Consider the following 71,801-nt stretch of genomic DNA (forward strand, 5'->3'; position numbering starts at 1 on the left):
CCTGGAGGGATACGGCCATCAAGCCAGGGAAGCCGGGAGGGACAAGGAAGGATCTTCCTCTAGGGCCTCTGGAGGTAGCACAGCCCACCCCACCCCTTGCTTTCACAATTTTGGCATCCGGAATTGTGTGAGAATAAACTCCTGTCATTTTAAGCCACCACCAACCCATCCTGTGGCATCTTCAGTGGAGAGTGGATCCGCCTGCCTCTGCTGGGCGGCTCTGAAGACGGGAGATGATTATGGTTTTTGGGAGAAGCCAGCATGGGGCTCTCGCAGCCTGATGGTTAAGAGCAGACAAGCCTGGGTTCCAAGTCCAGCTTCCCTCTATTCATACTGTGCCGTCCCAGATGAGTGACCCAAGCTTGCCAAACTTTGGTTTCTCAGTGATAAAGCAGGAGCACGAATATCCCTACCCCGTGAGATACTGGGATTATTCAGAAGACGTGTCTGATGTGCCTGGTATACAAAAGGTGCTCGATGGATGGCCGCCTCGATGTCCCCCCCCGCCCCCCGCCCCAGGCCGACCTATCTAGCTACTCACACACGGGGCAGGTGTTGATGTGGTTACAGAGTGGCCTGTGGCCGTGGGGGACCCACACAGCTAGATGGCCCGAGTGGATTAAACCTGTGGCCCTCACCACGGTTCTTTTCCTTCTCTGAGGGAGCGGCCGGGCTTCTCGAGGTGCCCTGTGGCATGCCCAGCCATTCTGGTCTGCCGCCTTACTGTCCCTTGCTGAAGCCACGATGGGAGGGGAGCCTCGCCAGTCAGCCCCGTGCTCCCAAGGAGCCACTTCGGCTGTGAAGAAGCTTCTGGAAGCACTGACTTCCCCACCAGCAGTATCGACCCCGTGGCAGTCCTGCTCATGCTCCTCGAGTGTGTCTGTCTTCAGAAGGCTCCACCACCCGTGACCCCCCTACTTACCGCCTAGAAGGGGCACATCCTTTCTACTCAGTTAAAAGGACATTTTCCCAATGAGAGCAGGTCATATTTCAGACGCCATTGCCAAGGTGCCAGGAGCCAGTAAAAGGGGGCATTTAACACTGTATTTATTTTGACTGGCAAAACAGGTCACGGCTGTAAAAGAAACAGCTCTTGAGAATGAGGCACCCTAGCCGACTCTGGGCTCGCTCTACCCACACACACACACTGTGGAAAGCATTCCCGAGTTGCTGCCAACTTTCCTGGCAGGGCTCTTATTTCTTTACATGTATGTTGCGTTCCGTCTGTTTAATGTGTGCTCCGTGCCATTCGTCGATCTTGGCACGGCCTGGCGAGGTGGCATGGCGTGCTCGGGCTTGTTCGAGGCAAAACAGGGCATGAGGCAGAGGGAGATGGGAGGCCGAGGAAGGAGTCCTATTTCCCCCTTGGCTCCGGGTGGGGGCCGGAGTTGCCAACCCCGGAGGGGGGCTGCAGAGCAGTTTTTCTCCAGATGTGGTTGAATCGCGAGCGTGCCACTCCTGCGTTTCTGCCCTGCACAGGGGCTTTGGGGGGAGGCGGGGTGTGCAGTTTTACAGCTTCTGATCCGCGGCCAGAAAAAGAAAAGTGACGGAGAAAGGGAACGGCGTGGGGTGGGGTGCGGGGTGGGGGGATCCACTCACGCTCCTGAGTCTGGGGTTTCCCTAGAAACCTTCTAAGGCCTTGAAGGCCAGAAAATGCCCAACACCTTGATCTCGGGGTCCCGCGGCCTAAAGGAAACTGAACTCAACCTTTACGTTATCCTCAAGAACCATTAAGGACTTGGTGGGAGCAGCGGAGGCCACGTGCTGTGAGTTGGATCCTATTTCATCCACTTGGAAAGACAGGAAAACCAGGTTTCTGCGCTGCCAAAACATCTGGCGAAGCGAGTTAAAAAAGAAAACGCACCGGTCCGGTGGGGGAGAAAACAAAACCCTCTAGAAACAGTTGTTGGGTATTGGGTGACCAAAGGCGTCCCACTAATTGACTCAGATGTCCGCTTTCCCATCGGTCCCTGTTGAGGAAGGCCCTTCAGGACGGGGAAGGGAAGACTCCGGGCAGAGAAAGGACGAACACAGGGCTAAAAAACACGTTAAGGCTCCCCCTTTCCTTAAAACTTTAAGTGCATTAAAAAAAAAAAAAAAATGTTTTTTTAGTCCAGCCAAGAGTGTGAACACAATTGCCCCCTGTTAAGAAATGGAATTATTCACCTGAATCAGGAGAAGGACGAGATGGCCCAGGAAAAAATAAGGTCCGGGCTCCTAATAAGAAACAGCCACATGTGGAATAAAATTAGTGCGAGTTGTGTAATCCTAGTTGGCCAGTTGTAAGAACAGGGAGGAGACAGGAGCACAGGGAACATGTTTCAGATGTGATTCAAGAGGTCCTGGAGCCGGTCCTGACCCTCTGGGTTGGAATTTCTGACTCTCTTCTCTGCCTTGACTCAGAATAGGAAACCGTATCCTGACCGCGCGTTTCTTTTTATAGAATTAAACTTTCTGGCCAACTTCCTCCAGAACACAAGACCATCCCTCATCGTCTCTAAACACTGCGCCAATCATCAGATGGAAGGAAAGGGGGAGCGCTGACCCGTTTGCACCAAACATAACCCAGGCCCGGAGCAGAAAACCGACAACCCAGCCTGGTAAATACAGCATGTTCTTACAGGTTGGAAAACCGTCTGGCTCATCCTTGTACTTTCTCTCCTTCTCCCACTTCTCCTGACTTGGATCTCATCATGCGGCTTTGACGTTGGCCAAGTTCACGTTTGCCAGTTACCGAGTGGATACGGGACGGCTTGGAAGATTAGTAATATGCTCAGGGATGCGGCGTCGGGCAGACAAATGTATATGCCTCTGTGATACGGTGACTTCTCTGGATCCCGATCCCCACCCAGCCTCGGAGGCTCTCCCCACGCTGACAGGAAGCAAGGAGAATGAGAACAGAAAAGATCTCTTTCCCGTTCACTCGGTGGCCGTGTTTGCACTACCAGCCAAGCCCCCAGGATGCCCCGTGCCCTGGCAATCAGTGGCCGTCGTTTCTTGCGTGGAAGGGATCCTGGAGCTCGGAAGCCCCAAGGGGACATTAATAGAATGCGAAGTGTTTAGTTGTCGCTCATTAAAAATGGATTTTGTTTTCAATGCTTTCAGGACGGGAACAGTGAGGTTGGAAACTGCTTGTAATTGGGAGTAGTTCTCCTGCCAGATTCTAACAGCTTGAAGGGACATCCAGATTTAGGTTTACAGTACTACATTCTGGCTCATTGAAATCGCATCTAAACGTTGCCAGAATGTGTAATAAACTACAAAATCTGTACAAAAATATATCGACATAATGGCTCTGGAGCCTTAAGTCAGAGGGGTTGGGGGGCACCCGGTCCCCAGCAGTGCTGCTCTCGCTCTGTCTCGTGGCAGGCTTGGGGCACGGGGGACAATTATCACTCATGGGATTCAGGCCCTGGTCTGGCCAGGTGGCTCCGCTGTCTGGAAGATCCACGGCGAAGGGCCGAGGAATCGGCCACATCCTGCCCCAGGGCCACGGATGGCATGCCTCCCAGTGCCATGTGAGCCGAGGGCCTGGGGCTCAAACCCAGCAGACCGCCCGCACTTGCCCCTACAATAGGGTCCCACAGGACCTGCTCACCCCTCCACCCCCATCCCCGCTCACCCCTCCACCCCCATCCCCGCTCACCCCTCCACCCCCATCCCCGCTCACCCCTCCACCCCCATCCCTGCTCACGTCTCCACCCTCATCCCCACTCACCCTTCGCTCACGGGGTTCTAGACATAAAACATCTTCCTTTGGACCCTCCGGTTGACCAAGTTCCCGTCTGCCTCTGAGCCTCTGCACATGCTGTTCCCCTTGCCAGGAACAGTCTTCTCCTGCCTGAGTCCTGCCTTTCATCCAGCTCTCAATGTACAGGCCGATTTTTCATGGACGTCTTCCCTGGCCCGTCGGACTGAGTTGCTTCCTAGCTCCCTTAGTCCATTCAGGCTGCTGCCACACAACATTGCAGACTGGGTGGTTCAGACGGCAAGCATGCATTTCTCACAGTTCTGGAGGCTGGGAAGTCCAAGATCAAGGCAGATTCCGTGTCCGGTGAGGGCCTGCTCCTGGTTCACAGGCCGCTTTGACCTCATGTGGCCGAAGGGGCGAGGGAGCTTTTAGGGGGTTGTTTTACAAGGACACTGATCCCCTTCATGAGGGTTCCATGCTCATGACCTCATCACCCCCAGAGGCCCCACCTCCAAATGTCCTCACATTATGGGTTAGAATTCCTGCATATGAATTTAGGGAGACACAAACGTTCAGCCTGTAGCAGTAGCACTTAGCAACGTTGTCACTGAAACCTTCTGTGTGACATCTGATTAGAATAGCAGTTCTCGAACTATTGTGCACACAAGTCACCTGAGATCGTGTTAAAGAGCAGGTGCTGATTCAGCTGATCTGGTGTCTAAGTCCTGAGACTCTTTCTTTCTTTCTTTCTTTCTTTCTTTCTTTCTTTCTTTCTTTCTTTCTTTCTTTCTTTCTTTCTTTTTCTTTTCTTTCTCTTTCTTTCCTTTCTCTTTATTTCTTTCCTTTATTTATAATTTTTTGAGAGAGAGAGAGAGCAAGAGAGAGAGAGAGCAGGGGTGGGGCAGAGAGAGTTAGAGAGAGAGAATCCCAAGAGACTCCACATCGTCAGCACAAAGCCCAACGTGGGGCTTGATCTCACGAACTGTGAGATCATGACCTGAGCAGGAATCAGGAGCAGACGCTCAACTGACCCACTGAGGCGCCCCGAGACTTTGCATTTCTAACAAGTCCTCAGGTGATGCTGATGCCACTGGCCCATGGCCGGCACCCTGAGGTCAATGGTACCAACCTTCCTCAGTCAGGGTCCCATGAGAGAAGAAAGCCTGACAGGAAATGAGTTGAGCTACTATTTTCTTAGTTCTCCTCAGGATGCTACTTAACCAGAACCGGTAGCTGAGAGATAATTCCTATCATGTCTTAGACGCTTTAGGTCAAGATTTCCCAACCTCCACACTCTTGACGTTTTGGGGTTGGCTAATGCTTTATGGTGGGGGCATTCCTAGCTCCTACCCACCCAATGCCAATAGCACCGCCCCCCTGGCTGTGACAACCAAAAATGTCTCTAGACATTGCCCAGTGTCCCCAGGGTGGGGGTGGGGGAGTAACATCAGCCTGATGGGAATTCCTGCCTTGGGACATTAGGACGTCATTCTCTGGCAGTGACCAGTTGAGAAGGGTAGGAGGTCAAAGAAAGTATTCTGTTCGTGGCTATAATCCCATCGTGTCCCAAGTGTTCTGTACATGGCAGACCCTCACCAGGTTTTTGGAATGAATGAATGAAAGTCAATGAATGAAAATGAACTTCAAAATCATGCTTGGCGGGTAGGTGACTGCAACTGCCTTCACACAGCCTCCAGCTTCCTCCGCCCCACTCTCCCCCCTCACAAAAAAAAAAAAAAACAGTAAAACTTAGTGGGCCATTTGTCTTCCAAGGGCACAATTTTCCTAAATGTAGCATTTTCCCAAAGTAAATATCCTTTTGAAAAAAAATGTGAAGAAAGATTCTTGCTTGAGATCTTTTTTTAAATGTCTCCAATGACTAAAATCCTCTTACAGTAAATACCTAGAGAATTGCATTTGCTTAAAGAAAAAAAAACTGCTGTTTTTAGTCTTAAGTGTAGAAGGTATTTGAAAATCATATACCTTTTTTTTTTTTTGCATATGACTGGGCAAATTATAAAATGGTAGCATTAATTTTTGGTTCTGGATTGTTTCTAAAACTGTATCTCAGACTGAGGCCTAATGGATAAAGTAACATCTGGACTTATTTGGAAAGAAGGGGGAAAAAAAGCCCCTGTAGTAATAATGCCAGGAATTTGAAGAAAAACAGTAGTTTCAGGGTGGTTTTTTTTTTTTTTTTTTTTTGAGGGAGGGATCTTATATGGTTTCAAGAGGTTAATTGTAAGAAAATAAGGATAAATCTGCACCTTGCTTGAAAGCCATGGACTCGGGTTCTATCAAGAAGGAAGGAGAATTCCTTCAATTTGCTTATTTCTGCACACTCAAAGACTCAAATTTTCAAATCAAATCACTATGTAGAAAGTAAAACCAACGTGTCCCTCCTCTATTCTAACCTTAGGGCAAACGGGATTTGGAGCACTGAAGAGGTTTCCAGAAAAGGAGACAGCGGTGGTGACAAAGCTCTTCTAAGCATAACTTTCTTTACCTAGTAGAGGCAGAAAATCTTTCTTATCTTGTTGGCTGACTCTGCGATCAATTGGTGGTGGCTGTATGCATGGGTTTTGGAAGAGTGCTATGATCGATTGGTAATGTCTGCCATGGGCAAGGGAATGGAGAGTGGTGAACCCGCTGTGTATCTGCTATCCCAGGACGCTGGTATGGTCTTCTCTTCTATCATAAATATCCTAGGCAAAAGGACAACACCAAAGAGAAGGCACAGCACATCTGAGCATAAGATGTCTCACTCCAATTCACAGGGAAACACCAAGATGGCATTTCTATTCAAGAAAGCTCTCAAGGCAGACATGACATAGAAACACACTTTTGGGAGAAATTTCCCTTCCTTCACTGGACTTATTGGAACAGGAGACCAAATGAATGACTCCCTCTCAGCATCAGCAAGGCCAGAAAATGCCATTTCCTTCCATCTGGTTACCCTTCTTTCAACTCTGTCACTGTGACACCAGATGCTGGTGCTGGAACAACACTTCCTCCCTGGAATAAAAAGGTCTTTTTCAAAAGACGTATTAAGTCAGACTATTAATCAAATTCATCCTTATTCAGTCTGCTTGCCGTCCACAATATTTAAACGAAGGGAAATGAAAAAGTGAAAAAGACGAGTTTAGGATCTTCCACACACTGATGAATACATAACGATGGGGAAGAACGCAACGGTGATCATTAAAAAAAAAAAAAAATCATAAAGTAAAAAAAAAGTCCACAAATAGACTCTTAAGTTTCACTGAGTCTGTAGTTCAAAAATAAGGGCAGAGATGATTAAAGAGATGAATTCACATTTGAATAGAGTCCAAATGACTTAAGAATTATTTGGATTCAAATATTTCAGCTGGACAGGGAATGATATTAGAGTTATATGATACATTAAGGGTTGAAATGAAATGGAAATATTTCTTTCATTTAAAAGCAATTTTCTTGCCTTTGTGGTCCTTGAGCGTTTCCTAGCATATGAGTGCCAACCACCTTCCCACTCCTTTGCCGTGGACTCACAGAGCCCTGTCAAAGATCCAGCTTGTTTGCGGGGGGGGGGGGGGGGGGGGGGGGGGGGGGGGGGGTGTGGAGTTCAAGTTCATAAGACCTCCTTTTTTAAATCACACGGTTGCGAGGGAAGTCTTTCCACCCAGAGCTGAGGGGTCAGTAATTTTGAATCCAAATAAGAACATTTTGGTAATAGTGGTATGGTGGAGCCACACCTGAATTTGGTGCTGGCTTCCTGTCATTGGAAAATATCTCTAGGAGACCCGTCACTGACTCGTGGGGGTGAAACCGGAAGTGCCCCCTTGGAAAGGCAGGAAGCAGGTGGTAGAGCTCTTTACCACCGCATCTCAGAGACAGAGTGTATGCGATGGGGCTCCATGAAGCAAGATCTAACTCTAAAGCCAGCAAACATTTATTAGGTACCTACTATGTGCCAGGCCCTGTACTAATTAATGTCTCTTATATACGGCGTCTCAGTAAGCCCCCACAAGAGGCATAAACGTCGTAGTGGACTCCACCCATCTCTCAGTCCTGAGTGTGGATTTGATAGTTACATGACAGCAAGGTTTGTCAATCTCCTGCGCTACTGGCATTTTAGGCTGGATAATTCTTTGTCGTTGAGGACTGTCCCATGTTGTACAATGTTTAGCAATTTCTGTGGCCTCTACCCACTAGACGCCAGTAGCATAGCCCACCTTATGACAACCAAAAATGTCTCCAGACATTGCCAAATGTCCCCTGGAAGGGCAAAACTTCCCTCCATCGAGACCCTCTTCCTCTGAGACAGAATGGTTTGAATCCTTAGGCAGCTGGAGACCAACATTCTTTTTATTCCCTCTTAGGGTCTGACTCAGTGGTGCTCAACCAATCCAGACATGATACTGTATATGCCCTACTATATGGGCAGAGATTTTTCAAGGGTAATTTGACTCCATCCATTTTTGCCTCCCGTGTTTACATAAGAACTTAACCTTTCCCTTAGATTTAACACCACTGGGTTCCTGAGGAGCCCAGCAGAGGTCACAAAGGGTCAGCACAGACTCTCTCTCTCATGTCCAGGCTTTTTCTACAACCCCAATGATGATAACTGTCTTTTTAAATTTTTATTTTAATGTTTATTTATTTTTGAGAATGAGAGAGAGAGAGAGAGTCTGGGGAAGGGGCAGAGAGAGAGGAGGGCAGAGGATCTGAAGTAGGTTCTGTGCTGACAGCAGAGAGTCCGATGCGGGGCTTGAACTCACAAACGGTGAGATCATGACCTGAGCCGAAGTCAGACACTCAACCAACTGAGCCCCCCAGATACCCCGGTACCTGCCATTTTTTAACGCTTTCCAACAAGTCAGGCCATCTTACTGCATCCTTGCCTGGACGCTGTGAGGTGGGTACTATTTCTGCCTCGCTTCAAGAGGAGATGCCGAGGCTCATACATGTTAAAAAAACTTGCCACAAGCCACACAGCTAGTAAATGGTGGGACCTCTTTGATGCCAAGCTGCATTGCTTTTCAATAGAAAATACGCACAGTGTACACTCGATAACTATTAGCGGCTGTTTATGAGCGGGAAACAAATCTGTCTAATTTGATCATGAGCAGTTATTCAAAATGATTTCCCTAAACCAAAGAGGACTGTTTCTACTGGCCAGTTCTCCCAACATCATGGCTAGCAAGGATGTGGATATTCAGGGTGTATATGCATACATACCCCAAATAGTGTTTCTCTTCCAAAACGCAAAACAGAAGCTACCCAAACACGCATTAACTAGCCGTCACAACAAAACAGATCATTTCACTCGGAGCTACAGAAAGACCAGAGTGTTGCCAGATCCTATAAAATAATCTCGATCACACTTGCCACATCACAGCGTCATTCCACTCTTACTACTGCGTCTCCCCACGTGGCTGGGTACTTTCTGAGGTCAGGGCCTGGTGTGGTCACCAGTCCCTGGTCCCACGCTACGTCTGTCGAGTTAGTGAATAATACATGAACGTGCCCTGTATCCTAACATGTATACACAATTGACCTCCATTCTCCCAGTAACTGTGAGCAGTATATGTTTTTGAGATCCTCTTCTTCATAGGAAGAGACGGCCACTGGGGGAGGGCAAGTGACTGGCCCAAGGTCACCACCCATTCCCCTCCCTAGTAGACTGTAGTTCCAGGCTTCATACTCAAGTATCAGGCTTTGAAGCCCATTTTCATGCTTTTTATCATAAGGACTTCCAAAGTAAAGGAGTGCTGGACTCAGGTGCTAGACTAGTCCTGATGTCTACCATTTCTGAACTGTCTTACTATTTAAAAAAATTTTTTTTAATGTTTTATTTATTTCTGAGAGAGAGAGAGAGAGGCAGTGTGAGCAGGGGAGGGTCAGAGAGAGAGGGAGACACAGAATCCGAAGCAGTCTCCAGGCTCTGAGCTAGCTGTCAGCACAGAGCCCGATGCGGGGCTCGAACCCACAAACCATGAGATAATGCCCTGAGCCGAAGTCGGACGCTTTAACCGACTGAGCCACCCAGACGCCCCAGAACTATCTTACTATTAAGCAAATGGAATAGAGGGAGATTTCAGCCTGCACACCTTTAATGTACATGCATTCAGTCACATATGCATGGGGAGACAGGGAGAACAATGGGATAAATATAGGCAATTCTTATAGTGGGCTATGATGTGTGTACCTGCCCAGGTGAGTGTGGATGGGGCCTGTGGATGTTCGTCCCTGGCCATTTCAGGAGTCATCAGTCTCTCTGCACGTGTGGCCCTTGACTGCCCTGAGCGGGAATCCAGTCTTTATAAATGTTTTCCAAGTGGTTCAGGGTCATCATTTTTCATATAGTCTGAGGAAATTGCTTCGTCTTGTTCTCAACCAAAGAATAATGTGGGATAAACTGGCTAGACAGAACGTACTGTATTGAGAAATAGTCTGTGGATGACCAGTGTGGCTATTTCCTAAGAGATTTTTTTGAGGGATATATGTGACTATCATCAAACATGCTGACATTTGATCCCAAGATATACTTGAGAATTACTGGAAAATCATCAAAACCAGCCCTTATGCAAGAGATCTATGAAGACATACGGGGCACCTGGGTGGCTCAGTTGGTTGAGCGCCAACTTTGGCTCAGGTCCGGATCTCACGGCTCATGGGTTCGAGCCCCACACCGGGCTCTGTGCTGGCAGCTTGGAGCCTGCTTCGGATTGTGTTCCCCTCACCCCCTGCTCCTCTCCCACTTGTGCTCTGTCTCTCTCTTTCTCAAAAATAAATAAACGTTAAAAGAAACAGACCTATGAAGACAGAAAATAAGAAAGACAACTTTGACTTTTTTCTTTTGAGAGTTAGGCATTATTCTATGCAGTTTGTGTAGACTAACTCATTTAATCATCTTAAACGTAACGATTTGGTAGATATGAGCATTATTATTCCCATTTCACAGGTGAAGAAGTGAGTACGGAGGGCTTCAATAAATTGCCCAAGGACGTAGCTAGGAAGTGAGAGACCAGAACTGGGAACGCAGGTAGACTGGGCTCTTGACACTAAACCACATTCTTATCTCCCCAACCAGGCAGTGATTCCCCAGGAGACTTGGACTAGAGTCCCTCATCTTTCCATCTCCTTCAGACCTGACCCTGTCCTGTAACCCCTGGAAATCCAGTGAAGACTTGTTTGGATGTGAATCAACCCCTCAGATCGTTGACAGTCCTTTAAGACTGGGGGAAAGGAAAACTACCTGGGAACTCAACATTTTGAGGTGATCTGTAGCTTGGTAAATACCAAAAAGAGTAGAAAGAGGGTGACAAAAAGAAATATAAATAGCCTCACCGTTATCTGCAGAGTACATTACAATGCAGAACGTGGCTGGTGGCTCTCTATAGAAAACACAACCTCTTTGCAATGTTTTGTTTGTGTTACTGTTTCTGTGAGTGTGAACGACTTACAAATAAAGACTCACTCAAATATTTTAGTGAGAATTCTACTAATTGGGCCAGGGGTTGAATGCGGGCCTAGATTTGTTCTAACTCTGAAAAATGCTTTGTGAAGCCGCAATCGCGTGTGGGAGGTAGCAGGGGAGAAAGGCTTAGCCTACTCAAGACGACTGTTTTCAAGCAAGTTGACAATCACTTTGCCAGGGTTCCTTTAATGAGCTAATTACAAAAGGCTCTCAGGTGTTCTGTGCAGCCAGTCCTGGAGAAGCTCTACTTAAGAAACACTGAATGAGTCATTAGCACCTGAAATACTATCAACGCTATAGACTCTTAGGAACTGAAAATGAAATGAATGTATCTGCCACTTCAGACGGATCTCCTGTAGCAGCCAGGACTTTTTCAGCTGCAAGCAACAGAAAACCAACCCACACTGGCCGAAACAGAAAGAAACGTTTGCCAGCATGAGGCAAGGCTGAATCCCCGTGTTTGAAGGATGTCAGCAGGAAACTGACTTTGTCCATTTCCTGGCTTTTCTTCCTTTGTGTCCCCTACATTTTCAACAGGCTTCCCGTATATGCCGGGGAAAGCTGTTCCTGGCTGTCTCATCTCTACCTTCTACCAGCCTGGCATCCCAGTGGAAAGAAAAGCACTTGTTCCTCAATAGTAAAGGTAAAAACCCCGGGTCTAAGATTCTTTGGCTCTGACTGGCCCAGCTTGGGTCATGTGTCCACCCTTGAGCCAATCCCAGCGGCCAGAACAGTGGAGCGCTTGAAAATCAGAATGGGTCACTGCCCACCCGTAGGCCCTTTTCAACAGCCAGGATTAAGGGGGAGGAGGGCATTTTCCCAGAGAAATATCCAGATTCTGATACCAGACTCGGGGTGCGGGTGGGGGTTCAGCGAGGGGTGAACGCCGGGCAGGCAAAACCAGTGAATGTCCTTGGATACTTCTCTCTAAATTATCTCCAACAAGCAAGGTGTTACCAAGCAGAGGAACTTCCTGTGGTTGACAAGCAAAATCTAGATATTTGCTTAGGATAGCTGAGGTTTCAAACACGGTCTGTATTGGCTACAACATTTTGGAAATATTTTCTGCAAACTACACTCACCCACGTGGCATGAAGTTTGGGGGGTTTTCTTTCTATCTTTCCTTTTTTTTTTTTTTTTTTTAATTCTTGGAAGAAGTCCTTAAGAAAAAGAGGAACAGAAATGCCACAGGATGATTCAAAACAGACAGCCGACTCTGAGAGCAGAGATGGCAAATTAGCACGCAGTTGACATTCCTTCTGTCCCAATGACATTTCTTATGTTGAATAATATTCTCAGGGTTCCTCTACTGCCTCGCCTTTTTTATGTTAATGACTTTGTTCCTAATTACAAAAGCAATACCTGCCTAATTCAGAAAGAATTGAATGCATCCAGAAAGCACCTCGAAGTGAGCATGCAAGTGTGCACGCAAGTGCTCCCACGCACCCCATCAGCCACCACTTTAATTACAAACACCTGTGTAATGAGAACCATTCCTTAGGTGTTATCTAGGTGCTATCTAGCCCCATTTCACAGATGACGAAGCTGAGGCTCATAAGTGTTGAAGCGGGGATTTGAACTCGTGTGTCTGACCTCAAAGCCCTTGCTCTTATCTACTCTATCATTTCTCCACTCTGTCCTGTTACCCAAAGATTTTCCAAATTGAGCTTACAAAAATAGCATATCGTTCATAATGTTTCATGACCTGCTTTTCCATATGCCATATTTTCTCACATCACTTAATACGTTCCTATGCAATATTTTTGGACTGCACTGAATCGATCCTTTGGATGTGCCATAATTTACTCAGCTAATCCCTGAATGTTGGACACTTAGGTTGCTTCTAATTTTTCAATATTATATCAACGTTGCAGTGAACCGCCTCGGGGGAACGTTTTCACATACACCTCTGACTGTGGCCTTCAGATAAGTTCCTAGAAGTGCCAGATCAAAGGGATTGTGTGTTGTTAATGTTTGCTACCCATTGCCGACTTGTTCTTCAGGAAGGCAAGCCCAGTGTACAAAACCACAGCAACACACGCAATTGTTTCCCCGCTCTGTGTCATTCTGCCTCTTCCTCAGAGGTTATGAGTCATTAGCTAATTGAGCCTCCCATCCCCTGCAAAGGAACACGGGGACCTTTTCAGAGTATAAATCATTTAATAGTATTTAAATGGTGTAATGCAAACGCAGTGGTAAAAATTTGTCAGTAACAATTTGCATCCCTATCGTTGTTACTGTCTGCATTAGGAGAGTTCATAACCTTTTTTCCCTGGTGCATGGGACTGAATCTGCAAGCTTGGCACAGGGCCCCAGCCAGTACCATGAAGATAAGTGGGCACAAGTCAAGAGTGATGTTTTGGCTTCAGTGAAGGACATTGTAAGGCTGACCTGCCATAATAATCCTTGCTTATGCCTTTAAGTGGCTATGTTGACATAGAGCCCGTCCCAGCCAACTTCCCTTCGTATGGAAGCCACCGATTTAGGGAGCCATGCTGTCAGCTGTTTTGTGTTCCAGGATGGGTCCTGAGTGGACCCGGGCCATGGCCTCTAATATAGTTGGGCTCAAAACACAAGAGAACCAGAATCTGACGTTGAAGAAATACCACAATTGAAGGCAAGCCAAGAGTAGTCCATTAGTGAGAAGTGGAGCCTTGGAGGGAAGATTCTAGCCAAGACCCTGCGGCTCCGTGTCAGGGACAGGCGTGCCATGTAGTAGGCGGGTGCTCAATACATATTCACTGTCGACTGAAGAATGACTTTGATCACAGGAGATCTACCATTTTCTACTCTGTTCAGCACCCCCTCCTCCTTCCCCTAGTAGGGGCGCCCCTATGCCTTCTGGAATTCCCATGGGAATTGTAATTCTAAAATGTTACTCTAGCGGGAGAAAGGCAGGTTCCCAAAGGAACGGGAAACAGAGGTCTACTGGGCGTGAACTGACACCATCTGCTTGATCCACCCGAACTGAGAGGTGAAGTGTAGACTCCTCAGTTCCTGGGGCCTCTACATGGTGTGACTCCAACATCCTTTTCCTGCTTCACACCCACACTCCTCTTTGGTTTATTTCCACACCCAGGACCTGCCCTGCACTTAGTCTTGTGCATGTTCCCTCCTCTGTATTCCTCCTTCCGTCTCTGCCACGGAAATCCTACAAGGCCATCCCGGATGCCGCCCCTTCTAAGAACCTTTTCCTGGGCTGTCGCCCTATTTTATTTTCTTCAAAGTACTGGTCAGGACCTAAGATCCCCTTACTTGTTGGTGTGCTTATGGTCGTGTGCCCCGCCATGAGGCTACTCAGGAGAGACCTTGTCCATCTTGTCTACAGCTGTGTCCTTGGATCTTGAGACAGAGCCTGGGACATGATAGGAACTCAAAGAACCTATCTTGACCCACCCAGCCTTTGGGTGTCACCCAAGCAAGACCAGTGAAAGATTTTTGTTTAGAAGTTGGACTCTCCAGGGTAGAGGGTGGACCCCTGCTGAGTCATCTGGTAGTCGTCTGTCATGAGTCCCTGTAGTCAAGAGCTGCAGGTCTGTTCTGGTCTACCCTCTTCCCAAGACCTGCGGGCTCATCTCTTCTTTAATTCCAGAGCCAGGCCACTACCTTCCGAAACATTATTTCTTTATCCAGGTGACTCTCTTTCTATTCCTGGTCATCACAGAACCCTAACCAAATACTGATCTTCACAACTAACATTCATTTGCTCATTTGCAGAGGAGGAAACTGAGGCCGGGACTTCCCCCATGTCCCAGGGCCGGCATCACTCATGGACTTTGGGAAGCTTTTCCTCATCTCCTGTTAAGCTCTGCTGATCAACGGCCAACTCAGAACTCAGATACAGTCCCCTTCACGTTGTTTTCTAACTTCCCAACCCATTCTCGGCAGCCTGACCTCCACTTGGTAATGAGGAAGGGACTATGATCTTCCAGAAGCAAAGGGCCAGGTGGGAAGTGTTGAGTATCATCTGGAAAGCCAGGGGCTGGGTTTGGTCCTGGGTGACTACAGGAGTAGCGCTACAGAAGTAGCGCTGAAGAAGGCACAAAACCAAGCCCCTCCTGGCTTCTACACCTATCACAGACCATCTGATCTTCTGGGTCCACATGCCCTTAGCCCCTCTCCAAGCTCCTGTCTAATACAGACAGGACTCAATATGGAACTTAAGACCTTGGGATGATTTCTTGACCTGCCATCTATATTCCTATCATTCATTCACTTACCAAATGTTTATTGCACACCTACTATGCATGGCCCTATTCTAGAAAATTGGGACATATCAGATCCCCGCCTTCATCAATTACAGTCTAGCAGGGGGAGATAAACAAGAAGTAGTAAATCATAGTAAGCAAATTACCTAGTGTGTTAAAAGGTTCTAAATGCTCTAGAACAAAAATTAGAGCCACGTAAAAGGGCTTAGGAGGAAGTGGAGGAGAAGGCTGCAGTTTTAAACAGGTCACTCAGGAATGGCTTCATGAGAACAGATTGGACAAGAGAGTGGGCCAGTCACATAGGCGCCTGGGGGAAGGGTGGTCAGGCAGAGGAGCCACCCAGGGCCAAGGCCCTTAAGGGTGGAGCTTTACAATCCAGCATATTTGGTTTCTGAATTCGAATTCTCTTACTCTCTGTCTGTGTGAGCGTGGGAGAATGAAGTACCCTCTCTGAGCCTCAGTTTCCTTATCTGGGCAGTCGGGACAAAAATGAGATAATACTCATAAAGCAGCCGGACAGAACAGAGCTGATACTGAGTAATAGCCGTTGTTCAAGACAGGCCCTTCCCAACCCCAGAAGTTGGGGCGATCGCTGCAGGAAAGCCCAAGGTAGCAGCAGGCAGTGGAGTGTAGTCATTGAGAACATGGGTTCCGGCTCTGGCATTTAGTAGCCCGGTGACCTTGGGCTAGTTTATGTAACCCCAGTCTCCTCTCTTTAAAGCTAGATAATAATAGCAACGACATCAGAGAGGCACTGTGAGGAATAAATGAGAGAATCCTGGAACGGGCTCAGGAGGTGGGCTTGGCTCCGAAGAAGCACTCAATGAATGGCAGCTATTTTTTTGGCTGAAACCATGGGGAGAGAGGCTTTCTTTTCTTGGTAGGATTGCTACGCTGGTAGAATGTGAGCTGGAAGCTGCCGGGGACCGTCTGCGGGAGGTCCTGCCTGCAAAGGAAGCCAACCCAAAGAAGGCAGAGCTGAGAGGTGGACAGAAAGGGACTCCTGATGGCTTTTTTTTTTTAAATGTAACTTTAAAGAATAATATTGAAAACTTATTACCAAGGGGTTACACCATACATGCATTGAGCTTATGCAAATCCAATGCTCTGCGCTCGCCTTGGGAAGGAGGAAGTGAGTGCAAGTCTCAGGAAGCAGTGTCGGGTGGGAGGTGTTAGCCGTCCATGCAGGTGAGGACAAATTTGTCCCTCCATGGCCTCCATAGCTGAGGGAGGCACAAAACCCAGTCCCACACTTCTCCCCCCTGCAGTGACTGTCCTGACTGCCCCAGTGTTTAGCACTGCGATGCCCTCTTTGAAATCTCCCCAAATCTCACCAACCTGCTCATGAACCTGTTTGGGAATAGGCATAACAAGAAAACACCACCATGCATTCTGCTCGGCTTTTAACGGAATTTTTTCCCCCTTGCACTAAAAGTCTAGTCATATGCCTAAGTGTGGGAGGTATTGTTTATTCATTCTATGGACAATTCTAGCTGTCCTTGGGATATGGAGGCCCTCGCTGGGACATCGGAGCCCCGCCCCCCACCCTCAGACCTCTGCCGCCTACAGGCTGCAATGGCGTGGCTCTCGATCCTGGCCTGCAGCCCACTGAGTGGGCCCATGGTTCCCACCCAAAGGCCACTCTTCCTCGGGTTCTTCCCAACAAGCAACACATCCATTCGTCGATTTCCAGCTTTACGCATGACTAAGTGCCACTTTCTAGGAAACTACTAAGTGAGTGACTACGGTTTACTAGTCATAACTAAAATTAGGATGTTACTAGGGTTTACCAAGAACTCAGTGCCGGGCTCTTCTTGGAAGCCTGGCTCCTGCTCCACATTTGCCAACAGTGTAAAACTCCTACTGCACAAATCAGACAGTGGAAGCTGGGGCTGGGGAGGCGGGAAGGGTCTGTGGCCTTGCCTAAGGGAGCCCAAGGTCAAAAAACTTGGAGAGCCACTGCTCCAAGATCTGGAAATTTGGAAATCTCCTCTCTGGGGGTGTTTTAGCTGACCCCCAACTCACACACAGGTTGATGGCCCTGATCTTTCCAGCTGCCCCGACGTCGACCCTGACTCCGCACATTTAAACCATGATGACTTACCCACACAACACACTTTAGACAGCAAGTATCCATACATAACATTAAAATTCCAGTTCTGACCTCCAAATGCCAAAGACCTCCTTCATACACTTAATGAATATTCATTACGACTCTAAAATATATCAGACATACACATACATACCGCATACGGTGGTGATCCATTTGCCACATTTCCTGTCTGCATTAAGCTTACAGTCTGGTATCAGAAAAAGACATCGCACAAGTAAACAGCAAAGCAATTACATAAATCTGGGGGCTTAAAAAACAAAAACAAGGTATGGAGGCAGAGAATAGCAGGGGAGGCCCTGTTTAAACACAGCCATCAGGGTTCTATGGGTGCAAGCAACAGAAAATGATGCTGGAAGTTGGTTGGAGAGGCGGCAGGTGGCTCACAGGAGCAATGGAAAAGATGGATGGTTTCCCCAGAAACCAGGGAAATTCTGGGGATCTAGGGACCAGGAAGGAGTGGAATGTCTTAAATGTTTCACATGCAGAAACTGCTGTGCTTCCCAGAAGGGGTATGTAGCTCCCCGTCGCTGACAGACTTGGACATGCGGCTTGTTTTAGCCAATGGAACGTCAGCAGATATGACTCATTTCACATGCCCGATCTGAACTAAAAGCTTGAAGAGAGACTGCTCAATTCAGTTCCGTCACTGGCTGTTTTCCATCAGCCATAAAGGCAACATGTCCCATAGTGGGGCTGCCCCTTTGGTCTGTGTCCCAGAGCAGAGCCGCAGCAGCTAAAATGTAATAGACGTGAAATAAATGTTTGTTGTTGGAAACCACTACACTTGGGGTTGTTTGTTACCGCAGCAAAGCTGACAAATACACTGAAAAGGATGCCATCACCCCCAAAAGTGGCATGGATGTTGGGCAGAGAAAATGAATGGACACTGACTATTGAAGGCATTACTAAGGAGATGACGAAAGAAAGCTGAAGCCTAAAGCCTGCAAGATATTCAGCCATGCAAAGAATCAGGTGAGGACTGTTCTGGGTCAGGAAACCACGTGGCCAAAGATATGAAGTAGAAAAGCACTTGGCATTTTTTAAAAAATGTTTATTTCTTTTGAGCGAGAGAGAGTGCTTGCGTACACCAGCGAGTGGGGAAGGGACAGAAGGAAAGAGAGAAAGAGAGAATCCCAAGCAGGCTTCGCACTGTCAGCATAGAGCCCAACGCAGGGCCTAAACTCAAGACCGTGAGATCATGGCCTGAGCCAAAATCCAGAGTCAGACACAACTGACTGAGCCACCCATGTGCCCCAAGTACTTGACATTTTTAAGACCCCGAAAGACAGTTGGCATGGCTGGAACATCCTCATTCTTTGTCCTGACTGTTTCCATTCTCCGTTTCCAATCCTTCAGCTTGGACTCATGTTTTTACTACCACTCTTACGTCCCTGGTTGTGCTAGCCCACCTCATATTCACCATCCCTGACCACACACCTCTCAAAGGACTCAGCTTGGGGTAAACCAGAGGTTGGGGTGTCCAGGTCTGAGCCCCCTAACCACCAGCCTTGAACCCAGTCTGAACCCCTCTGGAATCACAAGTGTAGGCATCAGACAGGGTGGGCTTTCTTCCCATCTCACTACCCAGGCTCGTTCTATGGGGCTCCAATTCAGCACCAGGGAAGGAGAAATCTCTCCACACATCTCCTAATTGGTGGCCACACACAGCTCGTTAAGCTTAATTAATGAGCATCTATCAATTCATTTCTGAGACCTTAGAGGAAAGTTGAATTCTACACGCAGTTTGGGGAAACAGATGGATGGGTGTGTATGCGTGTTTCTCAGCAATAGGTTATATTTCCGGTAGGCACCCATTGGACACTCGGTCTAAAACAGCCAAAATCTCAAGCTTATTCAACTGGATGATGTTATCTGTTCCTAAGTCCTATCAAATAGACCCACTTTAAGATACCTGCCTATACTCAGGTCCCATGTCGGAGAACCTGTGTCCATCCCAGCCGGGGAGTACCTCCCAGCAGCTTTCCATGCCTCAGTAGGCATCTCTGTTCTTTATGGATTCCCTGTCCTTAGTTTCTGAGAGAACTCCGTCTTTAGAATACATCCTGTCCTGTCTGTGGGACCTGAGCAAGACCCTGATCCTTACAACTCAGGATGTTCAGACTAAACCACCTACTCTCGACTTCGCCCATAGCAGAGACTATTGCATCATTATCTGGACATGTGTCGCCCGTCCACCCCAAGCTGATCCTTTGGGAGAAGGTTTGGTTTCTTTTCATCATGGGGTCAGGGCAAGCCTATCTACGTAGAGCGGAGCGGAGGAAGGACAGGGGCGTGGAGACGCGGAGGAAGCAGCCAATACTTCTGGAGTTCACAAGCGGGGCGGACCACAGAGCCAACTTCAGCCTTGCAAACTTGTTTTGTTTGGCCGGAACTAGGATTTTTAAAAACTGGCCCACAAATGCTTTCGGGGAGGAATGTACAGTTTTGTTTGTTTGTTTCACCGCAGTCCTCACCACTACCTAGTGTCATGCATCCAATGGCCTCATCCACTCGGTCACACATTATCTGTCTGGCTCCTGTGGCCCGTTGAGATGGCCATCGGCGCTTTATGTAAGCCGCCTGATTAGAAAGGGTTGGCAGGACTCTACATTCAGTTCAACACTGACCTCACACTCGAGATCTTTCTACCAGACTCCCACCTTATCAGTCTCTGCTCGTCATTTTAATGCACCGAACGTGCTCAAGATTTATGTGCCAACCCACATGGAGAATTAAAGGAGCATCTCATGTTCGTTTTGCACTTGATCGGAGATGGAGAACCAATACTCCTTACGAGCTGCTGAAGCCAGAGGAGGAAAATAACCTTGCAGGGGGGAGGTCTTTTGGAAAGCAGGGGGGATTGTCCCTGGGACCATTTCTTTGCCTCTGGAACCATCTGATTTCTCAGGGGAGGAAAAGCCAAAACCACTTTCTAAACTAGAAGAGGGGACGAAAAGAAAACCCACTTTGGGATGATGGGGAGGCCTGGTCCAAGGGCAGTGGGGAAGGCAGCGGGGGCGGCCAGCGTGCCCGGGCCTGGTAAGGGACACTCCGGCCGCATTCCCCAGCTCAGCCTGAACTTTCGACCCCCTTGTCTGCTCTAATTACTGGAACCGGCAGGATTAATTCCTCGACCTACTTTCCAGCCCTTTTTGCTGCCACAGAGCGATAAGGCCTCACTGGGTTTCGCTCTGCCATTTTAATGCGGCAGAACTCGCCGAGAAGTTACATGCAAACTTGCGTTTGAACCCAAGGAGCGGTTCATCTTTGAGCGGAAGAAAAGGGCTCAGGATAGCTCCTCGTCAGCTGATTCTAACAGCCGGGTTCTCTAAAGTGACTTCACAAAGAACAACCAAACCAAACACACGAGAAAACTCTCCTACTCTGGGGACAATCGGATGTAGCAATAAAAACAAGGTACCGTTTTCTGGCTACTGAGTTCGCATAAAATCTAAACTGCGAATACCAGGTGCTGGTGAGGTTATAAGAAACCTGTACGTTCACAAGTTGTTGGTTGGCACAGATCTTAGACGCGGCAACGTATATCAGGGGCCGTAAAAACACTACTGCCCAACTATCCGGTAATCTCATTCCTGGAAAGTTACCCAAAGGAAGTGTTTCAAAAGAAGGAAAAAGCTGTATACATAGAGGCCTTCCCTGCAGCCCCGTCACAGGGATGGCAAAGCGGCCTGTAGGCTGGCAAACCCAGGGTCCAGGTTCGACCGTTGGCCCTTTTTACGCGGCCAACAAGCTAAGAATTTTTTCCGTTTGTCTTGTTTTTTTATTTATTTTTATTTTTAAAAATTTTTATTTATTTTTTATTTATTTATTCTTTTTTATTTCTAGGAGAGAGAGAGAGAGAGAGCGTGAACAGGGGAGGGTCAGAGAGAGAGGGAGTCACAGACTGAAACAGGCTCCAGGCTCTGAGCCTCTGGCAATCAGCACAGAGCCCGACGCGGGGCTTGAACCCACGAACCGCGAGATCATGACCCAAGCGAAAGTCGGACGCTTAACCGACTAAGCCACCCAGGCGCCCCAGTCTTGTTTATTTTTTTTAAAGCCTTCTTAAAAGATTGTTAAAACAAACACACCAACAATGACCCTGTGACGTCTGCTGACCCCGGAGTGAGGGAAAACTGGATGGAGACCATAAAACAACTTGAGGAAACGTTTACAACACACTGAGCTTTGCAAAGCAGAAATGGAATGCTCGCTCTGACAGCACCTATGTGACTGCACGTCTCAGACATACAGACGGTGAGGAGGCAAAACACGGAAACCTACATTGGGTAGTACGTGGAAAGGATTTCTTTTTCTGAAAAGAAGCAGCCACGTGCTGGTGACTTGAGAGGTTTGGGGCACACGGGCTGTGTCTGATGACAGACTACTATGCAGCCTTAAAAATGACACCAGGGGCCTGCGTTCCGGGAGATGAAAGGATGTTCAGGAGATATTGTCAGGCAAAAAGGCACATCGCAGAACAGCATGCATGGTGTGATGTCATCTACGCAAACTGAATACGGATGCCTCTCTGTAAATATGTGGAGACTAATCTGGAAGGAAGGAGGGGACCCTGAACATGCTTACTTACAGTGCTTATCTCTGGGGCATGGCATTTGGGGTGAACTTTCTTTTCTTTGTCCTGTTTGAAGGTTTCTGTGGGGTTTTGCTTTTGTTTGTTTTTGCAAGAACCCTTTATTGTTTTTATTTATTTATATTACAAAATGTTTTTCATGCATATTTATTTACTTAGAGAGAATGCAAGATCAAGTGAGCAGAGGAGGGACAGAGAGAGAGAGAGAGAGAGAGAGAGAATTCCAAGCAGACACCTCGCCTCAGGGCACAGCCGGACGCGAGTCTCCATCTGACAAACTGTCAGATTGTAACCTGAGCTGAAGTTGGACTCTTAACTGAGCGAGTCACCCAGGCGCCTCTATTATTTTTAGAATCAGAAACAAAGTATTTTCGTAAAATCTTTGTTTATGCTGTTCGAGTGTTTTTACAATATGCAAGAAAATTTTGCCGTTTACAACTGTGACCTTAGTTCTAGGACTCTGAGCAAAATTGTCCCCTTCCAGCTGCAGGCCTGCCTTGATGCCCTGCCTCCACCTTGAGTGCTACTCCCTCTAGACTGGGGCTCTCACACAAAGGCCTGAGATTAGGGCGAGGTGTGTGAGCCACTTGCGTTGGGGTCAAAATCTAAGGTGACATCAAAAAATTCAGTAACCACAGTAAATATTTTATTCTTTTCTTTTTTCCTTTTTTAATCACAGCAAGTATTTCAATGTCTTATTTTTAAAAGCATTAAAATTAATGGGAAACTCCATAATGAACAAATACTAAATTTTTAATTTTTAAATTTATAGAATCAGAATGAGTTTTGTTGTTGTTTGGTTTTTTTTTGTTTTTGTTTTTGTTTTTGGTTGCAGGGCCCAATATAGACTGTTGGGCATGGCACTGTTACTGACCTGCTTTAATTTAAAATGTTGATAGTTTGTTTACCATGGATTTGGGGGGGTGCATTAATTTTTATTTAAAAAATCATATTGGGGCACCTGGGTGGCTTAGTCGGTTAAGCGTCCGACTTTCGCTTAGGTCATGATCTCACGGTTCGTGGGTTCGAGCCCCATGTCGGGCTCTGTGCTGACTGCCAGCTCAGAGCCTGGAGCCTGTTTCAGAGCCTGTGACTCCCTCTCTCTGTGACCCTCCCCTGCTCACGCTGTCTCTCTCTCTCTCCTAGAAATAAAAATATTTTTTAAAAAATCATATTAAAACGTTACTTACCTTGATATTGAGTTTTTTTGACACTGCCTTGTATTTAAGGGAGTATTGTATTTAAAAAGCATTGAATTGTACACTTTCAAAAGATCCTGATATTAATTATATTCCAACGAAGCTGTTTAAAAACTTATAGATACTGAATTTTATGTAATTTTCACATGTCACAAAATATCATTTCGATTTTCTCCCAACCACATATAGGTGTGTAAAACATTCTTAGCTCACAGGTGACATAAAACAAGTGGAGGTGCCAACTTGGCCAAGTCCTGAGTTAAAACCAAGGAAATTGGGGCACCAGCGTGGCTCAGTCAGTTAAGCATCTGACTTCGGCTCAAGTCATGATCCCCTGGTTCATGGGTTCAAGCCCCCCATCAGGCTCTGTGCTGACAGCTCAGAGCCTGAAGCCTTCTTCCAATTCTGTGTCTCCCTCTCTCTCTGCCCCTCTCCTGCTCGTGCTCTGTCTCTCTCGCTCAAAAATAAACATTAAGAAAATTTTAAAAAAAAAGAGTCTGACTCTTAATTTTGACTCAGGTCACGATGCCAGGGTCGTGGGATGGAGCCCGGCATCGGGCTCCACGCTGAGCATGGAGTCTGCTTACGATTCTCTCTCTTTCCCTCTCTCTCTGCCCCTTTCCCCCACTAGCCTCTGTCTCTCAAATAAATTAATTAATTAATAAGTAAAGAAAATACCTTTAAAAAAAAAAAGGGGAAATTCTTGACACAGAATGACACAGAACCCGACAGGCAATAGTTTGAGCTTAAGAGGCGGCAGCTGGCCTCCGCGAACCTGTTTCCTCTGACAGAAGATGGGCTGACACCTGCCACTTGGGGTTATGCTGAGGAGTCGCAGGCTGGGTCCTAGAACAGAGAAGTCTCCCTTTGTGCGGGGGGGGGGGGGGGGGGCNGGGGGGGGGGGGGGGGGGGGGGGGGGGGGGGGGGGGGGGGGGCTAGTCAGAAGCGGGAGGGCTGAGGTCCCGACGCCCTGGGGCTGTTAGGCCAGCCTGATCCCCACTCTGTTCTCGTTGCGCCTCCGTCTCTCTCTGCCTCGGTTAGTGCCACATCTTGAGGGACTACTTCTCTGCAGGGTTGTTAATGACGGTCCAAGCAGCCACCACCGAACGGCTTATCTGCTTCATTACTGCGTGACGGGGGCTGTAAAACGGCAGATAACCCTGGCTCTCCGGGCGGGAGGGCCGCGGCCTTATCACACGCTGGCTTCAATAATTAACCATGCGGGGGAAATAAAAACAAATATTGCACAGCCAGTGGCTCCTAAGTGCCTGAAAGCCCGTGTGGGCTCCGCCTCTGCACCCACCCCAGTTCTCCTGAAATTTCCACCCACTGGGCTCCTGTTTCACCCACCTGTTCCCACCGAGGAGCCACGCCCCCCGCCTTAGGCTTCCCGTTTCCACGCCCCCTCCCCCTGGAAGACCCCCCCTCCCCGGCCCTCCCCTTCCAAGTCTTTCTGGCCCCCCAGTTCCTCCACCTCCATCTGTCGCGTCAGATCGCCGAAAGAGAAAGGACTCAGGGTGCCCCCGTCACAGGCTCGTTGGGAGGCTTAAATGAAACACAGCGTGTGAAGGACCTGGCTTGGTGCCTGACCCAAGACGGGTCTTGGTCGATAGCTGTTAGTATCATTTCAGCGGATGTGTTAAATACCCTAGTATTTGCAGGCATGTCCTTATTCCCAGCGGTACGGACTGGCCGAGGCCCAAACTTCACCTCCCCAAGCGCAGCAAACGTCTGGCCATTCCAAAATGGTTCATGACCGCCGTCATTCATTCACTCCTTCATTCATTCCACAGCGAGGGGCTTCTGTGCCGGGTTAAGTAATTAGGATTCTTCTGCAGGCATTGAAGGCATTGACATTTTTTATTTTTTACTGTTTATTTATTTTTTGGGGGGGAAGGGCAGAGAGAGAAGGGGAGAGAGAATCCCAAGCAGGCTCCACACTATCAGCGTGGATCCCGACACAAGGCTCGATCTCACAAACTGTGAGATCATGACCTGAGCCAAAATCAAGAGTCGGATGCTAAACTGAGCCACCTAGGTGCCCCTGACATTTTTTTTAATTTTTTTTTTATTTTTGAGACAGAGAGAGAGAGAGACAGAATGAGCAGGGGAGGGTCAGAGAAAGAGGGAGATACAGAATCTGAAGACAGGCTCCACGTTCTGAGCTGTCAGCACAGAGCCTGACGTGGGGCTCAAACCCACGAACTGTGAGATCATGACCTGAGCCGAAGTCAGATGCTTAACCGACTGAGCCACCCAGGCGCCCCGCCCCTGACATTTTTTTAAGTGAAGGGGAAAAAAAATAATAGACTCATCAAAAGTATGTCACTTAATATCTCAGCTCCAGGTACTATTCTAGATAAGAGCAGCATGGTTCCTGTCCTTAAGGAGCTCAATAAAGTCGAGGCGGGTATCAGGCCCATGATGCAGGGAACTCAGGAAAGATCACTTTGGGCTAAAGGTTCAACCTCAGAGGCTTCCTGGAGGAGGAAGAGTATGAGAGGCTTTTGAAAAATAACTAGCGGTGGCCCAGATGCAAAGGGGGTTCAGACATTCGCGTTCCAAACAAGAGAAAAGTGCACGCGGCTCTTGCGGTGTTTTTGGTGAACTGTTACACCAGCAGCCGCGCTGAAACATAGTTCAAAGGCTTGCTAGGCCCCTCAGCTTGTTTCATCAACCCACAGGGCGTGCACCTGGAGGACATGAGCCTTGGCTGCTGTGGGAGGCAGAGCGAGTCGCCGAAGCGGTGTGTGCTCCAAGTTTCTGCATCCAAACAAGGTAGATGATGAAGACAGTCTCCCAGGGGGTATTTTCAGGGTAAAACGAAACAAGATACCCAAAACATTCGGAAGCCAGTAAAAGCTAGAGATTGTCATGGTTACTTATCCTTGCCAAGCACTCCCTCCTGCTTGTTCCCCACCGGCCCAATCAAAGTCTTCGTCTCACCTAAAGCCCCCAGTAATGGGTTCATATGTTTATTAATGAATTTCTCTAGGACAGGAATCTGACTCCTGCCTTTTAGCAGCTTTGACAGTTGTGTAGCGCCTGGTGGAAATTTACCCACTACCCATTCCTTCTTAATACGCGCAATTTCATTGGGGGTAGCAATGTGCCAGTCTCCAAGGTTGGATCATGAAGGGCCTAAGCCAGTCTGGTCGTGTGACCCATTTTTGGACGATGAGACCTGAGCAGAAGGCTTTTGCTTTCTTGACAGATGAGGTCACGGCTGGTATTGCCTCTGCCTTCATCTTCTTGCCTTGACTTGGGATAGTGATGGCTGGAGCTGTGGCAGCCATGGTATGATCATGAGCAAGTAGTCAAAAGACTCTCAGAGATAGTAGTGCTGACATGACTGAGCCACTCAACCAACACCATCATTTTAATTTGGTGACAAAGTGGGCCCTTGTGTGTTTAGCCATGGTAATGGTTTTGGTCACAGACGGCTACCAGAGGTAATCCTGGCTGATTGAGCAGGGCTGATCATAGATAGGCTTTTGTTCAAAGCCAAGAGCACCCAACCTAAGCACCAAGTCATGGGTGTCTGGGGTCCAGAGTCAGATTAGCAGGTAGGCTCGGCAATTTCGAATTCCGGTCCTGGCAGGGAGGCCAGGAGCAGAATGCAAGAGAGCCGAGCCCCCTTTTGCTAAGCCAGAAACTCAGCCACAGGTTAGTTGGACGAGGAGGAAGTACCTCCATCGAACCTGGAAGGCTGGGGCACATCAGGGCCAGATGAACAGGTCTCCATCAGGGACGAGAAGAGCTCCACCCGCTGACACCCGACTGGATCTTTGGGTTCTCCTCAGGCTACATGCCCTGCCCCCTCTGCTTCCTCAACAGGTTTTAGCATCTTGTCTCTCTGGTTATCTCCCATGAGGTTAATTTTACAACCTTCTCCCTTCATTCACTTGCCGCTCAGAATAAGGTCGAAAGCTGATAAGGCAGAAGGCTTAAAACCCCAAGGGGCTACAGCCCCTTCTCCCCCGCCCCTGCCCGTGTACAAACATATGCTGAGCGAGGACCTGAATGCATGAATGATCGAGTCCCACCAATTCCACCCCATCACTATCTGTGCTAATCCATAATAATTTCTATTTGACTTTGGAATGCGTTATGTAATTTGAAATCTGTAAATTTACCTTCCTAATTATGTTCTTCTTTGGCTAACACAGAAATTACTTTGCACAGATTGAGTGATGGTGGGGGGAAGTTTGCTAGGTGTTGGGATCATTAGGTAGATAATCCATATATTGGCAGTCAAGAGTTGTCTATATCAGGAAGGTCAACTAGACAGATATTTGAGGCCTGGGAAGTGTGTGTGCTTGTGTGCCTGGTGTCCTGCGTCTGCTTTAGCCAATTCATGGAAACTGGGCTTCCTTAAAACCCTATCTACTGGCTCGGTCTTGCCCAAGATTTTCTGACCCACTCTGTCACTGTTTTGAGAGTTACAAGGTAGTCCGTAGCTTCAAAGATGCAACAATGAGATTATAACTGGCCCTGCACAGACGTCAGGACCTCAGTGCCAAGGACTAGGTTTCCAGGTTAGCATACCAGATACTGGGATACTGAGTTATCCGTGTCACCCACTATATAAAAGAATGAATGGATGAAGGATTGGACAGTTGGATGGTTAGATGCACGGATAGGTGGATGCACTCTACACACAGTGGGTTCCCAGTCACAAATCTCGGTTCTACAGGAATAATTGCTATGTATTATTTACTTTTGAGCCATCCATCTGCCTAGATCTCTACCGGTTGGCCGTTCTGTTTGGCTGGGCCTGGGGTTTACTTGGATCTTGGGTAATAGGCTCTTTCCCCTGAAAGGGATCCCAGGTCCCCAAACTGGCTGGAGATTCCTGGCCCTGTGTGCCTGGGCTTGGGATGTCTGTATCCTGGGCTTGTTCCAATGTTTAGACATTTGATGGGGCCTGTCCTGGCCACGTACCTTTAAGCTGGCAGGTCTCATCTTAGCCGCATGGCCGGTGCCCAGTACAAATGAGCCATTGACACTCTCAGCTCACTTACAACCTTCATCCGGACCCATTTGCCTTGACCCAGCCAGGTTGACTTTTGTTCCTAATATCTTCCAGGTGGGGCACCTGGGTGGCTCAGTCAGCTGAGCATCCGACTTCGGCTCAGGTCACGATCTCATGGTTTGTGAGTTTGAGCCCCGAGTCATGCTCTGTGCTGACGAACAGCTCAGAGCCCAGAGCCTGCTTTGGATTCTGTGTCTCCCTCTCTCTCTGTCCCTCCCTGCTCATGCTCTGCCTCTCTCTGTCTCTCAAAAATAAATAAGTGTTAAACATTTTTAAAAAATGTATAAATAATATAGGCTCCAACACCTACACTAACCCCCAGATCAATTCATGATGCCACACCATCGGCTGTGATCTTATGGTTCCCTCCTGAACAATGAGTCGCACTTGACTTCCTCACCCACAGTCGTGTCACTGAGCTCTGCCTTCCCTCCTCAATGAAGGTTCACGCCAATCCCTTTGATGGCATCGCCCTTGGCAGCTACAGGTTAACACTTGGCCAAATCCAGGACCGCAGGTCCCCAGCATCTTATCTCCTTTTCTCTCCTGGGTCCATCTGGCCCCAGGATCTAGAGAAGGATGTCTCTACCAGATCATGTAACAGTAGCCTCCTCTGATCTCTCTGGGCAGCTTTTATTCATCCAACATTTATCAAATACCTACTACGTGGCAGGCAATGTGCCAGACGCTAGGGATTTAATGGTAGCCTAGAGATATAGTCTTTACACTAAAACGCTGCAGAGAGACATTTATGTAAACAGGCAATGCCTTGTGTTAAGAGCCAGACCAGAAGTATGAGTGCTCTGTGAACCATCAGGGCACCCCCCCCCCAACAAAGAACAGTCAGAACCAGAATGGAGGAGAAGAAATGCTGCCAGACGCCAAATGGGTTCCAAAGGGAAACCTCAAGGAATCGCTGACCCCAAGTCCTCTGCCCTGGAAACCAGACCCACTTTTGCCTTTGAGGGGAAGCACTGATGCCCCAGAGGGCTGCCCTCTGCCTTCAGCAACTATGAATGCCATCAGTCGCCTTGATGGCCAGGCTCCGGAGGGCCATCCAGGCACTCTCCATACAGAGGAAGACTTGATCAAACCAGCCCTCTTTTAAGGAGTTGGGCAGTCGCCCTTATCTGTCAGGGATTTGTTCCAAGACCCCCAGCGGATGCCAGAAGCCACGGATAGTACCAGACCCTGTATACAGCATGTCTCTCTTCCTGTGCATACATACCTATGATACAATCTACTTTATAAAATCAGGCACAGTAAGAGATGAACAACAATAACCGATAATACACACAATGATAATGACCTGTCATCAAAGCTACGTGAATGCGGTCTCTCTTTCTCTCAAAATATCTTACTGTACTGAACTCACCCTTGCTCTTGTGATGATGTGAGATGATAAAATGCCTACACGATGAGCCGGAGTAAGGTGACGTAGGCATTGCGACAGCCGCGAGGCTGCTATTGATCTTCTGACCATACTCAGGAGGACCAGCTGTTTCCAAACCACGGCTGACCGCGGGTAACCCCAACCCAGGAGAGTGGAACCGGGGCTAGGCTCCCCAGTGGACATGGTCTTGTCTCTGCCCCAAGGAAGGAATTTGCCAGATTACCGAAAACACGACTGCTGCCAGTCCTGCCCCCAAGATAATGGGGATAAGGGCTTTTGAAGAATGATCTGATCCTAAATAAGAATTAGAAGGACGCTGAACTCTGGTGTCCACGAGGCAGGAAGCCACCAGGAGACGCCTGCAGTATAGGCGTCACGTAGTAAGACAGTATCTTAGAGTCAGGAGCAAAATGAACCTCAAAAAGTAAAGTTTCTTTTTCCCTCTGCCCCCATATATACCTTCTTAGCTAATACAGCATGGCATCTGGAAATCTGAATTCACTAATTCGAACTGGGTGAGGAGAGAAAATCTAAGGGTAAGTGACTCAAGTGATAGAATTTACTTGGAAAGAAATTATTTAATTACCTAGAAAAAAAGTCTAATAGTGAAGGAAGTAGTGCTGGGAAGTGGTGGAGGGTCTACTCAAAGGGACAGGTAAGGCTCAGTGAATAATGGGACGTAATTGTTTTATGCATATGGTGACTGGAGTCCTCAAGAAGGTCTCTTTACTCTTGGTCTCTGTGTCGAGATTTGGGCTTCTCCCACATCATATGCTCTGTCTGCTTTCTTTCTTTTTTCTTTTCAATTTTTTTTAATGTGTATTTATTTTTGAAGGAGAGAGAGACAGGGAGTGAGTGGGGAAGGGACAGAGAGAGAGAGAGAGAGGGAGACACAGAATCTAAAGCAGGCTCTAGGCTCTGAGCTGTCAGCACAGAGCCCAACGCGGGGCTCAAACCCACGAGCTGTGAGATCATGACCTGAGCTGAAGTCGGACACTTAACTAACTGAGAAGGCTTCATGCTGTCCGTGCAGAGCCCAAAGTAGAGCTCAAACTCACGAAACTGAGCCAAAATCAAGAGTCTGGACACTTAACTGACTGAGCCACCCAGATGCCCCTAACCAATTAATTTCTATGTCAAATCCTTTTGTGTTAGTCTTGATATCCCTAGAACCAGAGGCACAAATGGGACTTAGAAGGATTTTGTTAGGGGAAAGGTCTGTGTGAGAAGAAAAATGAGAGAGTCAAGGCAAGGTTAGGAGGACCATCATGAGACTCTTAGTGAGGAGAGGAAGGAAGGTTTTGTGAGAGCATCCTAGATCACCGTGCAGTCTAAGGAAGGTTTGGTGGGCTCCTAGGTGTATTATTACTGCTGTGCTCCCATTGGCTGGGAGCAGAAGACCTGGGGAAGTCAAAGCCAGCACTGAGTCCTCAAGTCACATTATCACGGTTGCCCCACCTCTCTGTATAGTTACAGTGGCTCCAATATCAAGTTCAATCAGTGGAAGTCTGGAATAGGGCTTCCTGCACTGCCTTTGGGTATGGGAGGTAACCAAAGAGATAAAGTTTGCATGCTAAAATATTCCAGTTGCTGAGATATTCCAATGGTTTGTGGAGACCATGGGGTAAATATTTAAAAATCAAAGCAGAGCCTCGCAAGGGTAGCCCTCTTCTGGCAGAAACGCTTGGAACACTTGTTAAAATTTATTTTATTTTGGGGGCGCCTGGGTGGCTCAGTCCAGTTAGGCGTCCAACTTCAGCTCAGGTCATGATCTCCCGGTTCGTGAGTTCGAGCTCCGTGTCAGGCTCTCTGCTGTCAGCCCAGAGCCTGCTTGGGATCCTGTTTCCCTCTCTCTGCCCAACCTCTGCTCGCTCTTGCAAAAATAAACATTAACATTTTTTTTAAGTTTACCTATTTATTTTGATTGAGAGACAGAAAAGCGAGGGCAGAACAAAGAGTGAAGGAGAGAGAGAATCCCAAGCAGGCTCTGCCCTGTCAGCTCGAACTCATGAACTGGGAGATTATGACCTGAGCTGAAACCAAGAGTCCAGCACTCAACCTAAACATTAAAAAAAATTTTTTTTTCTTTTTCTTTACTTCTGCTCAGACCTGTTGAATCAAAACCTTGGGTGTTCAGAACCAGAGGGCTAATAGATGCCATGTTTATCAATACTGCCAAGGTAAAGAGAAGGTTTTTACACCAAACCCCAGTTTTTAAAAAAAAATTTAATGTTTATTTTTGAGATGGAGAGACAGAGCGGGGAAGGGGCAAAGAGAGGGGGGCAAAGGATGGAAAGCAGGCTCTGTGCTGACAGCAGTGAGCCCCATGTGGGGCTCAAACTCTCTGACTCATCACCTGAGCCAAAGCTGATCCCTTAACCGACGGAGCTACCCAGGCGCCCCAACACCAAACCCAAATCAAATGCTAACTTAGTTAAGCGGAATCTGACTATATTTTAATATCACCATCTCCTTACATTTTTCTTACCACTGGTTGCTACAAATTCCTTCCATTTTACAAGCCCGCCTCCAGACAGCTAAAAAATAATAGGACATTCTCAGAAAACTGAGCTTCAGAGAAAGCAGCAAGTACTCAATTGCTTCCCCCTTGTTAATGTGATGATCTGGAATTATGCAGTTGTGGTGCAAACGTGTGCATGCTCAATTCACATGCGCGAACTACTACCAGACTACAAGATAAAAATCAACCCAAATAATTCAAGTAACCTGTGTCTGTCTGGCTTCTCCGCACCCAAATTTCAGGGCTGACGATGTTTGAGATAAAGGGCAGATAATTAAATCACTTGGGAAATGCAGGGGGAGGTTGGCGGGGTCAAGATAGGAAAGCTGGGGTCACCAAGCCAACTCCTGCCGCTAGGATTGTCCACATTTTATCCTTCCACGCCCCCCTGGACTTCATAACCTCCACGTGGCCTCTTTCCTAAAAGGGACTGACCACCCCCATCCCAATCCTTAAATCTCAGCCGGGCTGGAAGGCTAGAAGCACAGTTTGTCCTCTGCCTGCCGCGGGTAACCTTGAATTTAAAGAAACCACCACCACTCGGACGGCCCTGAAATTTGAACCACACGCGCCGCAATATGCAGATTAGAAAGTCGGAACCACTTTCCCATTGGCCGGTTGCTGGTGTGACGTCACAAAGGCCCAGCCCAAACGCGGCCAGAAGTGCTGTCGGAGTGTTTCTTGGACAAGTTGAAGAGCTTTTATTACTTGCATTTCCTTTATTAGGGGGAGGAAAAGTGTTCATGTACAGTCAGAGCTGAAGGGCTCAGGGCCCAGGAGCGTTTTGTTCTGTGTGGCGGCTCTGTCCCTTTACTTAGGGTGTTCGGGACAAAAATGACAGGGAGGTGGGGATGAGGGAGGGGGAAGTTGTGAATTCCAAATGAGCTGTAGGGACCTGACCTCTTCAACTTAGTGGTTTCCGGGCAGCTCCAGGCCGGCCCAAGCTCTGTGACTCAGCTGGTGGAAGTCTTTGGCTGTAATCTGGACCCTAAAGATAAGGGAGGCATACGAGGCTGTGGGGGCGTCCCGACTTTTCCCTGCTTCTCTTTCAGGCTCAAGGCAAAGACAGACTCAAGTCCTCTGATTTGTGAGCTTCTGACAATCGCCCCCCTCAACGTGAGGCCCCCAAATGCAATACCTCCGAAAGGTTGAAGTCTGTTGAACAGAAGAGAGGAAGTGTATAGAGAGATAACAAAGTAACTCCAAGCCTCACTCACCCAGAAAGCTGGTCTTTCCCAAACAATCGCCCTTGGAATGTCTGGCGGCAAGTATGACACTGCCTATTTGGTCTCCTAAAGCTACTGAAAATTTTTGCAATACCTCACAGCAGGGGATCCCCAGTCCCCACATTGGCATGGACAGAGTCACACAGAAGAAACTATTTGTGGGGGGGGGGGGAGGGTGGAAGGGGTGGTATTCTCAGCCTTGTTTGTTTGGTTTGCCCAGATACTGTTTCACTTTTGAAAATACCATCCCTGCTTTTACTTTGGAGAATCAACCTACCTTCATGGTCTTTGTTTGGAAGGAGGGGGATCTTCTGCCCGCGCAGCTTTAGAGGCGAGCACATGTCCCAGGCCTGGCGGATGGCGGCAAGTTCCATTCTCCTGGATACACAGTGACTGGATCAAGTACACGGAGAGTCATGGTCAATCCTGGGACTTTGATGGGAACGCTTTGAGACTAGGTGCTGTCTTCTCTCATTAGGATCTTGAAGCCAATGGTGACCATCTTTGCCCCTACAAAGAAAGAGGCTATTCAACAATGAAGTCAAGACCACCCCCTCCCCACGCCCCGACCCCTTTGCTGAACCAAAAGAGCTGAAAGAGAGAGACAGATTTCTGGCGATGTTGTTCAAGCATTGATCAAGCATATGGATCCAGCCATGCTTGAAACTAGCTACCTGTACTTTTTTTTTTTTAAGTTTATTAATTTGTTTTGAGAGAAGAGAGAGTTTGTGTGCAAGTGGGAGGGGGCATAGAGAGAGGTTAGAGAGAATCCCAAGCTGGCTCGGGGCTGACAGCATTGGGGCTCAATCCCATGAACTACGAGATCACAACCTGAGCCAAAATCAAGAGTTTAAACTGACTGAGCCCCCCAGGCGCCCCTAAGCTGTCTGTACATTTTAGTCAATGGAGCCAATATATTTTCCTTTTTATGTAAGTCAGATTGAGTTGAGTTTCTGTTAACTCAGTAAGAGTCCTCACCTGTACCTCCAACCACCGGGCAAACCTTCATCTCAAGGATGGGTTTACGGCTACACTGGTCCCTTCCCTGTGTCGTTTCTTACCGGTTCTTCTGTTTGATAGGTGGGGGAGGGAGAGGGTTGCTGTGACTAGTGTGATGGCTTATAGGTGACAGATTGGGAAGATTATATTACACCACTATTCTGGTGTAGTTCACAGTACAGAGCTCAAATAAAGAGGATTCAGGTCACATGAAGGTAGGCAACTAATATCTCTTGGACCCTCACTTCTCTCATTTGTAATACGGGGACAACGAAAATCCCTCCCTCGTAAGGTTGTGTGGAGGCTTACGCACAGCATCTGGTGCATAGTAAATGCTCAGTAAGTAACGGCCATAAGCTAATTCTAGACAACCTACTGTAGAAGAGACGGGCTCTCTTCTCCTGACCTCCGGTGCAAAGTGGTCACCGCGGAGAGGGGAGGGCTCAGAAGGCCTTCCCTGCAGTTGTGGCCAGCGACTCAGAGCCACTGTTGACACTGCCAGCCACAAGCACCTGCCGAGCGAGCCGCACACACCTGCCACCTGCCACTCCGAGAAAGGCTTCCAGTCCAGCCAGAGCAGGTGGCCTCAATTCTAGGCCAGAGCCCGGCGGTGTGCGGAGTCTGTGAGCCTGGCCCCTGCTCTGAAACTCCAGCCAGACTATGTGCTTGGCCCGGCCCACCTCCTACCCCCGGATTCCTTCCTTGATCCGACACCTTCCATGTTCTAGGCACCGTGCTAGGAACCACCACGGACGCAGGGGAAGAAACCTGACTTCACAGAGCCCCAGTGCAGGTGTCCTCAGAGCACACGCTTATCTCTCAGCTCACGAATCCTGCCAATTATGTTAAACACACCCGTTTTATGACAGAGGAGTGAACTGAGCAGTACCCACTCTATGCGATAGAACCAAGATACAAATCCTGGTGTTTCTTCTGAGCCGAGTTCTTCTCCTTAGCGGGCTGCCTACTGCAACAGAGATGATCTAGAGAAATGGCGTTATAGTAAAACACGGAGCGCACAATTGTAATCATGGGACTTTAGCCCAGGGAAATAAAAACCCATGTTCATACAAAAATCTGAATGTGAATATTTATAGTGGCTTTTTTTTGATTACCAAAAACTAGAGACAACCTAACTGCCCCTCAATCGGGGGGTGAGTAAAAGCAAAAGAACCCACAAAAAAACAAACAAAACAAAGCAACAACCCCTAAAAAACAGCTGTGGTATACCCATATCACGAAATACTGCACAGCCACAGGAAGAATGCACTTGGATACATAAAACAGCTCAGGGGCATCTCAAGGGCATTAGGCTAAGTGAATGAAAAAAGGCCACTTGCAAAAGTTTGAATGCTGTATGATTTCATTTACATAAAATTTTCAAAATAACAAACGGAGAATAGATTAGTGATTGCCAGGGACTGGGGCGGGTGGGGGGCTTGTTGTGTCTGGGCAGCGGGAGGGAGTCCTTTGGCATTGGACCCGTTCTGAGTCCTGACTGCAACAGTGATCCACAAATCTACACGTGGAAAAACCTCACAGAATTACACACACGCACTCAAGTGAGCAAACCCAAATAGGCTAAATATGAATAATCAGTCAATTAATTATATCAATGCCAGTTTCTGGTTTGGATACTGTGCTAAAATTGTGCAAGATGTTTCCATTGGGGAAAACCGGGTGAAGGGTATATGAGATCGCCTTTTTTTTTTTTAACTTCCTGTGAATCTATAAGTATTAAACATTTTTTAAATTAAAAAAAACATGTATATTAACATCAACTGGAACACTGAAGGGAGAAAATAGGGATGTGTGACAGAAATATACTGTGAGTCACGTATGTAACTGACATTTTTCTTTTTTTTTAAGTTTTTATTTCTTTTGAGAGAGACAGAGACAGCGTGAGCAGGGGAGGGGCAGAGGGAAAGAGAGAGAATCCCAAGGAGGCTCGGTGCTTCCCACACAGAGCCTGACGCAGGGCTCAGACCCATGAAACCGTGAGATCATGACCTGAGCTGAAACCAAGAGTCAGATGCTTAATCAACTGAGCCACCCAGGCGCCCCAGTAACTAAATATTTCCTAATGGCCATATCAAAAAGGTAAAAAGCAACCCATGAAATTAAGTCTAATAAGATTTTTTAAATTTATCCCAATATACCCCAAATATTATCATTTCAACATGTAATCAATATGAAATTAATGAGATAGTGTACATTCTTTTTTTTGGGGGGGGGGCTACATCTTTTGAAATCTGTGTAACTCAGCTCAGCCCAGCCTAATTCAGATATTCAGATGCTAAATTTTCGTTAAATACTTGATCTGTATTTAGATTTCATAAAATTTACTGTTGAAAAATTAGATTCACATACCCAAGTTATTCCACACATGCGTAAAGTCTTCCAATAACTGAATGCAGTATTAGGTGTTTAAAATTTTAATCTAAATTAATTCAAGTTTAAAAACATGAAAAATTCAGCCTCACTACAGTGCTTGGTGGCCACACGTGGCTATCGTATTGAGCAATGCAGGTAGAAAGGGATGCGTGTCCAACAGACAATTCTCCGTAAGACTGCAGAGAAAGTGGTAGCATTTGAGCTAAGCTTCAAAGGACCAGTATGATTTTAATAGAGAGGGGATATAGCAAGCACACAAAAAAATATCATGGATAAAAAGAGGTAGATTCTGCGGTGGCCTGCTCAATATCTAGACCTCCTTTACCTTAGCAACTAAACTTTGACTTTTGCTAGAAGTGGTAATAGACCAGCTGAAAACACTACACTTTCCACCTTCCTTTGTTGCCAAGCCATTTCTGATCAATAGTATGTGGGAAGCAGTTAGGGGAAGCTTCCAGGAAAGCTCCTTAAAAAATGGGGCTCCCTCTTCCAATTTCTGCATGCTTGGAATGATGACTTCATGGCTGGAGTTTGCAGCAGCAATTTTGTGACCTTGATCATGGAAACCATGCATAAAGAATAACAGAGAAACAAACAAAATAAAGACGGGCCACACCATACCAGCCCTGGACTTCTTTTTAAGTGAGAAGAAAATAAACCCCTACTATTATTTCAGTTCTCTATTACCAGCAGGCAAGCACGATTCCTAACCAATATAAGGTGTGAACACGTCAGGAGGAGAGTGAATAGTTGCTCAAGGGGCTTAAAAAGCACAATTTACATAATCATCACTGCAGTAACATTTTGTAGATGGGGAAATTGAGACACAGGGAGGTTAAGCAACTTGATCAAGCTTGCAAAGCTAACAGGTAATGGATCTGGGCGTCAAGTCCAGGCAGTTTGACCAAAGGGCTGCTGTTCTTGAATGGAATTAAAGGAGTTATGGCCGAATACCGTGAAGGAATTTGGACTGCGCTCAGACCCATGAGGCTTGGCCTAGGGAGTCAGATCTTGCCTGCGCTGTCACCCGCGGCCATCTCAGGTCTGCCACGCCATGTCTGGCTTCACCGTGCCATGTTCTTGCATTTGGCTGCCCCCAGACCCAGGCCCATGCTTCTGGGGTATTCCGGCTCCTTCACAGTGTACTGACTGGCCTCCTGGAGGTGACCATTTGGCTACGTCCCATATTCTTTTCACCCTGGTGCTGGGGCCAGCCCTCTGGTCAGCTCCCAAGCTGTCTGAACTAGCAGAGGGATCCCTCATTTCAAAGTCCCCAAATACAGGAACTTTATGTGCTCATCTGTACAATGGGAATACAATACTCACCTCCCTGGGTTCCTGAGAGGGCAGAATCAGGTCATGCCCGTAAGGAACTTAGCGGCCTACCTAGTTCCTGGCAAGGCTCGGTAACCGAGTTACTGGTATCCTGCTGGCCGGATCTCAGCGAACAAGTGGGCTTGTCAGCGCTCTTGCGTCCTGGGTCTTGAACGTGAAGGGTGCGGCATCTTCGAACCTGAACAACCACAAGCTCACGACTCTAAGCCTCAGTCTGGCATGATGGAGAGGATGCAGGTCTTGGATGGTCTGGGGGTGCAGTTCCCACTCAGGGCAGGTACAGCACGTGCTGCGCGGCCTCGTCCGGGTAGCTGTCAGTGACGGGATTGCAGACAAGGACCCAAGGGGGCCGGGCAGGCTGTGTAAGCGGGTGATGCGGGTGGCTGGGCGCTCAAGATGCAGACACGGAGAGAAGGGCAAAAGGGTGGGGGTGGAGTGGGTCCTCTCTTAAATAAGGCCAGCCCTGGCAGCCAGCCGTGTCTCCTGGCATCCTCTTGAAGAGAAGAGAGGTAGAAATAAACACCAGTTAGGCTCTTCCCACATATTAAACTCTGTATGTATTATCGTTCATAGTGTTTTAATGTTTGTCTGTTTGTTTGTTTATTTATTTACTTATTTAGAGGGAGAGACAAAGAGTCCCATGCAGGCTCTGCACTGTCAGCACAGAGCCCGACGTGGGGCTTGAACTCACGAACTGGGAGATCGTGACCTGAGCCGAAGTCGGACACTTAACCAACTGCGCCACCCAGGCGCCCCCAGCTTACATAATTTTTAAAACATGGCTCAAGGAAGGCATTTTAATCACCATTTTATGGAGGAGGAGATTAAGGCCCAGAGAGTGAAGTGAACCTCCCAAAGGTCACACAGCTGGGAGGCAGCAGAGCCAGGATACAAACCCATCCATAGCAGTGTCTTCAGTTCCTTGAGAAATGCCAACTATTCTCAGTCCATCTCGGGGTTCTCCCCTGTGTGCACAGCCCCCCTGCCCGACACCTTCTCCCCAGCCCCTAACCACTCCCCAGGCTGGCTCCTCCTTGTCCTTCAGCCTTCGGGGAGCACTTCCATGAACCCCCGGCTGAACAGGCCACACCTGTCTCAACTGGCTACTCACTGTGTCACAAATCCCAATCACTTATTAACTTTTTGTTTGCCTCCTTAATCTAAACAAGGGCTTTCCTTTCAAGGAGCTCACATTTAAATAGAGAAGAAAGGCACTGAACCCAAGAAACAAATAGTTATCCAGGATGGTGATAAGCGCTTGAGAAGAAAATAAAGCCAGGCAGCAGGGTAAAAAGTGACAGAGAAGGAGGGGCACTTTAGAAGTGGGGGGGGGGAGGGGGGGTCAGGGAAGGCCTCTCTCAGGCTGTGATGTTTCTGACAAGATCTGAGACTCAGAAAGAGAGGGTCACGCAAAAACCCAAGGAAAATGTGCTTCAGGCAGTGGAAACAGCATGTGCAAAGGGCCCGGGGTGGGAATAAGTTTGGTGTATTCAAGAGATGGACAGCAAGCCAAGTGGTTCGAGCTTGATGGTCCAGGGGAGGGATGAGACAAGGCCAGGGCCAGATCCTTAAAGACCTTAAAGGGTGAGATAAGGAGTTGTTTCATTGCTTATGGTTTGTCTCCCGACTAGATTGGAAACTCTATGAGGGTAGAGATTTTGTGTGTCTGTCTCATTCACTGCTGAATCCCTTGGCACATGGCAGGTACTCAGTAAATATTGGCTGAATCAATGAATGAATGTGCTACACTAATGCCTACTATACTCTCAATACATTCCCTGCATGTTTTTGAGCATCTCCCTCTGCCCCCTCCAGCTTTCCTGTCTTCTCTCAGGCGTCCTGTCCACCCCAAGCACTAGCTTTGAGAATACACCTCAACCATGTGATATTAGCTACTCGCAGTCTCAAGGGACCCCCTTCAAGGAGAGCGGCATCTCATAGCACATTTCAGAAAACTCCCCCCAAGTTTTATGATATCCTGTCGTGGGGTCTCCTATGCATGTGTATGTAGTTCAAGGTCCCAGTGCCCCCTCAGATCAGCACAAGAAGGCTACCCCAACCCACCAGCTGTTAGGAAACTCGGTCACATCAATAATTCCTATGCCTTGCTCTCTACACCGGTGCCCGGGGGGAGCAGGAAGTTAATTAGCTTTGCTAGAAAGGCCCTGTGAAATGTTTGGAACTCTGCAGCCGGAGACCCCCTAAACGTAAGGTGCAATTCTGCATTCCAGCCCCGGCCGGGGCCCATGCAGCTGGATCTTACACCTGTTCATAGTGTTGGGCGGTATTTACGAACAGCAGACACTCGTGAGTCAGCAAGAAAACAGAACGGGGACACTTCTGTGCTGTGTCCGAGTTGTGGCAGCGTTAACTTAATGATGAAACAATCACAATACATTCTCCTTCTCTGGGGAGTGCAAATGGCTTTATAAACACCAGGCCTGGGGCGACCGAGGGAGGAAGAAGGTAGGAGTTTACCTCGGGTGGGGAGTGAGCATTCGGTCCATTAAGGGGAGTCTAAGAGCAGAAGTTAATGGTCCCCCCAGGCCTGCAAGTTAATTCGGCCTTGAAAATAGTTCTCCAAATCCATTTGCCAACCACTTCTGCCCACACTGGTCTCCGCGCCCCACCCGCATCTCCCCAGTACCACTCAGGGTTTGCTTGGTCTGACTTTTACTCCAAGATACCCGGGAAGTCACTGACCTAGGACTCAAAGCGTGGGACACACTCCTTCTGTATGCAGCACAGACCGGGACCCCTCTGGCCCCAAATTCAAGTGGCCGCCAAAGGAGTCAGTCATCAAGATAAAATATGGAATGCAATATTTAAAAAAAAAATAAGACTAATGGAAAACACCCATGAGGAACAAATATCAACATTTATAATAAAGACAGGGATCTTAGCTTCACTCACCTGACTCCTGCTCTCACTTGAATGACCTTGACCCTCATTTTCATGTCCTTGACCTCCACTCACATGTCCTTGACACTTACTTGCATGACCTTGACACTAACTCGTCTCACTAGGTCCCAGCTCTGATGCAAGCTGATTTTTAGGTGGTCCGTATGTGAATGTTTTAAATTTTATCACTTAGCTGTGTGTGTGTGTGTGTGTGTGTGTGTGTGTGTGTGTGTATACATATTTTCATGTTTGTTTATTTATTCATTTATTTATTTTGAGCCACCTGGGCACCTCAATACTTAGGTGTATTTAAAAAGTTATGGCAAGTGATCCCAGCTTTCCATTTATGGTAGACAGATGACATTTTTCTTTTCTTTTTCTTTTAAAATATATTAGTTTCAATAAATAAAGAACCAAGTTCATTAACAAGGAAATTTACTGAGTATAGCACAGGTAGTCCATGGCTGTGACGAATCCCTGGATGGGGGTGTTTGGGCAAAGACCTGTAGCCCCACAGGAAGCAGGACCAGGTTAACATCTGTCCCTTATTATATGAAGGTGACTTGCCATCTAAAGCGGGCCCTTAACAAGAAAAGCACAGGGCTTATCAGAGTGCGGCCTTGACAGTCATTGAAACTCCCTGAGCCCTAAGCAATTTGCCTCTAAAACAGGGCTCACAGTACCCACAGAGGGCAGTGAGGTTTTATAGGAAATGGTTATGGTATGCTGAGCACATATCAGCAGGGCCACAGGAAGACTTTAGTGGGCCCTTTCCCCTATAAAAAATACCAAAAATTCTATTTTATGATTGTGTGGTTATAAAGATGAAAACAATTCAGCCTCAGCGATATTCACCTTTACGCCGGCTCAATCAAGGTACGCGTCTCGCTTATTGCAAGAAGCGAAATGTTTTTGTGGGCTCCTAGACGCATCGTGGCTGCAGGCACTGTGCTTGCTGGGCCCAGCAGAGCAGCTGGCCCTGAGCATTATGGGCAAGCACTTACGTGCATAATCCTGGACTCTTCCTAATATCACAAGGCAGCCACTCTCAGCTCTAGTTTATCTATGAGGGAAAGAAGGCCCAGAGAGTTTCAGCAACTTGCTCAGGGTCACACACCCAGGGAGTAGCAGGGCAGAGATTCGAACCCTGATCCACCGGCTTCTGGAGTCTTCCCTCCTGCCACACCCCAGGGCATGAAATAGTCTGGAAGGCTGCCAGCGCCTGGGTGATGATCTCCACCGGTCATGGAAGCGATCTGTTTTAGGTGCAGCACGAGCTCTTGCAAGGTCAATAGGGAGCAAGCGGTCAGCAAGAGGACTCTGGTGTCCTTGCCCTACTACCTTGGGGGGGGGGGTGACATGCATGCTCAGGCCAGCTGTTGGAGACTCTTGGTGCATCTAAGCGGCCATCTCCGACAGCGCGATGTCCTCAGAGCCTCGAAGACGCCCAGCAGCAAACTCCAGCGGGGCGAGTTGCTGTTTGCTTCGTGTCCTGTGTTCTTGAGGGAAGGACAAAGAAAACGAGAGATAGAGAACTTTGGATGCAGACCAAAGCCCCTGCGGTTTTTCACCATGTGTCCCCTTGCAGGCTCCTCGATGAGGAGGGCTTGACAAGTGTCACGTGGACGCGAGGTCCGAGCCATTACCTTCCACGCACGGGACGCCGCAATTTTAAACAATTGTGGCTTGAGACAAAGGTCCTCCCTGGGAAGGAAAATCCATCCGAGGATGCAGTTTCCAGCTCTGGCGCTTCTTGAATTATACATGGGCAAACCCCCCTTGAAGGCGGCTTTTTAAGCCGTGAGGGGAAGGCATATAATTTTGGTCTCTGGCATTCTGCTCCAGCACTTGCTGAAAGGGGGCCCCTCCCATAGCCAAGTGGCGTTTGCCTCCAAACCAAACGGGGGACGTCTGACGCCTCAAATAGCTTCAAGCTGCCAGCAGAGAGGATGCTGAGTTTGCCACGGTCTCATCTCCTGAAGGCTGGAAGGGACAGGAACCTGGGCGTCCAGCCCTCAGAGGCGCTGGCCTGGCGGCGGCCGCTGTCACACACACTACAGGGCCATTCTCCCTCTTCCTGGCTGGGGAGAGCAAGCAGCGCTGTGTCCACCCGGAAGGGGAGGCAGGCGACTGGAGACGTCGTCGGGGAGATGGTAGATCCAGGTCTAGATGGCCCGTGTCATGCCGGGACCAGTGCCATTTCTGGCCCTTTAAAGAGGTCGGTGGCTGCAAAGTGCTACCCATCAGAAGAGGCTCCTCGGTACACTTCTCTCCGCAGGTGTGCCCAAGGACAGAGCGGGCAAGGGCATTCAGGTCAGTGGTGGCTAAGGGTGTGGGTGTTGGTGACCGTCAAGGGTTGGAATAGTGCTTTGTTACCTTATTAGCTGTGTGGCCGTAAGAAAGTCGCTGCACCTCTTAGGCTCTCAGTTTCCCAGTCTGCAGAATGGGCTGATCGCCTACTCCGCACTGTTGCTTTGGAAAGGAAATGCACGCCAAGTGCCTTGAGCATAGCAACGGGGCAGATTTTAAGCGCTCAAAATATGGTAGCTGTCGTGACGACTGCATCTTGAAGACAAGGAAATGACAAGTGATATCCGTGCCTGGTGGTAACTCAGTGGGGGTGTGTGTGGCATGTAAATGCATGTGTGAGCGCCCGTGCCCTTGAATGTGTGTGTGTGTGCATGCGTGTGCCTGCACGAGCACGTGCCCAACCAAAGGTCAGGAGAAGAGCATTCTCTGCCCTAGATGTGGAAACCCGAGAAGGGCAAGTACTTCATTATTTAGATTCAAAAGCTACTCATTAGGCGAGACCAGAGCACTTAGAAAGCCAAGCTGACCCACAAGTGTGAAATGTTATTATAAGTAATGACAATGATTACTGGGTGAGGGGGTGCACAGAGAGAGGGACGACCAGAGGTTAATGTCCATTAACGACCAGAAATTAGGAGATTGCGTTTCTGCTTCCAGGCTAAACCTAACAGTCTGTTTATTTACCTCACAGGGAGCTCTTACCACATCAAAAAGGTATTTAAACCCCCCCCCCCCCAACAATTAGCTTTAGGAAGAAGAGTAAATATGGACGCAATTTATCACTCGGAGCGCCCTGCTATCAGAGACAGATGCCGTCAGTTAAATAAAACAGACGCGAAGACCCGCCAGAAAGATCAACCCTAGAAGCAATTGGCTAATTTGCTGATCGGCAGTGGACAGTAGGCCTTTGGTGACATACACGCCATTCATATCTTTCTGCTAATTCTTCTTGCCCGAGTTACACGTTGCCTTTGGCACCCAGCGGGAGAAGAGAGTCTGAGGAATGACTTGAAGTGATTTCAAAGGCTTTGCCCATCGTTAACTGAAAAACGTAACAGAGGTAAACCCCAGTCTGGAAAAGCCATAGGGGCTTTACTGTGGGGGATCGAGGGGGAGGGGATCCATCCCAGTTCACCTGGGACTGTGGAGTTTCCCAGGATGTGTTCTGGGCCCAATCCTGGGCACACAGGGATGGTGGCCCAAGTGCCAGAGACAGTCAACCCCGGGGGGAGCAGCAGCAGCTAAAAGCAGGCTTGCACCTAGCCTTGAAGAAACCCTACCTTCCCCCATATGGCAAAACAGACTGTGAGCCCATTAGCAGCAAGAATGTGGGGTCACGTGGGACCCGCGCAGGAGCCGCATCCACCAAGGTGAAAGTCCAGGGAGACCTCAGAGAGGTGAGCACGCGGCGGTCGCGAAGCTGATCTTGTACAAATAGCTTTTCGCTTCGCAGAGACCCCTCGATGGAAAAGTCCGGGGCCCTCTGCCCTGGCTCGGCCGCCCCTTCCTCCTGGTAGATCCGAGTGTGTGCTGTATAAACCGCGGCCGTATCCATGAAATGCACATAATTCTCCCCCTTCAGCTGTTGCCACTGCTTTCTGAGACTCCGTATATAAATATCTGTGCGTGTGCGTTTGTGTGTACATTTCCTGACATATTTACGAAGTCTCAGTTTGCCAACCTTTGGGGCATAATGCAAGAACTCTTTTTCATCCTAATCTGCTGTAATGACATGTGTTATTATACTATTTCCGCTGTTTCCATTGCTTTCGCTGCGCGTGTTTTATGTATTTTAACTAATGCTTTAATTTGAGTACAGTGCGCCCGAAGGTGAGTTCACAAAGCCTTGCTTTGGGAAATCCACGGGGAGTCACAGCGCTGGCCCGGGAGGGCTCGACCCACACACAGCACCACTGGGCACGGAGGAAAAGGGGTCTGCAGGCAGGAGGGAAGCGCAGGCGCCTGAAGGCGAGCTGGGGGGCGCGGTGGGGGGCAGCGGTGTGTTGGCCTGCTGTTCAGATTAGTGCTTTTGCCCTTGTGTTAGCCCGGCAATTCTGGCCTCCCAGAACCTCCTCCCTTCTGAGCAGAGCAGGATCCTTGGGCACCTTACCAAGATGACAGGTTTGACAGTTGGGTGGGTGGGTTCTTAGCAGGGCATCTCACTGTGGCCCAGAGAGAGCCTGGGCTTTGGAACGCCCGCTGCTTAGTTTCAGAGACCAGCTCTGCCAGATACTGTACGAGGCATCTGATTCTGAGGAAGTCAGTGACAGCCTCACTAGGCCTCAGTTTCCTCGGCGGGACGATGGGGCTGGGGAGTCCGTATGGGACAGCAGAGCCATTGTGGGTGTTCTATGACCAGCACAGTTTCCCTCCTCCCCAATCTAACGACGAGGGAGTGGGGCCAGATGCCTTCGAAGGGCTTGAAGACCATGGCCTGCGGCGGAATGAAGGGTCAAGGCCACCACCCAGGCCCCCAACTTCCCATCCTCATTGAACCCCTTTGGTCGTTCTCTGTGAGGGGCGTTCTTCTGCTTATCCGTGCTTCCTACGTGCCAGGCCTTGCATTCACCCTCCCATTTAATCTCCCAGCAGCGGGTAAGATTAGAACTCCCATTCTGCAGATGAGGAAATAGAGACTCAGAGAGGTGAAGACATTTACCGAAGACCACACAGCAAACAAATGCGGTATGACTCCAATGTCGGTCATTTTAACCAGAATATCCCGCAGCCTCCTGGCCTCGAAAAAGTGGAGAGTCACTCACTGAGACTGTAAGGCATTGAGAATAAATGGAAAGGACTAGTTCAACGGAGAGCGCTCAGAAGCCCTCGGGTCTGTCAGGCCTCTGATGAGCGACCCCTTCAGCCTGAAATAATCCTTCCTGTTCTCGCCCAAGGTAGGGTATGGGGAGAGGCCTGATGTTTGACATCTGCCTTGCTACCTCTCCCTTCTCTTCAACACCCCTCTCCATACCCACAGCCCACCCCAGACCCTCCTGATTCTGTGTCTACACGCGCGCTATTCTCCCAAACAGAAATGTCATTTCTTTCCCTTTATCCTCAACGTTGTCTCTCTGAAAACTCCTATTCACCTTGCAAAGCCCAGCCCCTCAGTGCCCAGGCCCTTGTCCCCTCAGACTCCCACCAGTGAGTGGCTTATCCACCAACTTAATTGCTGAGTCTGGCCAGCGCCTGATGTGAAATGATGGAAAGTCGGTAGAAAGATTGTTGGGCAGAAAAATCTCACCGTCTCAGTCGCCCCGCCAATCGGCCAAGCTGTTTTGGACCCCGGCATCATGCTACCACACACCACCGCGTCTCCTTCTCACTGGAGCCCCAGAAGGTGGGCTTCCTCCTTCCAATTTTCTAGACCATCAGGAAGCAAACCACTGCCTGCGGGCCAGCGATCTGCTTTCGTAAGGTTGTACTGGATGCAGCCTCTTCGTTTGTGCAGGGCCATCGCCACACACAGGCCACAGAAATCACGCTGAGTAGTTGCCACTGGGACTGTACGGGCTGCCGGGATATAGACCTCCTGACCCTTCGCAGAAAGTGTGCCAGCCCCCATACACCCAGAGGGAGACTTCAAGTTCAGACAGGCTTAGCAACTTGCCACAGTTAACTCAGCTGGGCAAGGACAGCCCGGGGTTCGAATCAGACTTCAACGCGGGTGCTCTTTCTATAGCCCAAAGGCCGTCCTTGCTTTCTTCCAAGGTCCCCTTCCAGGGACATCCTCCGTGCTCTGCATCAGGCCACAGAGGAGGCTCCCTCCCGCCTGGCCTGGGAGCCCCCGTGCGGCAGGTGACCTGCAGGGTCAGTGACCTGGGCTCAGGTCTGGGCACGTGGGGTGCACTGGGGCACAGAGAAAATGGCAGCGAGCAGGGAAGGCTTTTGGCCTTGCTTTTTAAAGAATGAAAATGCATTTGATGAAGAATCTCCCCTCGCCTTCGGATCTCCTCTTCCAAGCACTTACACATAAGCCAGTGGCGCAAAGCGAGTCAATCCTTGCTCAGCTGCTCTGCTGTCCCCGAGTCAGAGGGGCCTGCATCCAGCAAGGGGCAGGGACTTCTCGGGGCGGGGGGGCGCGGAGGCCGCCCCTTGTGGCAGGAGACCAAACCCCTTCCCACCCCCCACTTCCAAGCTCCTCTGATGTCCCCCTCGCCCTCAGCCTGCACCCACCTTCCCCACTTCCACCCCCAGCTTCCCTCACCCGAGCGTCTCCGGGGGCTCTTTCCCTACCCAGGCCTGGGAGTTTTATTTCAAGCTGAGATACAATTACAGATCATGTTCCTCCCCCCACCCCTTTTCTTTTTAATAAAGCTGTTTTGTGTCTCTACCCCCCTTTCTGCATTCTTCCCATCTGAGCCTTCCCCTTCCCCCCCCTTAGGAAATGTCTTGGATTCTCTCACTGGGGTGTAATGGTTAAATTGCTACCAGCTGATTAAACAGCAGAAGCCGAAGCTGTAATCCTCAGTGTTCAGGAGCCCGGGGAGGCAGAGGCGAGGGCCCTGACCCGCTTAGCCCCTGCTGACCCCTGCCGTGTGCCCGCCCGGGCTTTCAGTCCGTTCACTCGTTCACTCGTCCCAGGCTGCCTAGCAGAATCCTCCGGGGAGGGGCGATGGGGGGCAGAGGGGAGGAGAGGGGATGGGAGGGGGAGGGGCAGATGCCTTCACCGCCTCTGGCCCAACCGCCGAGGAATGTGTGCCCACCCCAATCCCTGTCCCTCCCCTACCTACACACACACACACACACACACACACACACACACACTCACACACACCCAGAATCTTTCTCATTCTCTGTAGAATGAAGACCAGATGAAGGAGACAGCTCCCTACCCTGCCCCCCCCCCCCCCCCCCCCCCCCCCCCCCCCCCCCCGCTTCTGGGAAACCTTCCTCCCACACCTGCCCCCACACAGGGAAGGATCTGGAAGACAGAGGAGAGTGGAATCAGAGACAGTTCTGTGGAGGGTAAAAAGAGGGCTTTGGGGGATGGGCAGCCTTAGGTTTGACCCTGACTCCGACGGCTGCAGGTTCACGGAGTCAGAACTGCCCTTCTTTGAACTTTGGTTCTGTTCTGTTTGAGCCCTGTCTGCCGACTGGGGCAACGGCCTCATAAGGTGGCCGTGAGGATGGAGCGAGCACATGACCGTGCCCAGCCCGGCACAAGGCAAGCGTCATCTCAAATCGTCTGAGCTGAGGGCTGCGGCACCGAGCCATCGGCATAACCTCCCAACACCGCCACCTCTGCCCAGCTGCACACCCTTGGGCTCCTTACTGGACCGCTCCTCCCCCCGAAGACTTCCATTCTCGCGATTTCCCCCGCAAGACACCCGTGCCAGGCTCCCCACGTGCCAGGCTCCCACATGCCAGGCTCCCCACGTGCCAGGCTCCCGCCAGCCATGGTTCTCTCGTCATGACTGACGTTGCTGTTGAACTCTGGCTCTGGACAGAGAATAGCACGGAGGCAGTGAGCCTCCCTGGGAAAGTTTATTTCCATGGAAAGTACAGTTCAGATGAGTGGAGACTCTGGCCTTGATTCATCCTCCCCCACACTCACTCAGAAGTGGGAGAGAAGAGCCTGTCGATGAAGAGGGAACTGGCTGTAAGCAGAGGGGACATAAGTCATCCGCCCAAGCACACTGCTCTTGGAAGCTGCCCTTCTCTTTCCACGGGGGAAAAGCCTCTGGATTAGTCAGAGTTCTCTAGAGAAACAAAACCAGAGAAAATATAAAATTCTATCTAAGTAGTTCTGTATATAAACATATAGATATCCTATATGTGATATGTATCACATATCACTTATGATATGTATCTTATATGATATAGATTAACATAGAGACATATAGATATAGAGTATATGATATAGATATCACATAGACCTATCTCTATCTCTATGGATCTATCTACTTCTTAGGAGGGAGAGGGAGAAAAATAAGTTTTTTATAAGAAATTGGCTAATGCGTTATGGAGGCTGAGAAGTCCCACGACCTGCTGTCTGCGAGGTGGAGCCTAGGAGAGCTGCGGGTGTAGTTCCAGTTCAAGGGCAGAAGAGGAACGTCCCAATTCAAAATCAGGAAGAGAGAGGGAATTCACCCCTCCTCCACGCTGTTTTTTGTTTTGTTTTGTTTTGTTTTTTTGCTCCATTCTGGCCCTCAGGGGCTGGTGAGGCCCACCCCTGTGGGGGAGGGGAGCGCCACCGGCCCAACTCGGTCTACCCTTTCAGATGTTAATCTCATCCTTAAACACCCTCCCAGACACACCCAGAAATAATGTTGAACCAAACATCTGGGCTCCCAGTGGCCCTGTCCAGCTGACACATAAAATTAAATATTGCAGGGTGCCTGGGTGGCCTGGTAGTTAAGCACTGACTCTTGGTTTTGGCTCAGGTTATGATCTCATGGTTTGTGAGTTCTAGCCCCACGTTGGGCTCTGCGGTAACGGCACAGAGCCTGCTTGGGATTCTGTCTCCCTCTCTCTCTGCCCCTCCCCCTCCCCCCCTCGCTCTCTCAAAAACAAACATTTATATAAATCAATCAATCAATCAATCAATATCACAGCCTCCATGAGGGGTTGAAGAGAGCAGAGGGGAGATTAGGCCTATTTCTGTGTCGTGTCCAAATTCACGTCCCCCAGAACCTCAGAATGTGACTTTATTTGAAAACAGGGCCTTGAGATGAGCTCAGACAGGATGAGGGTGGGCCCTACACCCAATGACAGTGTCCTTCCAAGACTCAGAAACCAGGCCCTTGAAGACAGAGGCAGAGATTGAAGTGATGGTCCACATGGTCCACAGCCACAGGCTGTGTGGGGCCACCAGAAGCTGGGAGAGGCCAGAAAGGATTTTCCCTTCAAGCTCTCAGAGGAGCTGCCATCTTGATTTTGAACTTGGGGCCTCCAGAACGGTGCGGGTAAACAATGACTATTATTATCGCCTGTGGTCGTTTGTCAGAGCAGCCACAAGAAACGAATACACCCTCAAAGCATGCATCCTTGGTCCCATTTTACAGATGGGGAAACCGAGGCCCACAGAGAGAAAAGTCCATCGTCCAAAATCACACAGGTGGTTGGAAGTGAAGGCGGGCTCAAAGCCAGATCTGGGTGATGACCTCACCCAGAGCCTGTACCACTGAGTTCGCCCAGAGGGACAACCAGGAGGGGGGAGCCGCCGTGAACACAGGAAAAAACCAAATGAGGGCGCCCTCGGCCGCCTGGCTGGGGGTCCAGGAGGCCTCCGGAAATTCCTTTTCCAAGCCTGCTTCCCAGGGAGAGAGCAGAAGAGAACCCTGGGGAAGGACGCTGGGAGAAAGGATCTCTGGTCACAGCTGGTTTGACCAGAACGCTTTTCCTGTCTGGGAGCTGCCCTGACCTTGGTGTGGACAAGAAGCCCCTTAGCCTGCCCTGGGGGCGCAGAGCCTCACCCGAGGTGCAGGCCGGGCAGGCGTCAGGGGACGTGAACCTGAGTGAGCCCTCCCCTCCATTTTGCGGCGCCCGCACCCCAGTCCCGGCCTGCCCCGGGGGAGTAATTCATCTGGGAACACGGGGCCCCCAGGGCACGAGCAGCTAGGGAAGGGGGGCTGTGGAGCACACAGACCTGGGTTTAAATCCTGCACTTGGCCACTTGCGAGCTGGGTGACCGTGGAAGGGTGTGTTCTCTTACTCAAACTCAGTTTCCTCATCTATAAAATGGGGCTGTAACAGGATAAAACTTACCCCATAGGCTGTTGTGGGGACTAAGTGAGAGTCCGCAGATAAAGTGCTGGCACTCAGTGATTTTTGTTGGCTACTGTCACCGTGTGTTTGCAGCTCGGAAAGAGGAAATTAGGGGGGTAGTGGCGTGAGTGACAGCTGCATCTGGGAGCGGCTCAAAGGTGGCCCGCCAAGCCCATGGGCTGATGGAGGTGCATCTTCGGCGTTAACGGTTCGTGGTAATTTCTGGTTTAAGGAAAACCCAGACTCATTGGGAAATTTCATAGCCCTTTACGGGGAGCCGCACCTGCCGGCCTCTTCCTCCCGTGCGGACAAGCACCATTAAAGGTCCTGTGGTCACCATCCGGGACGTCCCCTGGTGGAGGAGCACTGGAGACCGAATCCCAGGCTCCCCCCACAGTCAGCTCTGAGGACGCAAGCTGGTCACGGCCCAGAGTCCTGCTGTTTGCGTCTGAGCCTGAGAGGGCATTGAGCTGGGTCTCTGGCGATAAGGACAGGTCGGGTTGAGTAACCGAATCTGTTCCTTATCCAAGCAACCGATCTTTTCTGAAGTTCTGCTTCGGTCTGAGGGGGCGGCTCCTACTCCGACCACCGTGGGTTCACAGCTCTCCGGGCAGAGACCCCACCACGGCCTTGGGGTGAAGGAAACAGGCAGCATCTCATGTGAGTTTCCAACTTTTCCTTTCTGAGCCCGCTGATTTGCCCCCTGTCCCTGATTCCCACCTCAGAGACGGGCTTACATCCAACGCGAGGGGCAGGCTCAAGGCTTCTATTTGGGGTTCTTCTTCTTCAAGGGCAGGGGTGCCCATCTGCCCAAGGCAACCTCACTTCCAATTTTCCAGCTCCAAATGCACCCCCCCCCCCGCCTGCTTCCTCACGCCTGGCTCGAACCCAGCTCCTTAGTCTGTCCCTCTGCTAGGCTCCTGACTTGACGTTCACACTTCTCCATTAGCATCATTATCACATGAATAAGGAGAACACGTACGTACCATTTATTGAGCTGTTACTATGTACCAGGCTCTGCGCTTTCCCTTCGTTATCTCATTCAGACACAATAACCGGAGGAGAGGAGGATTGTACGGATGAGCGTAAACCATTTGACATGAGAAGAGAATTTTACTGAGAGGGTGAACTGCCTGACCCAGGCGCTCATCTGGGGAAACAGCGTTTGAATACGAGTCTGTTTGACTTTGCATTCCCGGCCCTTAACGTCCCAATAAATTATACTGTACTTTAGTCACCAGCAGACTTGTCTCCTCCATCTCAGCTTTGGGTCCTCGTGCCCCTAAGGTATAGGATTTTTGAGAGCAGGGGGGAACAGCTATTACTTTTAAAAAGAAATTGTATAAACTTGCAACTAACTATATTACAAACAAAGGAAATAAATACTCAAAATCCCTCAATTAATTTACACAGTTTTCTGCTATCTGCGCTTTGGGGATTACTTCTATTCAGTCTGTATGATGGTAACACCAGACAGCGGCATATGCTACAGTGTATCTCTTTCCAACTCTGTTCGGCAACCTCATATTGGCAGCCTGAAATTGGCATGGTGAGAGTATTTGCACCATGGTAATCGGCAAATGCTACAAACCGGGGTTTCCTCGAGAGAGAGCTGCTTTTTACACATTTATCTGCACACCACTAATCACGACCTTGGTGGGAGGGATTATAATCTCCTTGTAACGAATGAAGCAATTGTAGCTCAGGCACGCGAAGTGATTTGCCCAAGTGGTGGGCCAGGATTTGATCCCAGTTTGTGCCATTTCCACTGCACTGATAAATCTTCAGGTCTGCTGAAGACAGGAAAAAACAAAAAACCAAAAAAACCCAAAAAACCAGAAGCTCACTCCTTCTCAACCTTACCCAACCCCCAGCTGCTGCCCTGTGTTTGGTGGCTAGAAGCAGCAAGTGGTCAGAGACGAGACTCCAGCCTTGCAGAAGGCCTCCGATTTGATTTGGAGAGCAGGCTAAATCCCTGGCCTTGGGGAAGGTGAGAGAGTGAGATGAAAGAGACAGGTTCAAGGCTGAAACCAAGTGAAATCTCATTCCACTCACGTGAGCGAATATTCAGGAGCTACTGCTAAGTTGGCTCAATTAGAAGTAATTTCAGCTTTAGCACCTCTTCGAGGGTTATTTAAAGAAGACTGAAAAATTAAGCTTGCATTTATCCCAAGAATAAAATAACATTCCTGCCCACCCGGCCTCAAACCAAGCCGCTCTTTCCCCAGTGAGCTGACTTGAGCTGCGGTTCTGAACTCCGTGGACCCGGAACAGTTTACTGCTTCTTCCAGTTACACATATATTTTTATGTAGATTCAAAGTCCCTCTTGTGAAAGAAACGCAAGCTCAGCAAACATCAGAAAAGCCTGAAACTCGTGGGTTGGTAAACACCGTTTGTTCTGTCTTTATGAGGGCAGAAGACTTACCCTGTGTGCCCTAGAGGGGACATGATCCTTACTCCTGGGGATTTTATAATCTTGTTTGGGAATTTGAAGGCCGGCATATGCTAAATGGTTGAAGAACGGTCAAGAGAGAAATGCCGTTCCTTTCAACAGCCATTATTAGGGACACACAAGCTAAACCACACTTAGAAATCACTTTTATAAACTTTCAAACTAGTAACGTTGAGAGAAAGTAACGTTGAGGACCCCGACGACAATGCTGCGGAAAATTTGGCGAGTTGGACATTCTTTCATCCAGGGTACACAGTACAGTCTTGTAGGAACAAGCCAGGTAGATGACATGATGCCCACGTAGGTGATCAGTACAGAGACCCCTAGTTGTTTCAGAGAGGACTTTGCTCTTTGTGCATGTTGAAGCCGTCCTTCCTTCTTTGGTAAAAGCACCCCCGTATTCCTTGGGGGCATCACTCCCTTGGCTTTCCATCCTCGTAGTTTGGGCTGATTTCACCTCTGACTAATATAGGCGTGTGGTAGAGGGTCTTCCAAGATGGCCCCATGATCCCTCTCACTTGGTATCTACACCCTTGAGTGATCCTTTCCTCCTGAGTGTGGGCTGGCCCTATGAATTGGCTTCAAATCCATAGAACACAGAGACAGTAATGAGATGTTGCCTCTGTGATTTAATTATAAGCGATGGTGATCTCCATCTTGCTCATGGACTATCTCTGTTGCTCTCTCAGCACGCACGTTCTGAGGAAATAAGTTGCCACGTGGAGGGCCCATGTGGCAAGAACTAAGGGCAACCTCCAGCCAAGGTAATTATGCCAGTGAGGATCTCAGGCCCTCAGTCTAACGTCCCACGAGGAACCGAATCCTGCTAACAACCACTGAGTGCATTTGCAAGTGGATGCTTTCCCAGTTGAGCCTTCAGATGAGACTATGGACCCAGGACCAACACCCGGAGAGCAGCCTCGTGAGAGAATGTGAAGCAGAGGAGCCGGCTAAGCTGTGCCTGGATTCCTGACCCACAGAAATTATGGGATAACAAAGGTGAATTGTTTTAAACTGCTAACCTTGGGAGTAACTTGTTATGCAGCAATCGATAGCTAATATAGGGCGAATATGTGACCTAGGTCTAACCAGAGCATTGCATCCCCGTAGCCACAGTGAATTAGCTCAAGGATGTCTGTGCGATTCAATCAGAGACAATCAGAGCTGATCCTGAGACTTCTGTAAGATCAGAGGGGAAAGAGATGTTCTGTCCCTTAGTCTCAGGATTGGGAGCTGCCCAAAGGTTACCTTCTGAAGACGAGCGACCTGAGAATGAAACAACACAGCACCATGAAATAGAGATTCCAGGCCCTGATGACATTGTCTGAGCCCCTGGATCCAACCTTGCCTGAAGCTTTACCTATGGAAGTTTTAGTTATATAATCTAATAAATACTGTTTACTGCTTAAGTCATTTTCTGTGGGGGTTCTGTTATTTATTAAAGCCTCTATTAAAACCTCTTTTAGGGGCACCTGGGTGGCTCAGTCATCTGACTCTTGGTTTCGGCTCAGGTCATGATCTCACGGTTGATGGGTTCGAGCCCCATGTCAGGCTCCATGTGCAGAGCCTGCTTGGGATTCTCTCTCTCTGTGCCCCACTCCTGCTTGCACTCTCTCAATCTCTCTCTCAAAATGAATAAATAAGCTTAAAAGAAACCCTCTTTTAGTCATTCATTTAATAGGTATTCATTGAGTTTTATACATGCTGGGAGCTCTGGGGGTATAAGGATTAGAATTAGTTATTCAACCTGGTCTCAAGGGATTAGGGCTACATATGTAACCATAACATCCACTTAAAAACATAAGATCTTCAGTTTCAGGGATACCATGCATTATCCCCGTTTGCATCCTCAACATCTAACACTCAGCAGATGCTCTATAAACGTCTGCTGGTCCTAAAAGTATGTATCAAGTGCTCTAGAAGTGCAGAGAAGAGAAATCACTTTCAAGGAGGACTAAAAAAAGCTTCACAAAGAAGAAATTTGAGCCACTAGGTTTGAAAGGATGAGCTGGACAGAGTTTGCAGGGTTGTGGGAGAGGGTGTTCTAGGCAAGGGAAGCAGCAGGAGCCTGGAAAAGCATGACGTGTATGGGTCACATCGACGGGAGTATGGGGTAGATGAAGGGCTAAGAAAGCAAGATGGGGTCGGATCTTAGATGGTCTTGAATAATAGGTGTATAGTGATCTAGCGCCATGTTACAAACCATCGCCAAACTTAGTGGCTCCTAGTAATAAATACTGGTTATCCCAGTCTCTGTGAGTCAGTAATTCAGGGGCAGCTTGGAGGGAGGGTGGGGCTAGTTCTGGTTCAGGTTCTCTTAGAGCATGTAGTCACTTGAAGGCTAGACTGGGGCTGGAGAATCTGTTTCCAAGATGGCGCACTCATGTGCCTGCCAAATTGGTGCTAGCCGTTGGCAGGAGGTCTCAGTTCCTCACAATGTGGACCAGCCACCCGTAAGGCTCGTTGAGACTCCGTACGACACAGTGTCTGGCTTCCCGCCAAGTGAGCGCTCCAAGAGAGAGCGTGGGTTAGAAGCCACGATGTCATGTACGACCAGCCTTAGAAGTCACATCCATCCTTTCCCCAATATGCAGCTCAGTACTTTCAGTCTGGCGAAGGGGCTGCAGTGGTACTCAAGGACGGGTGTGACCCCTAAGAGTCAGGGATCACTAGATGCCATCTTGGTGCCTGGCTGGCACAATTAATAATCAGTTCTGTATTTGCATATCACAGAAAACACCACTAATGGTGGCTTAAGCGATATGAATCTTTACTATTTCTTTAACATAACGTTAAGGCACATGGTCCCGCTACTGTCAGGGCTCAACATACCATAGTCTAGTTTTTACTTTTTCCCTCTGTCATTCTCAAACTATTGACCACGTCTTATTCTCATGGTTACAATAGAGCTGCCACGGCACCCGACATCCCATCCTCCCAGGACAGCCAAATGCAGAATACGAGGAAGAGCTAGGAGGTATTCTCATGCAATTCTTTTTCTTTGGGAAAGAAAATCTTTCCAAGACTCCCCCGCCCCCAGACTTCTTTTTACATTTGTTTGGCCAGAACTGGGTCACCTTCCCAGCCCTCGACCAATCACTGACAAAGAGGAACAATAATGCCTTAAAAAAAAAAATGTAGACCTAGCCCATTTTCTGGGCCTGGACAGGTTGCTGTCCTGAGCATCATCAGGGGAATTTATCAATAAAGAAGAGAGAAGGGGTCACCGGGTGAGTGACTCAGCGTGTCTATGGCCATAATGATGATTATCTTAACTCACAGTTTTTTGGCAGCTCACAAAACCCACCAGGCTTTGCCCTCATGCTCTTTGCTTGCATTAACTCATTCGATCTTCGCCATCAGCGTTCGAGAGATGTTCTAGTAGGTACCCATTGCTCATGGGTTGAATTATACCCTCCCCCCAAGTTCCTACGGTCAAGTCCTAACCCCCAGGACCTCTGTTGTTTGGAGGTGGGGTCACTGCAGGTATAATCAATTAAGTTGAAGTCATTAGGGTGGGCCCTGCCTCAGTATGACTGGTGTCCTTCTAGAAAGGGTAAATTTGGACACACGCAGAGATGCACACAGAGGGAAGAGGCCCTTCCCGCCACTGCCCTCAGCAGGGAGCAACCTCACCACCACTCTGACTTCCAACTTCTGGCCTCCAAACCGGTGAGACAATACATTTCTGTGTTGAAGCCGCCCATTCAGAGGAACAAAGTTCCGCAGTGACAGGTCACAGCAGCCCTAGCAAACGCACTCACCAGTTCAGAGACGAATGGCTGGGAAAGTTGAGCAAATTTCCCAGGCAGCGAGTCCCACCCAGGTCTCTCTGGCCCCGAGCCCAGGGTCTTAACCATTATTCTCCAATGGACGCGGCCGTGGGGAGCCAGAGAAAGTTTGAGCGGGAGAGTAAGCCCATCGGAACCATTCAAGCCCTGTTTCGGGGGCCACGTCATCCTTTTCGGAGCCGAGAATGTTCCTTTTTGTGTCTGTCATCAATCTCTTTTACTCCAGGCTCACTGCCTCTGGCCTGGTTTCTAGGAGACAGGCAGAATCCCTCCCCTCCTAGAGCCCTCCTCGTAAACCAACCCCCCCCCCCCACCGTGCAGACAAGAAGTAGGTAATTAAGTCTCTTCCTTTCTAGGACTCATGGTCTCAGTCTTTGATCTTTCCTTCTTCCTCTGCCCTGAAGCCTCCCCAGCTACTGGAGGAGGTGTGGCCAGGGTGTGAGGAGGGCCGGGCAAGGGGAAGTGTGTAGAGTACCCAGCACTGACCCAGGGGCACCGGCCCCCAGACTGACCTGCCACGCACGGTGTGGCCACGGCGAGCCCCGAACACCCGACCGCTGAGCGAGGGACAGTGATGCCCTCTTTGCTCCTTCTGTCCGAAACCACTTAATAGCTTGGAGGCTCTATTTCCCAGACTTCAAAGATTGAATGTGAACCTCGGAGCTACGTTTTTGGTGAAAAAGAAAGAGAGAGCGAGCAGAGAGAGACAGACAGAGGGAATAAGAAGCCGGTTCTTCCATCTTTGAGTCATTACAATGCTCCTCTCCCAGCCCTCCCCCCCCCCCCCCCCCCTGCCTGTGGCCTCCCCCCCCCCCACTCTTCATTCTTTATTCAGTTTGCAAGGCTGTTATTCCTGCCAAATGAGTCACTGATGTGGGAAAGTTAATTTATTTTGGCAGGCGTCACCATCGCTGCGAGAAATGGAGACTACCTACCACCGCAAAAGACACAGGTTATCGTGATGATTCATTCATTCCTCCCTGCATTCATTCATTCTGAGGGCACGTGACTGTTTCTTTCACGGACGCACGTGGGCCCCCTCCCCTGCCGTCTTCTCTCCCAGGGAGTCAGCGCAAGGATTAAACCAGGTAACGCGTGTGCACACGCTCGTCTACGGAGACTAAATAGCGGAGACTCATTGAACACTCACACGTCAAGCTGCAGGGTCAGCAGCTTTTACCTGCTTGATGCACCGCTTTTCATCCTAACGCTGCTCTCCGGGGCGGGCGGGATTATTGTCTTCATTTTGGAGACGCAGAGGCTGAAGCTGGTGGGGGGGAGGGGGTCAAGGTGACCCCGCCGCGGGCATCACACAGCTCATACGTGGCGGGAAGTCCAGGCCAGCTTCTTCTCACCGTGACCCACATTTCTAAGGGGCTGACCACGTGCCAGGCACTGGCCTCAGAACTGGCCTCTCCTCTCCCGGCCGGTTACTCTTCCCACGCATCAGTGACGCGGGGACTGTCATTAGCATCTCTGTGTGCCGGCTGAGCGCACCGAGGTCTGGACAAGGTGCCCAAGGAGGCACAGCCGTTACACGGAAGAGCTGAGCGGAGAGCAGCCAGCCTGGGCTCGGAGGTCGCCCTGTCTGCCTTGTGACCGGACAGCCTGGTGCTTGGTCACACTGGCCATCAGCACCGCGGACGCTCCTTTTGGTGTCCTTACATGGTCCTGGGTGCAGAGATGCTGTGACAGGGACTGCCCTGTGCTCTCACCAAGCCCATGACTTTATTCTCTGGGGCACACAGGCATGTGGGACCCGACAGGTAGCTGACTCACATGACCGAATCCTAGGCAGTGGAAGGTCACTCCCAGACCTGGCTCTTTAAACAGCCCATGATTCTCGAGGCCGGGCGGCTCAGTCGGTTGAGCATCCGACTTCGGCTCAGGTCATGATCTCGCAGTCCATGAGTTCGAGCCCCACGTTGGGCTCTGTGCTGACAGCTCAGAGCCTGGAGCCAGTTTAGGATCCTGTGTCTCCCTCTCTCTCTGCCCCCTCCCCACTCACACTCTGTGTCTCTCTCTCTCTCTCAAAACTAAATAAATACTAAAAAAAAATTTAAAGCCCATGATTCTCTTTCTGCTGGCCAGACACAGGGGATTCCATGGAAGATTCTGAGACCCGAGGGGAAGGATGGCAGGGCCACTGAATGGAAGATGCCTGGGTCCCTGAGTGACTGCACGGAGCCAGGCTCCCTCCAGCCTCCCAGCTCAGATGCTCTGGACTGTATGAGGACCCTCACCTCTACTGAGGAGCCCATTGAGACGAGGCTTCTTGTTACAGCAGCTAGCCTGCCCTCACTCATCACAGACATTTCCAGAAGAGCTCTATGACACAATGAAATTGTGGTTTAGGGTTTCCCTGGGGAAGGGCTCACCTCCATCAAAACTCAAGCTTCGAAAAGGTGGACTCTCCCCAGGGTCAAGCCCAGAGCTCCACACACAGTGGGTCTCCTGCAAACATCGGTGGAGGGGAAGCTTCCCGCATGGTGATACGAGAAGAAAGTCCTACTCATGCAACTTTATCTCCACCCTTTCCTGACACTCACTCCATAACCCCCACCTCCTCCCTGCCAGGTCCCCAGCATGGCAACATCTAGAACCTGCTTGTCAAGCCCGATGTCGGACGGACGTCACTATACCCATACCAAGCTGACTTCCTTCGTTCCCTCCCCACTGGCGGTAAAATCCAGGAAAAGCCAACCGGTGTGGGCTCTAAGCTGCACACGCTATATTCAGATGTTTACAGAAAGCCGGTGCACCAGGATTTGCTCGAAAGCTAAATTTCCTCTCAGCCAAAGCCCAGAAATACCTTTTAAACCTTGAGCAAATAAGCCAGAAAAGAAGGCATTTTTCCCTGTGACGGAGACTTCAGAGCCTGGAGATCCTCAACTTTCCAAGGAAGCAAATGTGTTGCAAAAGCCCCGCACAGCCCGCAACCAGAAGGCTTTCTGAACTTGCCCTCTGGCCCCAGCGCCCGTCCCAGGCCTGACTGTAGACTGGACTTGGAGGCCACCCTCAAATGCACATCTAAGTCCACTCGGAGAGAGAGCACGGGCTCCAAACAAAATTAAAACGAGCCCTTGTTTTAAAAAAACTAACCAAGCAAACAAAATCCTTTCCCCGTGGAGTGTTGAAATGAGTAGCATGTACCCTGAACACAAATTCACTAGAACCATCACTGGACATTGAGCACGCTGGCTGACATGTACTGAGCGCTTCCTGTGTCCCGAGCGAGGGCTTCCTAGGGGAACTCTGTGGAATCCACACACCAAGCTTCAGACACAGAAATGATCCTTACTCCTCTTCCACGGAGGCGGAAATGGACGTGCCGGGAAGTTAAGCGACAGGTTTCATTTCACAGAGCCACTAAGTGGCTGTGCCAGGCTCCTCACTCAGCCGGGTCCCAGTTCAAAGCCCGGTTCAGCTTGGCTGTGCTTCTTTCCCTTCTCCGAGCATCTCAGGACAAAAATAGCAACGGTACCTATTTCATGAATTTAAGTGAGATGATAGACGTGAAAGGAGCTAAAGCGTTCGCTCCCCTCCTTGCAGTTCATCTCGTGTGTTGTTTTATTTAGAAGGCGGTACTCAGGCTGCAGGAAGCGGAGTCTGGGTGCGGGAGAGGCTGGAGGAGCCGTGGGCCAGGAGGCAGGCAGGGGTGCAGGGGCGCTGAGAGACTTAGCAGGGGGTGAGGCGGTAAGAAGCTGCCGGGGTGAGCAGCGAGATCTCCAAAGCCAGCAAATCACCAGCGAAAACTATATCCTAGATGAAGGTCTGATGTGGCCCCCACCGAATATGGCCACAAAAGCACCTCACCTCTGTCCTTGCGGCGGGGAAAATGGTTCGGCTGAGCCAGAAGGAAATCGGGGAGGGAAGAAAGAAAGGCTGGGGCTTCGGGGATGGTCAGCACGGAGACGCTTGGGAGAGAGGGGCCACGCTCTCTCCGGAGGCTCTGGGGGGAGATTCCCTCCTCCCATCCTCCGGCTTCTGGTGGCTGCACGTGGCTTGTGGCCGCTTTGACTCCAATGTCTGTCTCTGTCTTTACACAGCCTCTCCCTTCTCTTCCAAGGTCCTTCATCATCAGATTTGGGGACCACCTTAACCCGGACCGATCTCCTCTGGAGATCCTTGACTTCATTACATCTACAAGGACCCATTTTTCAGATAAGGTCACGTCCACAGGTGGGCGTATCTCTTGGGGGTTCCCATTCGGCCCGCTGCAGGCTAAGGAAATCGAAGGACTCGCTTGCCCCCCGCTAAAACTCAACAATCATTAGCGAGTTCAAATATAAACAAGTACAGAATATAAAATAAGAGTTATCCATGTACCCAGAATCCAAATTTAACAGATGTTAACATTTTTCCATAATTGCTCTGATCTCTGTCTCGGAAAAAATAAAATAAAATAAAACATCACACACACATTCCTTCTCTCCTTCGAGAGAACCGCAGTCCTGAATTTCATCTTTTGTTCTGGTACATGTTGTTACACTTCCATTGCATGTGTATGTAACGTTAAATAATTGATGGTATTAGTTCGTGTGCGCTTTAAAATTTTTATATCCTTTTAAAAATTAGCCACTTTATAAAGATATAATTCACACATCAGAAAACTCCTTCTAGGGGCGCCTGGGTGGCTCAGTCGGTTAAGCGTCCGACTTCGGCTCAGGTCATGATCTCACGGTTCGTGGGTTCGAGCCCCACGTCGGGCTCTGTGCTGACGGCTGGCTCAGAGCCTGGAGCCTGTTTCGGATTCTGTGTCTCCCTCTCTCTCTGACCCTCCCCTACTCACGCTGTCTCTCTCTCTCTCTCTCTCTCAAAAATAAATAAAAGCATTTAAAAAATTTAAAAAAAAGAAAACTCCTAAAATGTACAAGTCGGTGGCTTTCAGTATATTCGCAGAATTGTGCCCCCATCATCTCTGTCTAATTCCAGAACATTTTCATCACCCCCAAAAGAAGCCCATATACCTGTTTCCTCTCCCCTCAGCCTCTGGCAAGCACTGATCTCCTCTCTGCCTCTATGGACTCGTCCATTCCTTTTCATGGCTGGTAATATTCCATGTCGGGGATGTGCCACATTTGGTTTATCCACTCATTGGCTGATGGACCTTTGGGTTGTTTCTGCTTTTCGGCTATGATGACGATGCTGCCGTGAACATTCATGTATAAGTTTTTGGGTTGGGGCACCTGCGTGGCTTAGTCGGTTAAGCGTCCGACTTTCGCTTAGGTCATGATCTCGCGGTTCGTGGGTTCGAGCCCCGCGTCGGGCTCTGTGCTGACAGCCAGCTCAGAGCCGGGAGCCTGTTTCAGAGTCTGTATCTCCCTCTCTCTCTGACCCTCCCCTGCTCACACTCTCTCTCTCTCTCTCTCTCCCCTAGAAATTAAAAAAAAAAAAAGTTTTTGGGTGGACATTATGTTTCACTTCTCTTGGGTACATACTTAGGAGTGATATTTTTTTTCCTCTGCTTTTTAAAGTTTTTATTTAAATTCCAGTTAGTTCACATACAGTGTACTGTTAAGTTTCAGGTGTGCAGGATAGTGACTCGGCACTTCCGTGAGACACCCAGTGCTCATCACCTTAATCCCCATCAACCATTTCACCCATCCCTCCACCCACCTCCCCTCTGGTAACCATCAGTTTGTTCTCTGTAGTTAAGAGTCTGTTTCCTGGTCTGCCTCTCTCTCTCTCTTCCTCCCTGCCCCCCCCCATTTGTTTTGCTTCTTAATTCTACAAAGGAGTGAAATTATATGGTATTTGTCTTTGACGGACTTACTTCACTTAGCGTTATATTCTCTAGCTCCATCCATGTCGTTGCAAATGGCAAGATTTCTTTTTTTATAGCTGAGTAATGTTCCGTTGTATATGTATATATATCACCTCTTCATTCTTTCATCAGTCCATGTACACTTGGGCTCTTTCCATTGTAGATAATGTTGCCTTAAACATCGGGATGCGTGCACCCCCTTTGAATTCGTATTTTTGTATCCTTTGTAAATACCTAGTTGTACAATTCTGGATCCTAGGGTAGTTTTCTTTTCAACTTTTTGAGGAACCTCCATACCATTTTCCAGAGTGGCTGTACCAGTCTGCATTCCTTAGGAGTAGTATTGCTGGGCCATATGGTAGCTCTCTGTTTAACTTTTGGGGAATTGCCTGTTTTCCTGAGTCGCTATAGCATTTCGCTTTACCACCAGCAATGCTGAGTTCCAATCTCTCCTATTCTTGTCAATATCCATCATTGGCTATCTTTTTGATTATAGCCATCCTAGTGGGTTTGAAGTGGTATCTCATTGAGGTTTAGATTTTCATTTTTCTGATAGCTCTTGATATTGAGCATCTTTTCATGTGTGTATTTTCATCGGAGAAATTGTCTATTCAAGTCCTTTGCCCACTTAAAAATTGGCATATTTGGTTTTTAAAAATTTTTGAGTTGTAAGAGTTTTAAAAATATATTCTGGATACAAGTGCTTTATCAGATATACGATCTGCAGATATTTCCTCCCACTCTGTGGAAGCAGGCACAAAAGTTTTAAATCTTGATGAAGTTCAATTTGTTTTTTTCTTTTGTCATGTTTTCTTTTTTTTTTTTTTTTGAAACTTTCAAAGAAAACATCGCCCAATCCAAGGTCCTAAAGCTTTATGCCTATGTTTTCTTCCAAAAATTTCAGTTTTAGCGCGGACACTTAGGTGATCCGTTTTGAGTTAATTTTCGTATATGGCATGTAGTAGGGGTCTGGCTTCATTCTTTTCGCATGTTGCCCCAAAACAACGGGTGGAAAAGTCTATTCTTTCTCCCCTGTATTGGCTTGGCACCTGTGTTGAAGATCTGTTGACCACAAATGTCAGAGTTAAATTCGAGGTTCTCAATTCTGTTTCATTAATCTCTCCATCTGTCTTTATGGTAGTGCCACACTGTCTTCATTCCTGTAGCTTAGTCGTAAATGAGGACATGTAAGCCCTCCAACGTTGTTCTTCTTTGTCAAGACAGTTTTGGCTATTCCGGGTCTCTTGCATTTCCATATGAATGGTGAGATCAGCTTGTCAATTTCTGCAAAAAAAGGCATCTGGAATTTTGACAGAGGTGGGGTTGGATCTGTAGATCCATTTGAGTGATTTTGCCAACTTAACAGTATTATGTCCTCCAACCCGTAATCATGGGAAGTCTTTTTTTTTCTTTAATGTTTATTCATTTTTGAGAGAGACAGAGACAGAGCATGAGTGGGGGAGGGACCGAGAGAGGGGGGGACACAGAATCCAAAACAGGCTCCAGGCTCTGAGCCGTCAGCCCAGAGCTTGATGCGGGGCTCGAACCCTCGAACCGCGAGGTTGTGACCTGAACTGAAGTCGGATGTTCAACGAACAGCCACACAGGTGCCCCTCATGGGATGTCTTTCCATTTACCTAGGCCTTCTTAAGTTTTCAATAGTCTTTTATAGTTTTGAATATTTAAGTCTTATAGTTTTGTTAACTGTACCCCTGAGTGTTTTATGTTTACTTTAAGTGGAATCATTTTATTAATTTTATTTTCAGGTGGTTTATTACCGATGTATAGAAATACAATTGATTTTTGTGTGCTTGATTTTGCATCCTGCAACTCTGCTTAACTCATACTTAAGTTTGAATGGTTTTTTGTTTCTGTTGTTGCTGTTTGCATTTGTGGGTTCCTTGGGATTTTTTTATATACAAGATCATGCCATTTGCAAATAGAGGCAGTTTTACATCTTCCTTTCTATCTGGTTGCCTTTTGTTTCTTTTTCTTGCTTAATTACCCTAGCTAAAACCTCCAGTGCAATGTTGAATAGAAGGGGCAACAGCGGATATCTTTATCTTGCTTCTGACCTTGAGAGAAAGCATTCACTCTCTCATCATTAAGTATGATATTGGCTGTGGGTTTCCATATATACATGCCCTTCATCAGATTGTGGAAAGTCCCTTCTATTCCTCATTCTTGAGTCTTTTTAATCACGAAAGGACGCTGAATTTTATCTTTTTTTTTTAAATTTATTTATTTCTGAGAGAGAGAGAGAGACAGTGTGAACAGGGGAGGGTCAGAGAGAGGGAGACACAGAATCTGCAGAAGGCTCCAGGCTCTGAGCTGTCAGCACAGAGCCCGACGCGGGGCTCGAACCCACGAGCTGTGAGATCATGACCTGAGCCGAAGTTGGACGTTTAACCAGCTGAGCCACCCAGGCGCCCCTTATCTTTTTTTTTTTTTTTAAGTAGGCTCCATGCCTAACATGGGGCTTGAACTCATGACCCTGAGATCAAGAATCACATGCTCTGCTGACCGAGCCAGCCAGGTACCCCTGTCCTGGTCAAATATTCCTTTGCACCTATTGAAGTGACTGTGTGATTTCCCCCCTTTATTTTATTAATTTGGCATATTACATTGTTTTTTTAATATGCTAAACCAATCTTGCATTCCTGGGTCATGGTATAAACCCTGGTTAAATGTTGCTGGACTTGCTCTCTGTTGTTGAGAAATTTTGCATCTACATTCACAGGAGATATTGGTCTATAGTCTTCTTTCGATGTCTTGGGCTTGATATCACGGTAATACTGGTCACAGAGAATGATTTGGGAGGTGTTCGCTCCTTTTGTATTTTCTGGAGGAGCATATACAGAATCGGTGTTCGTTTTTCTTTAAATGTTAGGCAGAATTCACCAGTGAAGCCATCTGTGCCTGGGCTTTTCTTCGAAGGAAGTTTCTTTAATTACAAATTCAATCCTTTAAAATTTAATGAGGATTTTTCAATGGCCTAACATATGGTCTACCCTAGAGAATGTTCCATGTGCGCTCGAGAGGAATGTTTTCTGCTCTTGTTGGGTGAAGTGTTCTTTGCGGATCTGTGAGGATCGGTCGGTGTATAGTATAGTTCAAGTCTTCTATTTCTTTGTTAATCCTCTGCCTTATTGAAAGGATATTATGGGAGTCTCCCAACTATTATTCTTGGATAGCTTCCTTCTTGCAATTCTGTCAGTTTTTGCATCGTCCATTTCAGAGCTTTGCTTTTACATACTTATAATGATTCTATCACCTGGGTTCATTGACTGTTAACCATGATGAAATGTCCTCTGTCTCAAGTACTGTTATTGTCTCAGTGGCAGTTTGTCTGATATTAGTATAGCCTTTCTAGTTCCTTTTGGCTGTTACTTGCACTGTATATCTTTTCTCTTCCTTTTTTCAAATTTTCAATCTACTTGTGTCTTTGTATCTAACGTATCCCTCCTATAGACAGTACACAGTTGGGTTTTTTTTTTTCATTTGTTCTGCTCCTTTCAAATTTTTGATTGGAGGGTTTAGTTCGCTCATGTTTAATATAATTACTGATAAGCCAGGGCTTAATGTAATCACTGATAAGGTCTCTGGAATTTTGCTATTTGTTTCGTAAGTGGCTATGTCTTGTTTTTACCTCTATTCCTTTATTATTGCTTCTTTTTGTGTTAAGTATATACTTTCTAGGGTACCATTTTAATACCCTTGTTCTCTCTTTTACTGTATTTTTGGGGTGATTTTCTTAGTGGTTGCCGTGGGGCTTATAAATAACATCTTAACTTAAGACAAAATGAATGCCAACTTGATTTCAACAGTAAACAAAAACTTTGCTCCAGTATACCTCTGCTTCTTGACTCCTCTGTGCTATTGGTATCTTACCATATAATACAAAGAAAAATTACAGCTCTCACACATTTTTCTAGATTAAAAAAATTTTTTTTTAATGTCTATTTATTCTTGAGAGACAGAGAGAGACAAAGCATGAGCAGGGGTAGGGAGAGAAGGAGACACAGAATCCGAAGCAGGATCCAGGCTCCGAGCTGTCAGCACAGAGTCCGGCCCGGGGCTCGAACTCATAAGTCAGGAGATCGTGACCTGAGCTGAAGTCCTATGCTTAACTGACTGCCACCCAGGCGCTCCAGCTCTCATACATTATAAGCCCATCAGCACAGGTCTATAGTTCTTATTTTATGCCGTTGTCCTTTAAACAAGAAAGGACAAAAAAATCCACTTATGCCTTATTTTATATTTACCAATGTGATTACTTTTACCTGTGTTCTTTATCCCTTTGTGTGGATTCAAGTTACTGTCCTTTCAATTTAGACCGACAGACTCCCTTTAGGATTTCTTATAGGGCAGGTCTCCAAGCAAGAACTGTTCTTAGATTTGGTTGTCTGTCACCGCCATCATTTCATCTTGGTTTTTAAGGGCAGATTTATTGCGTATAGAATTCTGGCTGGCAGCCCTTTCCGTTCAGCACCTTCAACATCCTCTCCCGCAGATATCCTAAACTCCACGGTTTCTGATGAGAAATTCACTGTTCGTTTTATGGAGACGACAAGTCACTTTTCTAGGCTTTTAAGATTCACTCTTGGTCTTTTGCTTTTGACAGTTGAACCATCTATGACATAGCTGTGTCTAAGTATGGATCTCTTAGAGTTTATCCTACTTGGAATTTGTGATGCTTCTCAGATGTGCACAGTAATTTTTTTTTCAAAAATCAAATTTGTGATATTTCAGCCATGATGAGTCTTCAGATATCCCTCTGCCCCGTTCTCTCTCTCCATTTCTTTTTGGATTGCCATTTTACATATTTCGGTGTGTTTGATGGGATCCCACCGATCTCTGAGGCTGTGTTCATTGATCCTCATTCTTTTTTCCTTTTGTCTTTGTTACTCAAACTGTATGCCTCTCAATTGGCCTCTGTGTTCCAGTTGGCTAATTCTTTCTTCTGTCAGATCATATCTGCTCTTGAGTTCCTTACTGAATTTTTCATTCTAATTATTGTATTGTACTTTTCAACTCCAGAGTTTCTATTTAGTTCTTTGTATAAGTTCCCTTTCTTGATATCTCTATTTGGTAATCCATGATCTCATACTTTCCTTTCGTTCTTTGAACATATTTAAAACAGCTGATAAAATCTTTGTCTAGTAAGTCCAATGTCTTGCAGGCCATATAGTCCCTTTTTTCCTTTTAATGTCTTACTTTTTTTAAATTGAAAACTAGACATTTTTAGTGATCTATTGAGGCAGCTCTGTAAATCAGACTCTCCTCATTCCTGGGAGCTTTTGCTGTTTTACTGTTAGTTTAGTGATTTTCCTGGACTAGACCTATAAAGTCTTCATTCTTTGTTGTACATAGCCACTGAAATCTCTGCTTGGTTAGCTTAGTGGTAAGATTTTAATGGACAAAGAGGTTTTTAAAAAAAAATTAATGTTTATTTATTGTTGAGACAGAGACAGAGCGTGAGCTGGGGGAGGGGCAGAGAGAGAGAGAGGAAGACACAGAATCCAAAGCAGGCTCCAGGCTTCGAGCTGTCAGCACAGAGCCCTATGTGGGGCTCAAACCCACAAGCCGTGAGATCATGACCTGAGCCGAAGTCGGACGCCCAACCAACTGAGCCACCCAGGTGCCCCTGGGCAAAGAGTTTATTAAATGGCTTGAATTAGTTAGTCTCCCAGGCTTTGCTGAGAGTATGTGTTGGGCATACTTTCCATGCTGTGGCAGGCAGTTTATAACTGTCTTAGGCTTCCTTTCTCCTTTTGCAGATCCTCAAAGTCAGCCAGAGTCGAGAGATGAGGGCTTCCTCAAGTGTTTCTTGGGCATACACACAGTTTTGCGTGTGTGCATGGCCTTCCAGATTCCCAGAACTATATCAGAGCTTTTCATGGACAGCTGATAGCCCAGTTTTTCTTTCCAGTTATTTAGTGAGCCTCTTTTATCCCCCGACGGTGAAACAGCCCCAGTGACCGTGATGCTAAAGAATTGCCGCTGATTGTTTCTGACAAATGCCCTGGGGATGTAACTAAGTGAGTTCTGAGTCAGGTCAGATGCAGACAAACCCTAAGAATGGAGCTTTCCAGCTGGCTGTCAGACAAGGCCACGCAGTGACAATTCTCTGGGAATGGGACTTTTAGGGAGCTCTAAACACACTTGACCCCTCCGGTGACTGCTAGGCTGTGAGGCTGTTGGTTTTCCGAGCTATTACGGTTGCCTTAGAAACCAAGGCCACCACAGAACTGGGGGAGGAGGGTGGGATTAGGCTAAAACATTGCAAAGCTCACTATTCTCACTGAGATTAAATAAGCCATTAACAACAACAACTATATCTATCTATCTCTATCTCTGTCTCTGAGAGATAGAGATAGATATATCTCCCTGGGTTGTTGTCTTTCATTAATTTCCAAAGTCCTAAAAAAAGTGATTTTGACAATTTTTTATAGTGTCCCTGTGGCTTTAATAGAGGGGTAGAATTTCAGAGGTCCTTTCTCTCCCATTCTGGACATGCTTCCACAGATATATAAAATTTGGGAATTTGTTATTTCATAATTGCCTTTCTATATATATGTTGACACCTGGTTTATTCACATTAACTTCTGTATAGTAATCTAATTTGTAAATAAACCACAGTTTATTAATCTACCCTCTCAGTAAAAGAGAACTATTGCTTTCTACGATTTGTTCATATCAATAATGCAATAATAAACATTTTTGTACAGGTCTCTGTGCACACATGTCTGAGTTTCTCTAGGGTATGCATCTAGAAATGCATTTGCTACAGCATAGGGTATGTGTGTCTTTAGTTTTACTTGAGATTTCTAAATTTTAATCCACCAGAATATGCCAACCCCCCAGGGACAAATAAGAGTTCTAATTTTTGTCGCATTCTTGCCAACACTTGGAATCATCAGATTTCGTCCATTTTTTATAACCAAATGGGCATGAAATGGTATCTCATTGTTTCTTAGTGTGTATTTGGAGGTGGATATTAGCCGGTATGGTGTAGAGGAGCCAGTGGGAGCCAGGATTCTCAGTGAAAAATGTATCATCTAGCTACGCCCCCTGAGGCCAGACCCTCATGGGCAGCTCCGCCCCTCTCCTCCCACAGCAGCAGATCTTTTCCCAGTTGAGCCTCAGATGAGATCACAGCCCTGCCAAATCTCCTGGTTGCAGCCTTGGGTGATCATAAGCTTTGTGTGGGCTCCAGTGCACAGGAACTATGGGATCATGAACACGTGTTGCTCAAAGCCCCTAAGCCTGTGGGAACGTTGCTCCGTGGAGACAAACAACTAACAGGAGGGATGGCCAGGTTGGCAATCTTTGGGATTCCGAGGGTCTCCTTTAGTGGATCTGGGCTCCACCCCAGGAGAGAAAAGAAGACCCAAGTCCCAAAGGCCATCATCTGTTTACCTGTCTATCTCTGTGATGTCCTGTCCTGTGGATGGGGCCATGTTTATACCCCCGGGGCCCTGCACAGAGGGTGGCACAGCATGGGTGGTTTTATGTCAAATCCTAAATCGATGAGTGAGATCCAACGGCCCTCAGGGAACCTGGGGAAGTGCAGTTATAAACCACAACGAGCCAGGCCTAAAGATCTTTGGAGCAAGTTCAGAGTCTGAAGCTGAAGTAGCCCATCTGGTCTCTTTACAAGGAAACAGGGGATCCCCACGGGAAGCAAGAGCATCACCGCAGCTGACTACAACCTGGAGTGTGCACCGGGTCCTGATGGAGGCTTAGGCGTTAGGAGGTACAGGGCCGTGGTTAATGCAAGGGCTCTGAAGCCCATCCGATTTGGCCCCCAAAGCTTGACTCGGCCCCTTCCTGCTTTCCTTTCATTGCTACACTTCACTTTACCATCTGTAAAATGGGGCTAATATTCATGCTTATCTTGCAGGGCTGTTGTGAGGATTAGTGAACCCTTGTAAATCCTTAGCATGTAGCAAATGCTCAGTTAACGCTTCTCAAGGGACCCATCCTCACCTTCGTGTAAGCTGGTGAGTCCCAGGCAGAGAAAGATGTGTAGACCAGAGCCCAGGTTTCCTTTCCTGGGGCCACAGGAAGCTGGCTCCACCCAACACATGCCAAGGAGAAGAGGAAACTTGGAGGGGCAGGGGGGAGGGGTGGCGCTGCGAAGTCACTAGTTCCTCTTTCTCTTTCTCAGAGAACTGCGGTCTGGGCTCAAAGAGTTATGGGGACAGGACCAGCGCTACACATAAACATAGTCATAGCTGTACAACTGAGGAAACTGGAGGATTACCTCGCAGAATAAGCACCCCCCCACCCCCAAATCACCCACAGCCCTATCACCGCACCGGAGATTCCCGCCATTCAAACTGCTCCTGGAGGTCCCTGGGGAATTCATCCAGCATCTGTTTGGTGCCTCTTGCACACAGATTGCTGTGGGAGAAGGATCTGCGCACATCTGTCTTGTGCTTCACAAGTGACTTTAGTAGCTAATGTGGTCACCGCAACAATGGTATGGCATAGGTATTTCTGATCATCCCCATTTTGCAGAGGAGGAAACTGAGGCCCGGTGATTAAGGGGGCTTACTGTGAGTCAAGTAAGTAGTAAGTAACAGAACCAGAAGGCAAATCAGGGTTGGGCCCAGGGGCTTTCTTGTTCCAGCCAGCCACTCTCCGGAAGTTTACAGAAAACAGGTCAGTCCACTGAGAAAGTGGTCAACTGAGTT

At 48.2% G+C, this 71,801-nt stretch overlaps 2 long non-coding RNA genes across 2 annotated transcripts; one reads left to right on the forward strand and one right to left on the reverse strand.

Annotated features, from left to right (window-relative positions):
- Positions 1-32,057: 32,057 nt before the first annotated feature.
- On the reverse strand, positions 32,058-35,168 carry LOC120228207. The gene is made up of 3 exons (XR_005527435.1): positions 34,418-35,168; positions 33,717-33,949; positions 32,058-33,368 (listed from the first exon to the last, which is right to left on the reverse strand). It is a non-coding gene; the product is annotated as an uncharacterized LOC120228207 (long non-coding RNA).
- A 16,354-nt stretch (positions 35,169-51,522) lies between these two features.
- On the forward strand, positions 51,523-54,990 carry LOC120242448. The gene is made up of 3 exons (XR_005531088.1): positions 51,523-51,748; positions 54,231-54,540; positions 54,652-54,990. It is a non-coding gene; the product is annotated as an uncharacterized LOC120242448 (long non-coding RNA).
- The last annotated feature ends 16,811 nt before the right edge of the window (positions 54,991-71,801 follow it).

The sequence above is a fragment of the Hyaena hyaena genome, unplaced genomic scaffold (assembly GCF_003009895.1).
Source record: "Hyaena hyaena isolate Hyena2069 unplaced genomic scaffold, ASM300989v1 scaffold_0, whole genome shotgun sequence".
Lineage (NCBI taxonomy): Eukaryota > Metazoa > Chordata > Mammalia > Carnivora > Hyaenidae > Hyaena > Hyaena hyaena.